Source organism: Notamacropus eugenii, chromosome 5, assembly GCF_028372415.1.
Source record: "Notamacropus eugenii isolate mMacEug1 chromosome 5, mMacEug1.pri_v2, whole genome shotgun sequence".
NCBI classification, from domain to species: domain Eukaryota; kingdom Metazoa; phylum Chordata; class Mammalia; order Diprotodontia; family Macropodidae; genus Notamacropus; species Notamacropus eugenii.
The window spans coordinates 221,154,517-221,226,605 of record NC_092876.1 but is presented as its reverse complement, the minus strand read 5'-3'; positions in this window follow the sequence as shown (position 1 = coordinate 221,226,605).

Below are 72,089 nucleotides of genomic sequence, written 5' to 3'. Positions count from 1 at the left end.
ATCCACAAAGGCAGCCAACGTGGTTGATGCTAGGGGAAAAAAAGGTCAACTAGACACTAAAATATTTATAGCAGCACTTTCTGTAGTAACAAAGAAATGAAAACAAAGGAGATGCTTATTGAGTGAGGAAAGCTGTGGTCAATGAATAAAATAAAATATTGTTGCATTTTAAGAATTATAATGAATATAGAAAAGCATGGTAAGATTTATAATAAGTTGTGCAAAGCGGGATAAGCAGAAGAGGAAAACTCTCCATGTGATGACGACTACAACGTAAACCAAAAGAACGACAATGAAGCAAATAAAGCTGAATGCTGTGAAATGATAATGACTGATTGGCCCCATAGAAGAGCTACGAGAATGCACTTCCTTTTTGTCCTTGTAGGTGGTGGGAAATAACAGACGGAGAGCTGCATTTCATGTTAGACTTGGTTGATGTGCTGGTTAGCTTTGCTGAACTTGTTTTCTTCTTTCCATTCTTTGTTGTAAAGGGAAGGCTCTCTCAGAGAGAAAAGGGAAGGGAAGAGGGGATGTTCGAAATGCAGATAATGTAAATACCTGCCACTAGGTGGTGCAGTGGATAGAGTATCCAGGCTGGAGTGGAGAACACTCATCTTTCTGAGTACAAATCCAGCCTCAGACACTTACTCGCTGTGTGGCCCTGGACAAATCACTTAACCCTGTTTGCCCTTGTTTCCTCCTCTATAAAATGAGCTGCAGAAGGAAATGGCAAACCACTCCATTATCTTCCCCAAGAAATCCCCAAATGGTGTCACAAAGAGTCACACACAAGTGAAAAATGATTAAAAACAATTGAAAATGTAAATACAAAAGACATAAAAAAATTATTTAAAAAAATAAACATTAATATATAGTACAGTTCAATCTCTCTCACAAGAATAACAGTACCTTACTTGTAACCAGCTTTATCCCTACAGTCTGAAGTAGCTTTGATTCCAGTAGATTATCAGTGAGAAATTTAGGTTAACTGAATAAATGGTTAGAAAAATTTAACCTAAACAACCCACAACAACTCATACCTCCTTCTGTGCAAGTCTGCAAGCTACTTTTTTAGACAACAAAAGTTTGATAAGGATTTTAAAAAGAAAGTTACATTTGGGTCATATGGATTTAGGTGGGTTATCCACAAAAGTCTGTTAAATGAAGTTCTATTAGATTTTATTTCAAACATATTAGATAACTTTTGACTCTAAATTAATAGAATCTCTAAATACACAGTAAATGTATGGGAACCAAAGACTGGAAGTCAATTAGAAAAGTACTCCTTGAGTACCCACAACATTAATGACTAAACTAAGGAAAGGTAGGAATAAAAATATCATTAGCTAGCAGAGCAAAAAAAAAAAAATGAAAAATCTGGTTTCTTGCTAAATTCTTCAATTTCCTATTATTTGGATAAAGTTAACACATGCATACCCTCCTATGTATGACACAATTTATATGTGGCTTTTGCAATTTCAGGAGATGTATCCATTGAGAAGCAATAGTGGTTAACCCTGGGGTTTTGTTTTTGCTTCATTTTTGGCTCTTTCTGTGGCCAAGATTTTAAATACCAGTTTACCAAATTAGCTTCAATTGAGTGATAGATCAGTATTCCATACTAATGAGAATGAAGCTCCATTAAAACCCTCTGATGTTCATCTTTATGCAAATCAGAACTTAGACTTATTAGAGATAAAGTAGAATTTTTATATTTCACTTCTAGTTGTATTGATATTTTCTTCCCTTTTTTCTTTTAAAGAATAGTCTTGCCTAGTTTAAAAGTTAACAAGCATTTATTAAGCATTTTGATGTGTCAGATACTGTGCTGAGTGATATTTCTTTAAATGAACTTTCAAGTTCTTGTGGTATTTATGATTACATATTAACATGTATTAATATTCACCAAAAGGCTGACGGAGAATGGGAGATTTTAACAAGAACAATTTTTTCCCCCAAAATACAGAGAGTGTCTTACTCTCTGGTCCTTATTTAAGACTTCAAAGATTATATCAAAAAAGGAAACTGCTTCACACTGATACATTTCATTTTATGTCCTTCCTCAAAGGAAACCAAAGTTTTTTTTCTTGTGCTAAACTAATATTCCAATCCTATGACATTCCAGAAAATAATAAGAAGATAAGTAAGATAGAAGGATAAGTGAATTTAAAAGGACATAACCCAGAATTAAGGATTATTCTCATCATGTCAGCAATCTTCAGGGATTCTAAGAATCAGTGTTTCACAAATAAGTACCATAACAACTGTTTCAGAGTATTAAATGCCTCCTTATCAATCAGATATTTCTGGGGCACTTGTGACAGAGATGTTCTTGTAATAAGACAATTTGTCATTACAGCTTTCTCATTCAGATTTTTCATATCATCAAATATTAAATTCTGCACATAATTCCCTTCATCTCTATAACTAATAAGTATATATGTTTGCATATATGTATACGTGTGAGTGTATGTGTATAAAATCAACTTAATTTTCCTTGCTTGTTCACAGTTTCATTTCCCCTGTTATACCTAATCCCTGATAAATTTCACTGTTAGGAACACCAGAGCTTGGAGTTATTTTGTTCTCCAGCAAGCAAAGTCAAAATGTCCATGTGGTTAATTTAAAATTCAGTCTAAAATTAAGGGTCTTGTAATGACTACCACAGAACCTAAAATTACACTGGCATTTGCATTTCCCTAAGGAACTAAAAATATTCCTTTTTACTCGACGGTGACGTGTCTTTCTACACTCTTCCATTATACAGGTTGTATATGCCACAGTGCCGTCACTACAAGTGAACCACATGTGTTCATTAGAGTTTTCATTAGAGTTCTAACAGTACAAAGGTGCTTTTAACTTCATTTTCCTTACAGTTTAATATTCTGTCGAATTTCTTCTTTTGAGAACTGACCATACTATGTCCATTAATATCTCACATGACGGCTACTTTAAAATGTTAACTTTCTCTTATTTGTTTTACTTGATTTTCCATTTGCTTTCTCTCTGTAAATTTCCATTTGCTATTTTGGTCAATTGTATTCTTTCTACTCTCCTTTGTTATTCATTAATAGTCTTTAAATCAGCCTACTTATTCGTGGCTTCCAATTTACTAGCATTTCTAAATTTCTACTCTGCTTTCAGTTATCTCTTTGTTGCTTTGGTAGTTTTCTTTTCTCTAAACAAAATATTGTTTGATTCTGAAATGTCCAAAAAAGAGTAGAGAAAGGGAGAGAGAAAGGAGAACACAGAAGAGAACCTTTAGAAGAACACTGAAAAGTTAGGAAGAGGAAATACCAAAAGGTTTTTTGAAGGAGCAACAGGAGAGAAGCAAGAGATAATAAGTAGTACCTCACAGGTCATATTAGGTATACTTAGTGCCTGACCACTGGGACCAGTATTAAGGAATGGGAAATGAAAAATAAGCTCATCTCTTCCAGTCTCTTAGTGCTGCTGCAGATCTGATCATAGCTGTAATGATCAGTTACTTTCTCAACTCTGATAGATTCTTTGTGAGTTTTTTGGCAGTTGTAGACAGGACTCTATACTCACATGGTCACTGAAGAACATTCTCATTCTGGGCTAGGTCTAATCTATGATAGTTTGTGTTCAATATTTTAACTAAGTGATACACATTTAGGTTATTCAACAGAAGGGAATTTACTCAGCCAGAGAAGCCAAAAGGCTACTCTGCAAGAATATACATTTAGGGAACTTTGAGTTGATTTAGCTGAATAAAGTACTCCTGCTTTGTAATTGTTCACTATGGTCTGTCAGCTAACCATTGGAGAACTCCTGGAGTTCCATATGACTTTTTTGTACTTAGGTGAACATGAAGAGATGTTAATACCCTGAACTTTCAGTCTCCTAATACAGTGAAATATTAAGGATAGTTTCAATATCTGTGAAGGAAAAAAGAGAGAACCATTAAATGATATGTATTTGCTCATGTAGTGTTAAAGAAGTCAAACTAGTTAACTGGTAATAGTCATATAAACATCTAAATCCATTAAATATAATTGAAATTATAGTAAATAGAGCTATCCAGAAATGGAAGAAGCTGTTTCTTCAGGAAACTCTATCTGAGTTTATTCAGGTAGAAAATGTATAAACACTTGTTGAAAATATTGTAGAGGAGATGTGTTTATGAGTAAAAGGTTAGACTAGGTGATGTTAATGACTTTATAATTTTGTGATAGAAAGATTCTATTACTTGATGAACGCTGACATCTCTTCTTCCTAGCTCTAAAATTCTGTGGTCATATGACTTGTTTGGAATCTCATAGTGAATTAGTGATAACTTACTTATTAATACTACATGAGCAAATATATATTTTAATTAGGTTCACTCTTTAAAAATTATTAATTTTATTCTGAACCTAAGAAATAAAAACAAGATGATTATACATGAAATGCTTAGTTGATGGTATGCAGGAAGTATGATGGAATACTTACATCATAGACAAATCCAGAAGCTAGGGGTAAAACCTTCATAGTACATCTTAGTGTTCTTCCCAAATGAACTGAAGTACAGCCTATCATGACCTACTTATAACACTTTTCTAAGCTATATTAATATATTTTCTTTAATACTACATAATTGGAAATTTAATCCTTATTCTCTGAAATAATTTTTCTTTTGATCTTGATTCAAAACACTTTTAATATACAGTTTCACAAAAAGGGAATTTAAGAAAAAAATCATCTTTTTAAAAAATTTTCAAGGAGTCATTAAGAATTATAGACTTAGAACTAGAAGAGACTGTAGGTGTGATCTCGTATTTGCCCTGACCATAAAATGGCCCTTCTTTTCTAACTTAACTAATTACCATTTCTTTCCGGATATCCCTTCACACAGAAGCAAAAAATTAGATTTGAAACAAAATTTGAAACAAAAATGCATTTCCCCTTCCCTGACTACTCCATGTTTTTTTCTGGGTTACTTGACTTATCAAATTAACATTTTATAATTTGTTGTCATTGTCGGAAATTCCTTCAGATGCAACATTCTTGTTTCCCTAAAAAGAATTTAAGCATATTGTTCAGGGATCATGTTGTACACTTTTTATTTCCTTCGTGGTACCTTGAAAATGAATCATCAAAAACGTGTTAAATGTCTACAGTACCATAAGAAAAGAATAATCTTTTGAGAGTTCTACATAGTAACCATCATTTTACGGGTTCTCAAAAGCTAAAGCATGAATATATTTGGAATTCTTTTGCAGTCAATTTGATTAAGCAGAATTTTCATTTTTAGAGACTTTCATGCCCAGCAAACACTGGGCAGCCACAGATGTCTAAGCAAAAATTTGATAAGTACCTATTTTCCTTGAATTAAAAAAATGAAAGCAATCATTTCTATTTATGTGAATAATTTAGAGATGTAGTGCTAGTATTCATATTTTGATTTCTCCATCTCATACCTAAATAATCCATCCCTTTCATAAAAGTAGCTAAGAGAGTAATCATCAAGATTGAAAATTTCTGCCCCAGCATCTTTAAAGTCTGTTTACATGGTAAGGTATCTTTTGGGTTTTTTTTTATTACAAACTCAAAAGCCATCTCTGTTGCTTAAGGAAGTACACATAGAACACAGCAGAATAATGTGAGTCCCATAAATCTGTGAATTTTTACAGAACTGATTATTTTAAATGGTAACGTGGGGGAGAGGGAGAGATTCTTACCAAAAGAAGGAGACTCCCGTCCATCCTCCAAACCTGAGTCTCTTTCTCTATCTCTCTTTCTGTGTTTATGTCCACGATGTCTGTGACGTCGGTGACTCTTTCTCCCTCCCAGGGGAACATGGACTCCAATGAACAGTGTACGATGACCTACGTGAAGAAAATAAGTGCACAGGTGAAATTCTGAGATTGTTCAGAATACAGAAAATTGCACCAGTGAACATCTTATCAGTAATACCTCATGAACTCATGTAGAAGGCCTCTAATTAGATATTATCCATTTACTAAGTGAAACATTAAAAAAGATTTCATTATCATATGTGAAAAATATTACAAAATCCTAAAAGAGGCAGAGAAAAACAAAGTTAAAATCCTCACAATAATATTCTTATGTAACTATGCATAAAACTCTGTGAGTTCTTAATCTCATTCAAGGCATGCCACTATAAATATACCATTTAGGTTTCTTCCATGGGCCTGCCATTTAACTGAAAAGTGAAGACTGGATTTGTTAAGTGTTTCCAAATCAGTTATGTGCACAAAGAACTTCAGAATCCACCAAAAGGAGAAAAAAATATTTTGGGGGAAGGAAATTGGAAGGAAATCATTCATTCTTCTTTTCACAGTCGGTTTAATAACAGGTCTTCTGGATGCTGCCTCAGATGCATATTGGAGGGGGACAGAAAATATTTGAGGGTAGGGTTAGGTAGGGTGATGGGAGGCTGCATCATTATCACAACAGGGGAATTGCTTTTACTTAGGTCAGGAAGGGCATATGTAAAATATCCCATGTAAATGTAGCTCCAGCTACCAGATTAGCAATTAAAGTTCCAGCTAAAAACCTCACATTCTACAGGAAGCCTTCCCCAATGCCTCTTAATTCCAGTGCATTAATTATTTCTTAATTATTCTGTATGTAACTTGTTCATTTGCTTGCTAGTGTAAGCTCCTTGAGCACAGGGACCATCTTTTGCCTGTTTTTGCATCCCCAGGGCTTAGCACAGTTCCTGGCATAGAACAGGTGCTTAATAAATGTTTATTGATTGATCCGTACTGCTGTGGCACCAGAAATCTCTTCAGCTGCTAGAGTTGGTGTCCATAGTCAGGTTTACCATTCACCACTGTCTTTCCTTGAGGCTAATATCAATTCATAGTATCTTTAGCTTTAAAGATGGAAGGGACCTCAAAAGTCATCTAGTCTAACTCTCCTCCTTCACATTACAAATAAAGAAACTGAGGAACAAAGAAGTTGCCCAAGGTCACAAAAGTAGGAGGTGGCAGCATCAGTATTCAAACTAAGGTCCCATGATTTCAGGGGGAATGTCAGTTCCATGACAACATATTACCTCTTCTAGACAAGATGATCCTTTATAGGCAGGAATGGAAGTTCTAGAGAGCAGAAAGAGGCCAGGAAACATGAGAAAACATAGAGAAGTTGTAAGAGAGATGAGAGAAAAATAAACACAGTGGGCAAAAGACTAGGCAGTGAGGAAAAAGGAAAAGAAGAAAGGATAGGAGAGCGAAGTGACAGAAATGAATCCTCCAACAAACATATCTTAAGCGCATTCTATGTGCTGGACACCATGCTAGCCTGTGAAGATAGAATAAAACTGGAAAGATAGACTAGGGTCAGGGTTTTAAATGTTGAACAAAGCAAGGTGATTAGAGGGGCAGGCCTGAAGTCAGGAAGAATGATCTTTCTGAGTTCAAATCTGGCCTCAGACACTAGATGTGTGACCACTTAACATCGTCTGCCTCCATTTCCTCATCTGTAAAATGAGTTGGAGAACAAAATGGCAAACCACTTCAGTATCTTTGCTAAGAACAAATGGAATCACCAGGAATCAGACACAACTGAACAACAAACAAGAAAAGTTTACATTTAATCTTAGACATCCTAACTGTTGGGAAAGGTGGGAAGCAGGAAGATTAATTAGTATATTATTATAACAGTCCAGGCAAGAGGTGAAGAGGGCTGGGATTGGGGTGTATGACTGGAGAATGGGAAATGGATCATACACATTTTTGAGCTGCCAATGTTTGGCAACTGATTGGATATGTGGAGATAGTAAAGAAATAAATAGAAAAGGAGAAAGTATGTGTGAACAACTGAAAAAAAAGGTTCCATACAGGATGTCCCCAAAATCTTAGTGCGTCTTTAAGCTTTAGTGCTTAAAAGTACATGTTCCTCTATTGTGACTTCTAGCAAGTATGATAATATTCCTTAATATTTATTAGAGAAGTATGGAGAAGTGGATACTTAGAATATTGGAATAGAGTACATATGATAGATAGGTTTATTCATAAATAAATGTTGTTGTTCAGTTATTTTTCAGTCATGTCTGACTCTTCCTGACCCCATTTGGGATTATTTTTTGGCAAAAACATCCAGAGTGGTCTGCTATTCTATTCTCCAGTTCATTTTACAGATGAGGAAACTGAGGCAAACAAAGGTTAAGTGACCTGCCCAGGGTCACACAGCTCCTAAGTGTCTCAGGCCAGATTTGAACTTGGGAAGATGAGTCTTCCTGAATTCAGGGCTGGTCCTCTATCCACTACACCACCTAGCTGCCCTGCAAATAGTCACCAGAAGCCTAAATAAAAGAAAAATATCTGGAATTGTTCCAACCTGAAAATATATCAAGCCATGAGTGAGATGGAAAATATGAATATTAAACCTTTGTAAAAAATGTGTCCAAAAGTGATTTTTAGACTGATTCAGCCCTAGAATAAATATCTTCTGAAAATAATTACAGTCTTCTATTTCTACAATTCAAGAAAAAGATGCAAACAAAACCCCCCAAAAAAGAATCTTTCTTATTAATTTTCCTTCTATTTATTTTTGTTGAAGCACCACTTTCTTTGCAGATTTACCACTTTGGTGTTATCCATGTTTCCTCATACTCCTTCACACCCACATTTGCAATCAGTTACCAAATTTTGTTCTTTCTCTTTCTAGAACATAGCTTAGGTCCATCCCCTTCTCTGTACTTTCACAGACATCTCTCAAGTTCAGTCAGACTTGGTCTCCCAGCCTTAATCGTCTCCTCACTCTCTAAGAATGCATCCTCCCTCACTGCTGCCAAGGTGATTTTCCCCATGTATAGGTCTGACTATGTTACTTCCGTACTAAATGAACTACAGTAGCTCTCTAAAATCAAATGCAAACTTCTCAGGTTGGCATTGAAAGTCCTCCACAACCTGGCTCCAACCTACTTTCCCAACCTAACAATCCAAAGCTTTGCTTCCCAGCCTTCTTCCTGTTCTGCACACGTGGCACCTTCCATCTCCTGTCCATGAAGCTTTGCACTGATTAGCCCCATGGGTTGAACAATAACAACCTCTATAATACAGTATAGTGCACAAGTTTTGCAAAATGCTTTTCCAAATGTTATCTTATTTTAGCCTCATAACCACTTGAGGGTGGGGGTAGGTATTATGGTTATCTCCATTTTATGGATGAGAAACCTGAGGCAGAGATTAAGTGATTTGCCCAGGGTGGCACAGTATCTGAGGCTAGATTTGAACTCAGGTCTTTTTGGGTCCAGGTGCAATGCTCTATCCATTGTGCCACCTAGCTGCAGACTCTTCATTCCAGTCTCTTAGAACAGCTCATTTCTTTCAAAACTACTCAAGTTATACCAAAACAAAAGTTTTTTTTTCCTCCCCAGTAGCTAGTGCTCCTTCCATAAATAATTTACCTTTTCTCTATTTTGTCTATATTTATTAATGAAGTAATATGTACACAATTATATTTTATTTATTTAATATTATTTTCTTTTAAATTAATTTGATATAATTTTAATTTGGTATACTATTTTAATATAATTTATTAAGAGGCATTGGGCATAATATATAGACAGCTGGCATCGGAGCCAGGAAAATCTGGATTCAAATCCAATCTCTGACATACCAGCTGTGTGACCCTGGATAAGCCCTGTGCCTTGTGACCATGGGCCAATCATTTAACTTCTCTGTGCACTAGGTAGGCTACCAAGATGAAAAACTGATGAGAAAGGGTTTTTCTGTTTTAGTAGAGAAGCGGCCTCATCTGAGATCTTGTCCCATTTCTACCCCTTTTTACCTACACCTTGTCTTGACCCAAAAAATGAGAGTTTTTTGAGTATTTGACATTTCAAGTGCTTGACACATTAAACAGGAGCTTAAGAAATACTTGTTGATTGACTGGCAGATCCTCAGAAACTCCACGTAAAAGACTGGACTTCCCAGAGCCTCAACTCCAGTGCCTGCTAACAGAAACTCTTACTAAGTCTCTTATTTTGGAGCCAGGAAAGTCACAACCAAGTCTTAAGCCTGGGTAGAATTCACACCCAAATCTGTGAGAATTCAGATTTCATCATCAAAACAATATTTGAATATTTTCAAATGTAGAAAAAAAATCTCTAGAAAAGCTAGCTGGGTACTCTTCGTACTTGATAAAGAAACATGCTCTTTTAGGACTATTTACATTTTTTCTGTAATGAAAAACCAAGGTGTCATTAAAAGGCAATATTGCCTTTGTGGCCATAAACTTTGCTGCAAAAGCCTGGGTTTCATTATTCAAACAACGTGGGTGGAAGTGTGTTGCTGAGCAAAACCAGCAGCTTCAAAACATTTTAATTATGTAAGAGGGTAGCCATAGAGTAAACAATTCCGAAGGTGGGCATGGTGAGGGTACATTGGATATTTACATGATGCCTAAAGAATGCACTGAACCTGAGGTGGGAAGGGGACACATCATTGTGACTAACAGAAAGCCTCTATTCTCCGTTATTTAGCGGACGCAGGGAGGGGTACATGTTTTCTGCTATCCAACAGAACTGTGTCATTGTGGTAGGATTTTTTTCCCCCTCATGAAATGAACATAACCCAGCTAGTGCATAATTACTGTGTGGCTGTAGCCATTTAGACCTGCCAATCATGTGAAAAGGTCAAGTACATGAAGCCGAATAAGCCACGTGATCTTTAATCGCTGGGAGACTCTAGCAGAGGCAGAAAACCCAGCAAGCAACCATTTGTCACAATAGATCAAAGAACCTCAAGGCTGACAGGAACTCTCTGCAGCGGGAGAAAAAGAGAGAGGAATATAGGAAGAGAAAGAGAAATGGAGAAAGAGAAGAGAATCTAATAATAACATTTATGGCATACACTCCCCTAACAACCTTGTAAGGAGACTAATGAAAACATTATTTTATACTTTTATGATTTTGTATTTTAAATAATTATTTGTATTTTTATAAATATCATTTCCTTGACTCTTCGGAGTCAGAAAGACCAGAATTTGAGTTCCACTCATGACGTAAGCTGCATGATGCTGAACAAATCCCTTACCCTTTTTTTACCTCAGTTTCCTCATCTGTAAAATGGGGATAATAACAGCAGCCCTTACCTCATAGGGTTGCTGTGAAGATCAATCAGTCAGCAGACATCTATTGAATACCTAAGTACCTATTAAGAATCAGGAAGGTAGCTAGGGAGTGAAGTGGATAGAGTGCTGGGTCTGGAGTCAGAAGACTCATCTTCTTGAATGAAAATCTGGCTTCAGGCACTTACTAGCTGTGTGACCCAGGGCAAGTCACTGCTTGCCTCAGTTTCCTCATCTGTAAAATAAGCTACAGAAGGAAATGGCAAACCATTCCAGTATCTTTGCCAAGAAAACCCCAAATGGGGTCATGACGGGTTGAATACAACTGAACAATAACAATGAACATAAAAGTGTCAGGCACTGTGCTAGGCACTGGGGATATAAATACAAAAGTGAGACAGCCTGTGTAGAAGTATACCATTAGTGTTCAAAATTTAATTCATCCAATCCTATCATAGGCAAGTATCTAGATACAATAATGAGAACCATGGGTTGGCTAAAGAAAGGCAAATAAATTTTTGTTTAAAAGTTTTCAATTTTATCTCAAACATGATTTTTAACTTGCAAACTTAAAAGTTCTATGTGGATGCCAGTTATTATTATTAATCTCCATTTTCAGATGAGAAAACTGAGAATAAAAACAGCCTAATGACATGCCTGTGATCACAAAGCTAGAAAGTCCCAGAGCTAAACTTAGATCTGAGTTTCCTGCCTCCAAACCCAGCATTATTTCCAATGTATCACACCACCTCTGGAGTCCCTTTACCATCTTGAATTCCAGCCCAGGGCTTTTTCTCCTTCACTGTGCTGACTTGCCCTAGTAAAATATTCTAATTTAAAAAATCAAAGTGAAGAGCTGCAGGTCTCACATGAAAGATATCCTGTTGAATTAAAAAAAAATACCATATTTGGCACATATGTTGATACTAAAATGAATCTCCTTGTTTGGGTTTTTTTCTTTTAAAGACCATTGTTCTATAAAATTTCTAGAGCAGACTATTGTCTAAAACTCAGCACGCCAAAAAGAAAATTCATAACATGTCAGGCAGTATACAAATATTTGTGCCTAATCTATGCTCAAAATGATGGCAGATCTGGAGAGCTACAAAATTCATTTCCTGCCCTCAAGGATCTTATAAGCCAAGCTCAGGAACGTCAGAATCGGAAATGACCTTAGATATCATCGAGTTTAATTTTATTTTCACCTAAAGAAACTGAATTCCAGAGAGATTAGCCAGGAGCAAAGCCATTATGAGATTGCGGGCCTCTGGAGCCTGGAAAGTTTTTTTTCCCTGCTGTATCATTTGGAAAAGGGGACTAAAATAGGAAATAGTGGCAAACGTGGCAAGAAAATATACAAATGCCAAATTGTGTGGTAGAGATACAAAATTCTGCAGGAGCTGCAAAGGAAAGTCTGGGGAGATTCTAGAGGGTAGAGGAGGCAACTGACCCTTGAAAGATCAATAGGATTTGGCTAGGTGAAAGAGAGAGGAGAGAGCATCTCTGTTAGGGGTATACACATGAGGAGAGGGACAGAGAGAGGGAATGAGAATGGCAAGTTTCTGGGACAGTGAGGAAAGATTTAGCAAGAGCAGGGAGGAATTAAGATGTGATATTCTAGGAAGTCCTTCTCTTCCTTAAAAACCTAACTTAGGAGCCACATTCTTCATGAAGTCTGTCCTACACATACTCCATGTGAAAGTGGTCTCTCCTTCCTAAGATTTTTCACAGTACTTTTCCTGACTCTCCTTTATATTTCTCATTATTTGACCATTCTACTATTTGTGTGTGTTTCAAATTCACCACCCATTAAACTCTAAGGTCCTGGAGAGCAGGAATGATCGTCTTTTACCTTTTATTCCCAGTGTCTTGCAAATAGTAAGCCCTCATATGTTTGTTAAGTGGAATGGACAGGATATACACTTAAAAAAATCTAAACTGCATCATTACTTTAACATCTTTTTCATTGGGGAGAAAAATGCTTTCCTGGATATGTTTTTTTATGAATCATAAAATGTTTTTTTTTAGTTTAATTCAATGATGTTTACTGAATAGCCCTGCAACTCTGACAAACAGTAAGCATTATTTTATTCTAGGGAAATAGGTTAGAGAATGAGCCACAAAATCAAACTCAGAATTACTGTGATGATCCAGTTTCTGCAGAATTTGCCTTACATTCTTGTACTTGTGTTAGAATGTGTTTAAGAAGCCAAGAATATGATATTTAAAAAATGAGTGAAAGTTAAGGGCAGAGAAGTCTACATGAGAAACCCGAGAAGTTGAGAATGATGGGAAGATCTCTGGAGAAAAGAAAGTTGGGAAATCCAGGAAGAAATTTCATAGAAAGAAAAATAAACCTGATTTTTCAGGGGGATCTAGAGGAATAAAGAGTTAAAACATCTGTAAGGAAAGATGAGAAAGCTTGGAGTTACTGAAAACATAATTACAGATGAGCAATAGATAATTTGGAGGGAAAGGGAAGGGAAAATTAGGGGGATTCTAACCGATGAGTTGTACAGGATGTGAAACACAGAGTTAAGAGAGAAAAATGAAAGACACATAGGAAAGCTAGGTCAATTAGAAAGGAGTTGGGGAAAAATGCTAGTCCATGATTGAAGACCCAAAGAGGAGCAGAAAAAGCTGAGATTCAGTCACTAAGTATTTAGAGAGCACTCGTGCTACACTAGGGTACTGAGGTGACACAGTGACTTGAGTGCCAAGACTGGAATCAGGAACACTCTTCTTTCTGAGTTCAAATTTGGTATCAGACATTTACTAGTTGTGTGACCCTGGGCAAGTCATTTAATCCTGTTTGCCTCAGTTTCCTCATCTGTAAAAGCTATTGGAGAAGGAAATGGCAAACCACTCTAGTATCTTTGTCAAGAAAACCTCAAATGGGGCCATGAAGAGTCAGACATGACTGAAACAAGTGAATAACATGCTACACTAAGCTAAATACTGTGCTTTTGGAGACATGGACACTGACCTCAAGGAGATTACAATCCAGTTGAGGAGGCAAGGCTCAAACACCCAAACAATGGTGAAAAGTTCAAATTAATATAAAATACCATGTTCAGTTGTACAAGATACATTATCTTACACAGAAGAGAGAGATCTGTGAAGACACAAATTTCTTGGCCTTGAAAGACATTTCTGATTTGTATAATTATAGTTAACATTTATATGGAACTTGAATTTTTTCCAATTGTGGTTTAGTCGTTTCAGCCATGTCTGACTCTTTGTGGCCCCATTTGGGATTTTCTTGGGAAAGACACTGGAGTGGTTTGCTATTTTCTTCTCCAGTTCATTTCACAGATGAGGAAACTGCGGCAAACAGGGTTAAGTGACTTGCTCAGGGTCACACAGCTAGTAAGTGTCTGAGGCCAGATTTTAACTCAGAGAGAGGAGTCTTTCTGACTCCAGGCCTGGCACTCTATCCACTGCACCACCTAGCTAATTTAATTTAATTTTTCCAGAGCATTATCTAATAATTTCATTGTCTCATTTCTATACCTTATCTCATCTTAGCCTCACAACAATTCTATGAGGATTTTTTTGAGTTTCAGAGTGGCTAAATGACATACTTCTAAGGTCATACAACTAGTAAGTACCAGAGGCAAAATTGAAATCTATGTCTTCCTGATGCCAAATGCAGGACTCATGGAGTCCTCTGCTGTATGCCAGACCTTTTACTCTTCCTTGACTGACACTGTTACTCTCCCCAGAGCATGTGTTTCAAACTTTTTCTTCAAGCAAGCTACACTATCCTTTCTATTTCTTCTCTGATCAGAGTACCTTTCCTCAGACTTTACTGAAAGAAAATTAAAGCCATTCATCAGAAGAGCTCTCTCTTCTCATAATTTCTACATTTCAAATCTTCTGAACATCATCTTCAGATCCTTCCTTCTTTGCTCCAGTCTCAGAGATAAACCCCACTACTTGTGCTCTCGATCGGGGCTTCTTAAACTTCTTCCACTCGGGACTCCTTCAGCACTTCTTAAACTGTGAGTCACCAACCCATATGGGTTTAACAAGTGCCTCTAGATCCCATCTGTTTTCATCTCCACTAGGAACTCACTCCTTTGGTGGTTGTTCAGTCACTTAGTCATGCCCGACTCTCTGTAACCCCATGGACTATGGCACACCATGCCCTTCTATCTCTCACTATCTCCCAAAATCTGTCCAAGTTTGTATTTATTGCTTACTTGACAATACCTGTTCATTTTATCCTCTGCCATCACTTTTTGCCTTTTGCCTTCAATTTTTCCCAACATCAGGGTTTTTTTAAGAGTCCTGTCTTCCCATTATATGGCCAAAATATTTAAACTTCAGAATCTAACCTTCTAGGGAATACTCTGAGTTAATTTATTTAAGTATTGACTTATTCAATCTCCCTGTTGTCCAAGAGACTCTCAAAAGTCTTCTCCGGCATCATAGTTCAAAAGTATCAATTTTGTGATGCTTAGTTTTCCTTACAATCCAACACTCACAGCCAGATGTTGCTACTTGACAAATTATATCTTTGACTATATGGACCTTTTTCAGCAAGGTGATGTCTCCACTTTTCAGTATGCCATCCACATTTGCCATAGCTTTCTTACTACTTTGGTCCCTTTGTAATTTCTAAGCTTTCTCACTTATTGCCTACACACATGTCCTGATCTTTTCCATTCTCAAAAAACCTTTTACTTGATCCCACAATTCCCTCAAGTTACAACATGCAATATTTTTCCTCCCTTTCATTTTCAAATTCCTTCAAAAACTTATCTATATTCATTTATTCCATGTCCTTAGCTCCCACTCACTTCTCAGTCTCTTATAATTTGGCTTCCATACTGACAACTCCACCCTCTCTCTCTAATGATCTCTTTACTGCTAAATCCAATGGCATTTCTCATTCCTTCTCTTTCTTGACCTCTCTGCAATACCTGACACTGTTGACTATGTCATCCTTCTGGTTACTCCTTCCTCATTGAGTTTTCAGATCACTGCTCTGTTGTGGTTCTCTATCTGATGAATCTGCCTCTCTTATAGGATCTTCTTTCCCCTATATATGAATGCTCCCCAAGAGCCTACCCTAGTCTTTCTTTTTTTCTTTCTTTATCATCTCTCTTGATGATCTAACTGGGTCACATGGGTTCAATTATTAACTCTAAGATGACTCCCAAATCTACATAATCTCTCTCCAAAGTTCGAGTCCCACATCTCCAAATGCCTTTTGGAATCTCTACCTGGATGCCCCACATCTCAAACAGAGCTCTCATCTTTTCCTCTAAACCCACTCTTGTTCCTAATTTCCCCCTTTCCTATCAAGACTATGAACATACTTCTGGCTACCTGTTCCTAACCTAGAAATCATCCTAGATCCTTCATTTTCTTTCATCTCCCCATTTTATCCACTCTACCTCCAAATTATCTTTCACTTCTTTCCCCTCCTCTCCATTCAGCATTTATACTACTTTAGTTTCTTATCACTTCTTGCCTAGACAACTGCAATAACCTTCCAATTGGTCTCCCCATATCCTCTCTCTATCTTCTCTAATGCATTATACAATCAACTACCGCAGTGATATTTTTATAACAAAAATGAGACCTTCCCCCCAGTGATTTATGAATCTCCAATAACTCCCCTATTGCATCTCTGGTAAAACATAAACTTCTTAGTTTGGCATTCACAGTTTGACTCCAGCTACATATTATGCCCCTCACATGCTCTGCCTTCTGCCAAACTGACCTTGTGCTTCTTCAAACACAACTTTCCATATCTTTGTGTGTTATCGCCCAAGCTTGGAAAGCTATTCCTTCTCACCTCAACCTGCAGAAACCCTAATTCCAAGATTTAGTTCAAGTTTCACTTCCTAAAAGGCCCTTTCAGATTCCCTCAGATTCTTAGACTCCTTCCCACCCTGGATTTACTTCACATATACTTGCTATATATTTTGCATTTAATTGTATGCATATATGTCTCCCCTCAACATCACGTAAGTTCGATGAGGGAGTTTTTGTCTTTGACCCTCCAGTCCCTAGCACAAAGCTTAGAAATATAATAGGAAGATGAGAGAGCATATCAAGGGAGAACTACATTTGGGAAAATCCAGAGGATGGAATAAATGCCACCAACTGCTTATCAGGAAAGAAATAGAAATTGATTTTTCTCAAATATCTCTTCTCAATCACTTTTTTCAAAGCCAAAAATTTAAAGCTTCTGTTTTCTTTTATTTTTAATAACTCTAAAAATAGAATATTCTTGACAGAAGAGATAGAAAATGGAATTTGTATCTTATATCATGCAACTAACTATTCATGCTCCATTTCCTCTCTCCCTCTACTGGTAAATGTGTCAAAGAAATCACAGATTGCAATTTTTGGGACTTTCTAGCAGCAGTGTAAGGTAATTGAAATAGGGGTAGAACACCTTTATTACCTTTCACATTATTCTGGAGTAAGTAGTCTTTTCCAGAACTTAATATGAGTCCAAACAAATGTTAAAAAGTTTCAAATATTTAGCTATTAGACAAAGGAGCTAGCATAGTAATGATGTCCCTCCAATAAGCTACATTGCAAAAGGAGACTTATTAGAACCATAGAATTTTAGAGGTGAAAGGGAGAATCTCCTCATTTTATGGATAAAGCTTGGAGAAATTAACTGACTTATTAACTGGTCACACAATCAGATGTAACAGAGCCAGTCACGGAACCCTATGTCTACTGATGTTCAATCCAATGCTTTTTCTACCAGATCTTTCTGATAAGGTGCACCTAATTATTCTAGCATTTATTTTGGCATCATAAACACCATCTGTTAATTTTGATGATCCCTACTAGACTAAAATGAATAGACATTAAAGATGCACTTTCATGAAGCTTGATTTCTTATCCATTTATTCCATGAATCTAGAATCTAGGGGATCTTGATGCCTCTGGTTGCCTCAGTTTCCTCATCTGGGATAATAATTGTACCTACCTCACAGGGCTGTTGTGGGGATCAAATGATATAATATTTATAAAGTGTCCTATGTAAATGTGTGCATTGTTATTAATATTCTTTATTGTTACAAATCATTTATACCTATGGAAATCTAGGTGATACATAATATATACCCTAATCATGGAATAGGTTTTCATTAAAATAACTCATTTTCAGATGAACTCTAATAAATCATTCCTTCTTTATTGAGGTCCTTGGGATTTGGAGTTAATTATGTGCTGTGTAAGAACACAGAACTAAGGAAAAGGAAAAGAAAAGAAAACAAGGAATAAGAGTGGATAAAACCCAATCAGATGGCATAAAGGGGAAGATCTTACTACCTTCCAAATTGTATCATGCAAAAGACTAGAAGTCTGGAGGTCTGATGGGAAGATGAAGAAGTTGGTCATTTTTCTTAGTACTCCCTTGTGCCATCCTTTAGATAGCAGCCAGTTACCAAGCCTAATTACCAACCCTAATTCCTCCATGTCTTCCTTACTATGTTTCCTCATTTTCTGATGTTCTGAATATTTTAAAAATCCCTCAGTTAAACTGACTAGCATTGCAGCTATTTCCTAGGCTGCCTCTTGTAATGAAAGGAAGGAAATTAGCATTTGTTAATTACTCACTATATGCTAGGCACTGTGCTAAGAAGTATTTTATAATGCCTAATTTAATCCTTATAACAACCCTGAAAAAAGATGTTAACATTATCTCTATTTTACAGTTCAGAAAATGCAGACAGGTAGCATCTGAGTGATTTGGTCAGGATCACACAATTACTAAGTATCTGAGGCCATATTTGAACCAGATTTTCAGTGCTCTATCCAGGGTACCATCTAACTGCCTCACAAAGGGTCTTGTGTGGCTCTCTAATAAAGAAAATAGAGTCATAAACAACTGATGAACCAAATAATAAGAATTTATTTGCACTAGACTACTATTCTGAACATTGGGGATACAAAAAAAAAAAAGTAAAAATAGTTTCTGTCCTCAAGGAGCTTACATTCTAATAGGTGAAAAAACATGTATGTATAGCAGCTGGAATAGGGTATGAACCCCTACTTAAGCTCTCTGACCTGGCTCACTCACCCATGTTGCCATCATACCAGCAGTAATGGAAGTCCCAAAAATAAATCACTAGTGAATATGACTCAAAAGTTCTCAGGATCCTAGTGGGTAAGCCCATTTGGGGTGGGATATACTCCTATTTCTTTTTTTCCTAATTCCATTGTAGTGGGTAGACAAAAGTAATTAACAAGATACCATTAACTTTAAAATGCAAAACACTTAAACATTAAACTAAAAGATAAAAGTGGGAATAATTATAGCTTTACTTTTGTTCAAGATAGCAAATGTACTTATAATCAAAACATCACGTCCACATAGAAACCTGGGTCACACTCCTCCACTAACACTGGCAGTATCTGTGGAGGAGTGTGGGCACACACAGAAACCTAGCAAAGAGTCACATGAGCGAGGAATGTCCATATGTTCAGGGGAGCTCACGTCTCTGTACTGCAAGCCTGGTTGCCTTTGCTCCCTTTCGGAACAGTCTGCACCACACAAAACCACTTCTGACATCCTCTGACAGCTGTTTCCTTTTTGGTCCTCCCCTCTCTTCTGCTGGGCACATCTGTTCCTGATCTGCTCCTGAGCGCATGAAGCAGTGACAGTGACCCTTAAGAAGGCACTGAGAAAGATTCATACTTTGCTGTGATATAAAAGACCCTCAAGCCAAAGAACTGCAACACCCCAAAGCTGGAGCAGTGCAAAGCTCAGCCAGCTTTTCACTCAATAGCATTGTGTGCCCTACCATCAGCTCTCAAAATCTTGTTACGGCAAAACAGAGACCACATCAAAATAACATCAAAACTCCCTAGGCTGGCTCTGTGAGCAAGGTGAACAAGTTCCAGCAATTCTTCACGCAGTGGGACTCTACTTTGTCCAAATAGCTATGCTTTTATATCAAAGCACCTGCAAAGGCTGTCTTTTCTTTCTTTCCCCTCTTAAATCAGAGGGAAAGGTAGAGAACAAGCAGGGACCTAGAAGAGAGTTTGCCTCTTTCCAACTGTAAATGATGCTGAAGTTCAAAAACGTAAACTGCAGCTCAGTTCAGCTTCCTTCCAATCAGCAAGCTCCCAGTCTTTCCTTCTTCCAATGTGCAATGTCTCTCTTTCAGACTGAAGGCTCCAAGTACACCAGCTGAAGCCTTTCTGAGATCTGACTGCTGGTGCTCTCCTCACACCCAGCTCTGGCTGGTTTCTTAATTGCTCGTTTCCTGGACTCCTCTCCTGTTGGACTCCTTCCTATTCTAATGGCTGAAGTCAGAACCATAGTGTAGTCAGAGACTCGTCTTTTCTTTTTGAGGTGAACCTCATGAAATCCAACTTTCTGTCGTTTATGAAACAAATATCCCTTATTCGGGCAGCTAGGTGGCGTAGTGGAATAGGCTTGGAGTCAGGATGATTTATCTTCCTGAGTTCAAATCTAGCCTCAGAGTTTACTAATTGTGTGACCCTGGGCAAGTTACTTAACTCTATTTGCCTCGTTTCCTAAACTGTAAAATGAGCTGAAGAAGGAAAATGGCAAGCCATTCCAGGATCTTTGCCAAGAAAACCCCAAATGGGGTCACAGTCGGACAAAACTGAAATGACTGAACGATAACAAAGCAGAACGTCTTCAAGGCTGGGCTACTGACTTGCTCTTTCTGGGCCCCATCCTCATGTGCCTGGCTCCCTAACCCAACTCCTACTCTCAGTCTTGGCTTTCTTTCTGTCATCTCTCTCAGCTCCATCCTTGGGCTTGGCTTGGTTTTCCATTCAAGCTAGAATTAATGGGAAGAAAGGCTATCTATAGATGTATGAAAAAAATCTTTCAAATCACTACTATTTAGATAAATGCAAATTAAAACAATTCTGAGATTCTACCTCATATCTAACAGAGTGATAAAGATGATTTTTAAAAAAGGTAGATGATAAATGTTGGAAGGGCTATGGGAAAAGAGGAACACTGATGTACTATTGTGGACCTGTAAATGGGTACAATCATTCTGGAAAGCAATTTGGAATTATACACAAAAATTTTACTAGACAACGCAATCTTTTTGACCTAACATATTACTGTTTAGTCTATACCCAAGAGAGATTAAAGGCAGAAGAAAAGGCTAATTATGAACAAAAATATTTATTGCAGCTTTTGTGTGTGTGTGGTAGCAAAAAACAAAACAAAATAAAACAAAAAAACAAATCTGGAAACTAAAATGATCAAACCTGGAAACTAAAATGATTGGAGAATGGCTGAATAAGTTGTGGTACATGAATGTGATGGAATACTATTGTGCTGTACATAAGGAGGAAATAGATAATTTCAAAAAGTTGTGGAAAGATTTATGAACTGATGCACAGTAAAGTGAGAAAAACAAGGAGAACAATTTATAACAACAATATAAAAATGAACAATTTTGAGGACTTTTAAAAAGATGAATGAAATAAAAAAGGGAATAATTTATACAATGACAACACAACAAATAGTTTTGAAAGCTATGAGAACTCTGATCAATAGAAAGACCATCTAAAATTCCAGAGCACTGATGATGAAACATAGCATTAGAGAGATGATACACATGTGCATATATGCACATGTGTGTATATGTGTGCATATATACGTGTGTATATATATATATATATATATATACACAATACAAACATATATTTGTACATATTGTAAATCCGTTGGGGAAATTTCTTTTGCTTGACTGCATATTTTAACAAGAAATTAATGTCTATTAAATCTTAATAAGAGAGGTGGGGAGGAAGCCACAGATATAAAATGTTGCATGAACTTCCAGATGAAGCCACTACGTAATTAGGTTTATTTAACTATTTTATTTTGTTACAAGAGAGTTCTCATGAAGTAGGAGTAATATCTAAATGTGTATAATGTAAAAAAAAACCACATCAATAGAACTTAAAGAGGAAAAACATTGGAAGACAAATAGTTGAATCAGAGGTCTCCTGTATTAGTCCCAGTTTCTTCCTCTGTAATCAAAGTTCTTGAACTCACTGTCTACTAGTGATCCAGATCCCTCTTTTTTTCCTTTGGTGTTGGAAGTTATAAAATATTAATCAATAATTCTCTTTGTTCAGTTTAAGCCTCCTGCCAGAAATTCCCTAATGAATTTTTGTCACAGTTGCAAAAATCTCTCTCAGGCATTTCACCCCTACTGCTTTTCCTCTGCTGCATTCAAGTAATGAAATGCATAGATCATCAATGCATTTATCTCAGGAAAAGAGAATTTAAAATAAAAGTGAAACAAAAAGCAAACATACACTTAAGCAAGAAAGATTCAGAGAATATACATGCCTTTCTTGGGCAAAGAGAGGCATAGGGAGAGGGAGAAATCATTAGCATTTTGTCTTCTTTGGTTCAGTTCAGCAAAACAGAGTCCAATGGGATTTGTCTAATGGCCTGGGAGTTTAGGACTGTTAATGTCATCTCTATTGCTTCCCTTCTATTCCCATGGTAATGTTTCCATGTGTTCCACTCTCAGGATTGCCTTCCAGGATAACTCCTAGTCTGTGGCTTGTCTCATGCTAACATCTCAGGGATAGGTGGATATGTTGATTTCCATTTTGGAAAAATTTAGTTTGGGATGTCAAAAGAACACCCAGGAGCTAAGATCCAGGGGATAGTTTATAAGAGAGAGATTGTTCAAGAGATTAGAGCTGGAGATCTGGATATAATAGTCATCCTTGTAAGAATAATAATTGAACCCATGGAAGTCAATGAAATCACCAAGGAAAAGAAAGTGGGGAGGACTGACCATCATATATAAACCCATCAAAAATTTGAAGGCAACTAGCATGGTATATCAATTAGCATGTTGTTTCAGCTAGAGCAAACTATGGTTATCACAATACATTACAAATGTTTGGGCTGATCCTCCATATAATTTGCAAAAGGATATGTATGCTTTTAGGATTTTTGTAAATACAAGTACCATCTTTCCTTTGTGAACATAAATGGACTGATGATGCTTGCTAGAGAATACATACCTGTATACATATATTCATATTTGGTTGAATCCATAGCAGAGGCCCCCTTTCCCTAATATTAGGATACTTGTACAGTGGAATTTTTTCTTCCTTACAGAACCTCTCGCCACCCACCTCTCTCCAGAATCTAGGCTAGCATTCATATGGAGAATCCCAAGGGAAAGCTGTAAGAACCTTGGTCAATAGACCTTTGTGCTTTTCTTAAAAACAAAACAAAACCAAACAAAACAACATTCTGAGGCTGATCTAGGAAAGAGAGAACTTCCCTGAGGTAATCCTGTTTATCCCTGCCAATTGGTATTCTGCATAGCTCTGGCTCTATAACTTTCATTGTTTCCAACTATTTGTGTAAGTTGATATGAGAGAGAGAGAGAGAGAGAGAGAGAGAGGGAATGAAGACTCTGTAGGTATACATTTATAACTTTAAGCACCTTGACATATCTTGATTGGGGACACATTTTCATACTTCATGATAAGACAATGAGGAGCAGGACTGAAAATGCCAAAATATTTTCCACTCAGCAGTATCATATCACAAGGAAGTGACTAGGTAAGTGGGCAGGAAATAGGATGGCTGAAAAAGCATGCAAAAAAGGGCAAGAGAGAAAAGTGACTTCAGGATACTGAGGACATTTGGACCAATCCACAAAGCTGAAGACCTAAGAGTTATAAAAATTCATAAATACAAGATGTAACTCTTATAAGAATAACTCACATTAATAAAGAGCTTTAAAGCTTACAAGGATCTTCCATCATAACAATCTTGTAAGGTAAGTGCAACAGTGAAATTACTATCACCCCAACTATCCTCATTTTAACAGATTAGAAAACTGAAGCTCAGAGAGGTTTAGTGAATGGCCTTTGGCCACACAGCTAATAGCAGAGCCAGAAATCAAGCCCAAGTCTCCTGACTCCAAGGCAAACAATCTTTCAATAGACAATGATGCCATCCCACTTGGTCTTTTTGGTTAAAAAATCATTTTTATTAACATTATTTTTTTCACTTAAAATAACTCATTAATCTTTGTATTTCATGTACGAAGGGGATATAATTGTTTTTTAAATGAGCTTAGGACTCAAGCAACCTACTTTCAGCATCAGCCACTAAGACTTCTGGGGAAATTTAGAGCATTGGTACATTGACTGGTACAGATTTTTATACCCTGTAGCCTCTTAATTCATATTTGTGGATGATGATGATTTTGTGAGGAATCTCCCATCTGACCAGTGACCTCGAAATTGCCTAGTTCTACTTAGTTTCTAGGGAAAGCAATGCTCTTTTACAGGGTGGAACACTGTAGAGACAGCCATATACCACTGCATGAAGTAAGAAATATCAAAATGCTGTGTTTGAAAGTAGGATAACTCTGGGGCATAAGCTTAGTAAGGGAAAGACATTTATAACAATTTAATCAAGAAGCAGACTAAGCTGATCTCTTTCACAATGCCACCTTCACAAGGCTACAGAACACACTATTAGGCTGTATAATTAAAAAATGAACACACTTAATCAGGTTGGGGATGTCTGGGAAACAAAAAACAAAAGTGAATGTTAATCTCAACCTATGCACTGAAAACCTAAGAGGCTTTGGCCACTTGTGGTTTGTCGTCAAAGTATTAAACATTTTTCAAGCAAAGTACTTCAGGATTAAAGAAATCACTTTCCTTGTTTTAAAATTCTCCTTTTTAATATTTACAGGATTACATCTAATGTAATGAAAGGGAATTCCTTTTCTTCTACTGTAGCATAATTTTTCTTTAATGACTGAAAATGGGGCATAGATGCACACATACATATGCACATAGCTACCTACACATGCAGAAGACATTCTCTTCATTCATGAGGGATCTAATAATATCTCCCATTTATACAACAATTTAAGTTTTACAAAGTTCTTTCCTCACAATCCTATTGAGAGAAGTTAAAGGCAAGGCAGCATGGTGCGGTGGAAGTTGGATTTGAGTTCAGTGATCTGGTTTCAAATCTTGGCTCTACTACTTACTATACTTATGAGACTGTGTCAACAAGCTTTCTCTATATAGTCCACTAATTACTAGACTTTGTGGTGTATGCAAAACTTTGGTGGCCTTTGTAAAGTAGAAGAGATAAAAACTGTTATGAAAATCAAAAGTGTAAGGGGTACAAAAATTATCTATAAAGAAATGAAATTTGTTAAATTGTACATGGTTGTTTGTATACTGTCTCCCCTTTTAGACTGGGAGATCCTTGAAAACAGGGACTGTCTTTTGTCTTTCCACACATACCCAGGGTTTAACACAGTGCCTGGAACAGAGTAGGTGTTTAATAAATGTTTACTGGCTGACTGACTGAAAGTATTGGATATGACTTGAGTTTGTCTGTCTAACCTCCATTTTTGGGCACATATAACTCAAGTACCAAAAATGTTTGGCAGAAAAAAATGTGTGATTTCAAGTGGATCCTGTGTAATTAATTTTTAGCATCCATTTTTAAAAATTTTGAATTTCAAATTTTCTCCCTTCCTTTACCTCTTCCCTTCCTAAGATGGTAAGCAATATGATATTGATTATATATGCAATCATGTAAGACTTTATTAAGTTTTAAACAATATTTTATTTTTCCCAATTATATATAAAGACAATTTTTAAGGTTCATTTAAAAAAAAGTTTTGCCTGTGTAATTAATTAGCAAATAGGACATATCACTTGGAGGGGCCCAATAAATGAACACTGTCATCAAGACTAAATTTAGCAGAAAACAATTGACTAAGAAGGGCAGAGCAACAAGAACTGTTTTTCAGATCTGAAGAAGGAAAAAAAACTAGAATGAAAGACAAAGAAAAGTCAATTATTCACTACTAAAGAAAAGAAAAATAAAAAAAGAGAGATTGAGAAGCAATTTGAAATATGGGTATTTGTTCTCCAGTGAAATAATTACATTGTAGAAACACAAAATGGCTACATTCTCATAATATTAAATAGCCAAAGTTGTTCTAATACGAACCTACCTTTTATGATACTCACTAAAAAGAATTCAACGAAATACAGTCAAAATGTGCTTTGAGTCAGATGCTATTTAGATCAGATCAACTATGTTATTATAATCAATTTTAGGCCAACAGCCTAATGTAGCTCATCCTTTCTTGGGTTGTTGCTTGGTCACACCATTCCCATTCTATGCCACATACCCACCCAACTCCATACCACATAATACTTCTTAGAAGAGTTTAAAGGTTCTATCTTTTTTTCTCTATGGTGAATACCATCATGAGGTGTATACTAAAGTCATAGCTTACAGTTTAACTAGTCAAAACCAAAGCAGTCACCAGAAAAATCTGAACTACCAGAGCCTGAAAAAAATAGTAAAACTTCCAAGATCATGGGATCTACTCCATCTAGGTCAGTCTGGTGGAGCCCACACAAGACTTCTAAGCACAATCACTTACAAGTGCTAGTACTTAGGGCAATGCCCACTAAGTCTCCCAAATGCAGTTTCTCTGCTGGTTCTCTGACATGAGCTTGTCATCATTATAAAAAAGTGTTATAGTTTCTTGCTGGGAAGCTATGGAATGCATCCAAAGTGATGGGATGAAATTTTGGCAACATGTGTATGAGAAAACAAACTTAGAATTCATCATTGGCTCTTTAAAGGTCACTATAATAGTATAACTTCTGATCAACACTCAATATTTATTTTTTCCAACTGAGATTATTATAGTTGGCAATACAGAGCACATAAGATTGTTTTAATTATCTTTGGGAAATCAAAGGACCACTTCATAGCATTTCAAATCTATAACACTTTAGGTGGCAGAAGGATAAATCACTATCAAATGAAGCCTCCGTTGGCACAGACAAAAGAAGGGAGCACTAAGACACTTTCCTTTTCATTTAAATCTTCAACTAAAAGTATTTTAGTATCTCCTAAGGCAGAGTTTGACTTTGAGTTGGAGAAAATACATTTTATTTCAACCTACAGGCCAGGATTCAACAATTAGCCACATTTTTTTTTCCAATTAAAGCTTTAAATTTCTGCAAAATAGGTTAAAGTGCAGCTCGGATTATATTTATACAGAGATATGAAAACAATTACAGAATCCTATATCTGTATTATTTTAAATGTGCTTAAAATGTAATTTATTATGTGGTAAGCACTAATTATACAATATATACCTAATTAAAAATTATATAAAGTTTAGTTACACATAATTAGTGCCCTGTTACTGAATTTTATGTGATTTATTTTAACATCATTCATCAGAATTCACATTGGAAATAAATAAATAATCTATTAATTTTACACGAGGCTGCATCTCTCTGCATATAATAAGTTTTCATCAAAATATGTAGCCCTGTAAAACCTATAGATGTCTGCAACCACTTGGCATTTTTGAAAGCTGTGCTCAGAATTTTAAGTTGTTTTGATTTCTCTATAAGATATGCATGTACATATAACCTCTAAGTAAAAGCGTTTCAATTTTAAAATCTGTTTTAAAAAGTATATACACAGCATATACTAGAGAAGTTAACTTATTTTGAAATAAAAGAGATAACCAGAGATTTAAATGGAAAAAAATAAGAGGTCATAAAGAAATTACCTTTTACCATTTCCTAGGTTTAAAGATCCTAGGAAACTAGATCCTAGGAAAATTTTTCTAGGAACTCAAGGAATTTATAAATATTCATTCATCCTATCCCAATATATCCATTAGAGTTATAGGGATCTGAAATATAAATGCAGAAGTTTGACATTTTTAGTAAATAGAACACCACACTGAAATTTCTAAAGCATATAAAGGGGACTGATACTAAAATGTGTGCCAAGGACACACACACTAGTTGAAGAAAAATTATAAAGAACAGAAATAGAACAGCTATGTCTACTAACTCCTACTAATAGGAGCTGGATTGGAACTATGGTTCAAAGGCAAACTGGGACCCACAAGACAAATGTCAAAGTGCAAAGGGCTGGGGTTCCCTGTTTCTCACACTGTGTCCCTACTTTCTGTGACATGGCTTACTGGCCACCTAAAGGCATTAAAGTCTCTCTGAAAGTGGGGATCATTCAACTTGGTGGATTTCTGAAGTCTGCCTAAATCATCACACCCTCCCCTACTGACCATTGTATTTCCATATAGAAATAAGAGGGGGAGTGTCCAGGAGAACTAAGTTCCATTGTATCCATGTTCCATATCTTTGCTGTGTTTGAACAAAATAAGCCCTCTTGAGTTAACTGTTCAAAGATCTGCAAATGTTTCCTTGGCTCCCAAATCAAACCAGAATTAGAACAGTGCTGGTATTAAGACAGCTTCTACAAAGTAGGCAAAATAGAATCAAGAAGAGGGTTATACGATGGGTGTCCAAGGTTGGTCTCCTATGGGTATACCACACAAACTGTGCCTTATTACTAAAACTCTGGGTTCACATGGATCAGGCTCCATCTGGAAGACTTCTCAATAACTCTGTGACTCATTTTGAAACATCTCCCCTTAAGTTTACCTGATTTTATTAAAAATCATGCAAAGAACCACAGAGGGGACTGAAAGAGTTACAATGCACCTTTCTTTGAGTACTATTCCTTTCCCTTCTCTTAATGAGTAAGATTAAGTCATGTAAATATCCTGGGGCATTGAGAAGCCTCAAGAAAACACTAGAAACACTGGAGGAAGGGGATAAAGTGGGACTTATCCAGAAAATGGCCTGTAACTGCCCCCCATTCTGTCTAGGACACTAATTCCTTTGCTCTTTTTACATGCCTTAATAAAGCCTATTATGTGTTCCATATATTATTAGCCTGATACACTTCCAGGAGGCTGGAATGTCCCCCCAAAAAACTAGGTAAGATTCTAATTTAGACGTTCCCAAGGAAATTTCTGAGTGGGGGCAAAAAGAGTTATCAACTTTGAACCCAATCCATGTGAGCCCAAAGCTTCAGCAATGGGCCAAGTATTACATTTTGGAGACTTTTCTGGGGTGATGGATCTAAGCTAGCAGGTAGCAATGCCATACTAGTAGACAACACGTAGTACAACATATTAGTCAATACCGATCCTGAAAGCAGGCAGGGAAGGGCCTAAGAAACATAATCCAAATGTGTGTTAGAAGTGGCCAGCTATCATGGCTGTCCAGTAATTGGAGGTGCAAAACAGATCTTTATCAAGGTCTGTTGATGTGGGCATGTCTAAGAATTGAAACAATGGAAAGAGTTCCGGCTTGGCAATTTAGAGAACTTGGATTGAAATCCTACTACTGAAATTTACTACTTGTGTGACTTTGAAAAATAATTTTATCCCCTTGGGCCTCAGTTTCCATACATGGAAAGTGACTAGGTATATTAGCTGGCTATTTTATGTATATATTGTGTTTTATGACCACTCATCTTCCTGAGTTCAAATCTGACCTCGAACACTTACTAGCTGTGTGACCCTGGCAGGTTATTTAACCCTGTTTGCCTCAGTTTTTTTACCTGTAAAATGAGCTGGAGAAGGAAATGATGAACTACTCCAATGTCTTTGCCAAGAAAATCCCAAATGGAGTCACAAAGAATTGTGCAGGGCTGAAAAGCTACTGAATAAAAGATGGCAGATCCTTTCCAGCTACAGATCTGTGATCCTATGTGTAGAGTGAGACAGCAAGGCATAGAGAGAGAGCTGGTCTTATAGTCAGGAAGATCTCAGTTCAAGTCTAGTTCTGAAATACACTGTCTGAGTGACCCTGGGCAGGTTATCTGATCTCTCAGTACCCTCAAGTGACTCTCTTGGGCTATAATTTACATGGCACATACTGGTCCTTACTGGTAGAGGGCATTTCCTTACTAAGAGAAAATACCATTGACAATCAGATCATGTTTTCCAAACCATATCCTTCCCTCCCTCCTCTCCCCTAGCCCAGCCCCAAATGAATGATGATACGGGCATCGTTGAGAGGACTTATACACTGCTGACTTGGGAAATGCTAGAAATGGGAAGGGAAATGGAAAGGTTGAAAGTCCAAAGACTCATTGGAAGACATTGACAATGAGTAGTATAACCTCCCTTACCCTCTAGCAAGGAAGAGGCACAATGAATTTAGTGTCCCCAGTTCAATAAGAGGTGAAGGCCATTGGTTAAAATGGGCAAACCAGGAGGTCTTCATAGATACCTGGGAAGCTCTTTTGTGTTTTGACAGATAAAGCTATAGATCTTTAAAAGGAAGCATTTAAAATGAGTTAACTAATCAAGAGTATATTGGTCCTGGCTATTTCTTAGCTGTTATCAAAGAGCTCTGTCTCTCTAAGGAAGAAAAGTAGAGAGAAGTGGACATAGTGGAAGCATCAGCAGCCAGTGACAGGGCAGAGACAGTGAACAGGCAACAGTAGCTGGGAGCAGACAACAGAGCAAAGGGAGTCCAAATGCCAGAAGGAAGAAGGGCAGCTAGTCCTGGACTTGTCCTGAAATTTTCAATAGCAATTCATGAGGCCGGAGACTTGGTGCCCACTGTGACATTACTCTGATAACAATTATTGGCATAAAGCTATTATGAACCTCTTTCTATAAACCTATTCATTGTTTTGTTAGCTTGATATTTATAAAGGAACTGAAGAGTCATAGGAAAGAACTAAAAACAAACCAAATTCAGATGCTTCCAAGGCTTGAGCTTTAGGTTGGGGTAAGTAGAAGTCAAAAATTATTATTATAAAGAAGCCTCCAGGATTGAATCCAGTTCATGTGGGCTCTGAATGTGGATTGCAAACTACATGACATGACTTCAGGGGTTTCACCACTTGTCAGAGTTCACAAAGATCATCATCTGAATATTGACTTATCTCTGAAACTTCAGTTTTAGAATTATATCTTTTTTCCATTTAAGGTAAATACAGCGATTACTAATCATTAACATTTTGGTGTAAATGAAGGCTCAGAGAGCAAGTTTTGATGCAGTGTGATGAGGAATGAGGAAGATTCTCATTCTTGAAAGGGAAGAGGTGATACAGCTTACTGGAAAATTAAGAGAGGAGATGGGACAAAGTGGGAGGTAGGAGGCATAAACAATAAACTTGATCTACTCCATAATGTCAGCTTGCTCTTGGAAAGCACACTGAGCTGCATTGTAATTCCCTTCTGGAATATTTCCATCGTTTTCTCCTCAACATCTCCTCAGCCTCTAATCCTGGACAGAAAATAGGAAATCTAATACTTTGAGTACAAACATTAGCTGCTGAGTATCAATGCTGTTTAATCACTCTGATCAAGCTTCATGATCATTTTGCTCTGACACTAACATTTACTCCTTTCTAGGCTTGGCTCCTGACTCTCCAGACTTCTTTCTGATCAATGAGATAATAAAATGAGATTTGTAAAGCACTTAGCACAATACCTAGCACATAGTAGGTGCTTAAAAAATGGTTAGCCTCCTTCCTCCTTTTCTTTTTTCCACCAGGCCCCAGGAACTTTCTTATTCTAGAAGATTCCTCCACTTTTGAGCACCGTTCCTTCAGTCAGTCTGGAACCTCCATTTCTCAGTTATATTCCCTCCTGATTCTCTGGACTTCTTTATCCATCATGCTCCAACTACTCATTCCACTTTTTGTTGTTTTTCAACTTCCTTCCCATTAGAATGTAAACATTTTGAAGACAGGGAGTATCTTTCTTTTTTGTTGTATTTGTATTTTCAGAGTTTAGCATAGTGCCTGGCACATAGCAAATGCTTAACAAATGTCCATTGCCTTGATCCATGCCACTAAAGTCTGGAGTCAAGAAGATCTGAGTTCTCATTCAGCCTGAGACACTTTTTGGCTGTGTGACTCTAGGTAAGCCACAGCCTTTGCGCTCAATTTCCTCAACTATAAAATGGGGATAGTAATTGCACTTACTTCTCAGTGATTAGCACAGTGGCTACCACATAGTAGCACTTAATGTTTATTACCTTCCATCAAATCTAAAACAGTTAATTGTTCACTAGAATGCATTGTGAAGAATAATTAATTGCTTGGTATATATTAAACACCTTGGAGGTTACTCCTCAGTTCACCAAGGAACCATGTTATGTATGATAGTTGTTTATGAAATGGTACCCTAATGGTAAGTGTTTACTTATAAAAGTGACTAATTCCCTGAAATGGTTAACACATCCAGCAATCCCTAGCCCAAGACTTTTAGGAGATTATGTTCCCATTCCAAAATATTAATGAATATAATTCCCTAGATTTTCCTTTTTAATTTAGTAGAATTAAATCATGTGGACCAAAAGCAAGGGAATGAGAGACCTCAAATCTATTTGCTACAGTTTATATGCACCACAGTGAAATCCACCATGGTACCCAGCAAATACTAACAGATTTATTTACATAGCATGAGCTGGGGAAAGAAAGCATAAAAGTTTAGAAAAATAGTAATTAACTGTCTTGTATTTCTTTTCAAAATATTAAAATGTATATTAAATTATCAATACTTATCATTCAATACTTTAATATATTCAGACCTCACTAATATTGGTACTCCCTCCATTGGTTCAAACCCCAAGTGAATCCTTCATAATCAATGTGCATCCTAAGGGTAAAGATATATGAAGATATTAGAAATACCCTTAGGATGTACATCGATTATTTTCATTAAGATTTTGTAGCAAATAGAAAAAAGCATATGGGCTAACAGCTGCTGATGTCTTCTGTACTATCCTTTTTTAAAACTAAAAATACTATTTATGACCTTTTGAATTCTTTAATAATATACTTTTGGATGAGATACATTGAAAATAGATCTTTGGATGCATTTAAATTGTGTTCTCTCCAATATATATTTCTTACGTATTTGCTCAGGTACCTCTGCTCTTCCCAACTCTATCTACTTCTGTGTCATAGCCAATCCCTTATATAACAGATACAGAGGAGGTTGAGTCTAAAGTCTACTGCTTTCATTATAGTCAATAATTATAAGACTGGACCATAGAAATGCCAGGAAATCAGTTACATTTGCATCTGTTTGTTTTATTCCTTTGAATTTCATTACAAATATTTTTTATGTGAAATAGCATGGCTACCATGATCTCATAGTAAGTTCTCTCTCCCAAAATTGTTCACTCTTTCCCTCTTCTACAGATATCTATCTATCTAGCTAGCTAGCTAGCTAGCTAGCTATCTGCTCCATTTTCTCCTCAATTCATTTTTACTCTTTTGTAAGGTCCTACTAATTATAATATTCTGCCATCCTCAGAAATATTTTGTAAACAAGATTGTACATTAAATCAGTATTGTCTTTGGCTTCCATGTCTTTCTACTGGGCAGGAAGATCAAATGTTTGTTGGCTGATGCAGTTTTCAGTTCCCTCTCCTTGGAGATCTTTTGACTTGCCACTTATCTATGCTAATACAATGGGATTCCTTTTATATATTGTTTGGCCTAATTGACTACTGAGATCCTTTCCAACTCTCAAATTCTTTGATTCTGTAATTCTGGCAGTGGTTTTAGTTAATCAGTCAGTTGATAAGCATTTATTAAGTGCTAACTATGAACTGACCACTGAAGATCGTCTTAGAGGGAAAGCATCCTAGGCCATCGCCAGGTGTCTTGACTTTTGTCTTGCCATTGGACTTCATTGACTCTGGAGGAGAGTGAAGTTGATGACTTTGTGAATCTCTGCCTCACTTAAATCTAATTCATGCACAAGTCAAGATATTACCCTTGAGATGTCATGGGACCTCTTTGAGAATGAAAGACCAATAACAACAGCAATGTGTTGGATGACAGTCAGGATCCAGAAAGATCTGATCGACTAGAAAATGGGGCTGAATCTAATGAGATTCATCTAATAATATTAATCTAATATGATCTTAGTAGAGACTAAGTATTACTTTCTAATAGGGTTAAAAATCATCTTGACAGATATAGAATAAGGGAAGATATTCTAGAATGTCTTGGATGAAAAATATATGGATGTTTTAGTGGACTGCAATATCAATGTAAGTTAGAAGTGAAATGTTTCCCCCTGTCCCACCAAAATACGTTTTCCCTACATTGAATTGAGTCCTGAATGAGGAATTTTATAGACTTGACCTTGATAGGCTACATAATATTTTGTTCAGTTCTGTATACATTGAAGAGCTAGAATGCGTTCAAAGGTAAGCTACCAGATGATAACAAGACTGGAGACTGCTATATGAAGAATTGGTAATGCTTAGTCTCATGAAGAAAAGATTAAGGGGAAGCATAATAACCGTCTTCTGCTATTTGGAAGTCTTTCATGTAAGAGAGAGATGAGACTTGTCCACTTGGTCTTGGATGGAAGTTACAAAGAAGAAAATTTCTATTCAATGTATAAAAACAACAACAACAAGAAAAACTTCACAATTATTAGACTGACTCAAAATTAAACTAGGAAGGTAGGAGATTCTCCTTCAGTGGAGACTGGATAACCACTTCAAAGCAATGTTGAGTTCTTGTTAGAGGTCTAGTAAATTTGGATTGGGTAGCTTCTGAAAGTCCTTCAATCCCCAAGACTCTGAGAACCTACGATTTTACCCTTTGGTATAAAAGGGCACTTTTTATTGTCCTCTAGGGTCAGGAGAAATAAAATGTAATTGCTCTTTCACAAAGCAACTTTAAAATCTCCTAAAAATGCAACCATGTTTCCCGTCAAGACTTTGTTGCAGAATTTCTCCACTGTTTCAGCTGCTGCTGTTGCTGTTGAGTCATTCAGTTACATCCAACTCTTCAGCACCCTGTGAACCACACTATCCATGGTGTTTTCTTGGCAAAGATACTAGATACGGGAGTGCTTTGCCATTCCCTTTTCTGGTGGATTAAGGCAAACAGTTTAAATATCTTGTTCAAGGTCATGGAGCTAGTAAGTGTTTGAGGCCAGATTTGAACTCCAGTATTCCTGACTCTAGACCCAGCACTCCATCCACTGACACGTTTAGCTGCTTCAACCAGTTTTAAAAATAATACTGATTCTAGTTCCCTCCCATTTTGTTCACCTTCCTTTAAACTTGATCCAACTTGCCAAGACCCCTTTCAAAACATGGCATTTTGAACTGTACTTCATATTTCAAATGATGGGGAAAAGTAGACACTTAAATATTTGTTAGATTGAATTAAACTGAGTGAATTTAAATTACCATTTACTTTTTCTTATATTAATATAGCCTAAGACTGAAGTTGGTTGGTTGGTTGATGTTCTTCATTTTTGAAGAGGACCAAAATGACATCACAAGACTGAAGTAGATGTACCTGGGATAGTGCATAGAGGGCTCATCTTGGAGTCAGGAAGATCAAGCTTAAATCCTGCCTCTGTCCCATACCACATGACCCTAAGAACTTAATGCACATAACCCCTAAGTGCCTGAGATAATTCTCTAAGGTAGATTACAGTAAAGCTGCATCGATGAAAGGACTTCCCTACAACAACAACAACAATAGGTCAATATGTGCTATTTTGGTTATCGTATCAAACTGCTATCTCAGAATGATTTTGCAATCCAATAAAATGCCCACATCTTTGCTCCATAAAATGCTATGTAATAAAACACGGAGTAAGCTCAAATTATCTGCCTTTCTCCCTGTGGCAAATGCATTGGCACATGTGTGTATGTCATCTCAATCTAATATAATCCTTTTTGGAATGACAAAGACCCTGTTTTCTTTACTCCTTTAAAGTAATATGACCTTTTGGTGTCTTCATGACTTCTTTTCCTTTAGAACTGCAACAAAAAAAATCACCTATATCTTTACTACTGGCTCCTCTTATCATTGAGAATTAGAATTCATCAAACCTTTGATTGTTACCCATGAAGAGAGAATATGAATTCAGTTTAGACTAAGAGATGGGTTAGTTTTATCCTATGGATGATTGGTTGTGGTCATAGTACTGCTACTTAATCTAAGGAAAACTACAGGTTCAGATACTGGGTTTATGTGCTTAACTGAAAAACTGATTAGGGCACTGTCTCACCTACCCCAATTCCACTGACCAGCTTCCACTGATACTGAACTCATCTTGCTACTTCTAAGTGAAGGAGCAGAGGCAGTGTGATAGAATGGCAAAGCAGCTGGGGCTGGTATCAGGCAATCTGGGTTCAAATCCTACCTGTGTCACTGACTACCTCTGTGACCTTGAGTAAATCGCATAAGGGCTTTGTGCCTCATTTTCCCCATATGTAAAATGAGGGAATTGTTCTAGATGAACTCTAAGGCTATTTCAAACTTCATACCTATGAACCTCTTTGCCTTCCCAACTGCTTTCCTGCTCTAGTTGCTACAACATTCCTTAAAGAAACCATTTCCCCCCAAACGCAATTCTTTTTAATGATTACTATAACATTTCTGCCTGAAATATGTTTTGAAATCATGTCAAATAAGTTGTATGAAAGAAAACTCTTACCTTCTAAATCTTCCTTTTCAAAGTGTGTTTTGAGGATCGAGCGAGTTCCACCCCTATCCACAACAGCTTCTTCATCATTTCTCTGCAGAACGGAGAAAAAAAGAACATAGTTCAAAATTATCCAGAGGTTATATACATTATTTTGCCTTCAAGAATCTATTTTAATGCAAGTACTCTATCTGATGATTAGTTACTGGTATACAAAGAAGGAACTAAGTTGCCTGAGAATATATTCACAGGAGAAGTCTCATTTTCAATGACGCTAAAGATGGACAGGTATTCTAGATTGAGTCTATTTTAACGAAACAGGAATTAATAAGCAAATCAGTAGACATAATATTAATTATCAAATTAAATTTATTAAATATTATTAAATATCAAGTATGTTAATATTAGTATTACTAATAACATTAATAACTATTAGACATAAAAATAAATAAGACTTGGAGTCTGCTTTTATGACATTTATGGTCTAGAAACAAAAAGAATACAGAAGGGAACAGTTAGAGTAATTATTTATTTTTTTAAATTTCCTGCATTTTATCTTTGAGATACAATTCCTACATCAAGACGACATTTTGAACTAAGCAAGCAAAATGTAAAAGTCATTAGTAATGTTAACTGCTAATATTATGGTGAGGTTAGAGAATGCTAGTGCTACCAAAAATAGAAAAAATAAAAATAATCCCTTGAAAGCAATTAGTAGTAATAGCCAAGTGAACTACAACTCATTACTTTGCATCAAGAGGAAGTATGCTATTCTAATGGTAAACTATAAACCATGATTATTTACACTCAGTTTAACAAGCATTTATTAAATATCTGTTCTAGGCACTAGAGATGTAATGATGAGCAATGAAATTATTCCTGACCTCAAGGTGTTTTTGCTCTAATGAGTTAGTGGAATATGGGGCAAAGTGGTGGGAAGGGTATAGAATGTATACAAATATGGATGTTATTAAGTACAGAATATGAGGACAGTCAACAAATAGACAAAATAGTCTGAGAAATTTAAGTAGTCAGGCAAAGTGGCTCATGTCTGAAACTGGGGAGACTGAGATTACTGTATTTATTGCTTGAGTTCCGGTGCGCTATTATCTATCCACACTAAATCTAGTATCAATATGGTGAGTTTTTGTGCTGATCAGAGTAGCCAACATACTTTTAACCTGAGCAAGATAGCTGGATCCAGTCTCAAAAAAAGAAAAGGAAGGAAAGAGAGAGAGAAAAAGAAAAAGAAAGAGAAAGAACAGAAAGGGAGATGAGGGGGGGAGGGAAGAAGGAATTTAAGGAGACAGATGACTCTCAAGGGAATCAGAGAAGATTTCCTAGAGTAGGTAGTGAAAGAACGGGTCCTTCAAGGAAAATTAGGAATATAGAAAATATAAAAATGTGGAAAGAAAGTGTTCTAGGAATGGTCTTCATTAATGCACTCACTTGGAACACAAGTATCTAGATATATCTCTGGGTATATATTTCACTTCACTTAAGGGAAATGACTTCCCTGGAGAGAAGTCTTGACTATTTTGTACCGTTCTGAGGACCTTAAGGTCACTTGATTCATAAGTGTATAAAGGAAGATAAGGATGGGGATTCTTCGGTGGATGTAGTGAAGGGTTCAGGTTCACTATAATAAGTATTGCCTTAATAATGTTTCTGATTATGTAGAACAAGAAAATATTGAAGATTTTAAGTTCTTTTCTAAATTTGTTCTAATAAGCTCCAAATGCAGTAGAAAACATTTATTTCTTTCTCTTACCAAAGAAGAAGATGTGGGATTAAGAATGATGGTAAAATGGCCTTGTGTGTCCAGTTAGGGCAAAAGGGGAGATACAATATCTTATTATGCCAATGAATTCCTTTTGGTAATTATGATAATTTTGGTGATCAGCCCTCAGGGGAGAGGGGACTGAGCAGGTTCAATGAGTCATGACTCTGGACTGGGTAATTGATTTAGGTGTTTAGCCAGTAAAGTTATCAGGTTGAATGAAGACTGTCAGTTTAGCATGTCAACAATTGATAGCTAAAGATTAGGGCCATTAAGTCACTTAACCTGATGAAAGCAACTGAACAATCAAGAGACATATATTCATTCTCCCTCCTCTCTGTCTGTCTCCTCCTTGACAACTGCCTTGCCAACCTGGAGAAACTTCTGCCTTGGGCCCAACTCTCATGATTGCTCATTAACTCTTATCCATGACCATTTAAGGAAAACCTCAGCTACAATTAATTTTGCTCATTACATTCCCCTGACTTCTCCTCAATGTGTAACTTTTCTTCCTCTTCCTTCTCCATCCCTCTCCCTTACCAAGTTCTAGATCCATGAATCATGATAAAATCAACTCTGCCTTTATTCCCTGATGGCCTATGTCAATATACTCCCCTATGGCTCTACTATGGCTATCCCTCCCTTTGTAACTTGTCTGTCTTGTTAGAATGTAAGTTCCTTGAAGTTAGAGACTGTAATTGCTTTGTCTTTATATTCCCAACTTAGTACAGTACTACACTTAGTAGGAACTCACTTAAAGCATTCTGATTCATTCTGAGAAATCTGGCCAAGCAAGACTATGCTGTGGCTACAGCCTACATGAGTTAGATAGAAAGGGAAATTAGTTCACCAAGGGGCAAACCAACTAAAAGATAGTTTATAAAATTTATTTCAAGGAGTCAATCAGAACACAGAAGTAATAAGATGAGAAAGTGGTCCATTCCAATTAGGCCAGAGAGGCTGGGAAAGGTCAAGTGACAAGACCTGAAATTCCAAAGCAGTAGCTTTGTGATCCATAAAGGAAAGTCATTTCTCACTGGGAGTTTAGGGAAGGTGTTATGAACAAGATAGGTTATTTTACATCATAGCCGGTGGTCCTGAGGGTCAGATAGTGAGACAACCAAGCTATGTTGACATCAGAGAGAAGTCCCTACCTAGGTCCAAATCCCCTTAACCAATTGAAGACTGAAGAGCCAGATTCTAGAGGACCGCAAAGAACAACTCTGACCAGCAATTCTATGACCACAGAAACAGAGCTGGATTCATATCAAAGTTCAAATAGATGAGAAAAATTTTAGGCCAGAGAGAGTTAAGGAGAGTGGATAATGCTAGGAAAGCTTTAAACTATATTTTCCTTGGTTACTGTCCCTTTTACTTGTTACTTTAACACAGTTTGTTGTTTTATTTGTTCACTTTCCCTTCTCTGATTTCTCCCATGTACATTCCCTTATGACGTTTCAAGATCAATTCTCTTTAAATATGTAAGAGTTAATTGTGTTTAGGAGGAAAAAAATGGAGTTCAGATAGAAAGCATTTTAAAGATGTGCCAGGCACTGTGCTAAGCACTGGGACTACAAAGAAAGACAAAAAACAGCTTCTGGACTTGTGGAGTATATATTTTATTGGGGAAACAGCATATAAATCATTAGTTGCATACAACATATATTAAGAATCAATGGAAAGTAATCTGAGAGGAGAAGGCACTAGCAGCTGGAGAAAACAAAAAGATCTCCTGCAGAAAGTGAGTTGTGAGCTGGGTCTTGGAAGAAGACATGGAAGCTAAGAGGTGTATCAGGGGAGGAAAATCATTCCCAGCATGAGCACCAGCTCATACAAAGGAACAGAGTTAAAAGATGGAGTGCCATGTTCAAGAAAGAGTGAGTAGGCTAGTGTAGAATGTAGAATGCATGTAGAAAAATAAGGGGTAAGAAGACTGGAAAAACAGTAAAGTACATGTTACAAAGTGCTCTAAATGCCAAACAGAGAAATTTGTATTTGATCCTGGAGGTAACAGGAAGCTATATGAACTTACTGAGCAGGTAATGTGACTCGATCAAACTTAAGCTTTAGAAAAAAAAAACTGAGCAGAGGATGGATTAGGGTTTGGAGAGAACTTAGGTAGAGACCAAGTAGAAAGCTCTTGAAAGTTCAGGCAAGAGCTGCTAAGGGTAAGATGGTGTCTGTTTGAGTGGAGAGAAGGGAACAAATGGAAGATATGTTCCAAAGGTAGCACTACAAAATATGGTGAGAAACTGAATGCAGGGGTTAGTGGGAGTAAAGAGTCAAGAATGATACCAATGTTGTGGGTCTGGATTATTGGAAGGATGACAGTACTGTACCCTAAGTTGTAATAAGGAAATTTGGAACAAGGAAGGATTTAGGGGATAGATAACATTCTATTTTGTACATGTTGAGTTTGAGATGCCTATGGGATAACTAGTTTGAGATGTCTAAAAGTTATTTTGTGGCATGAGAGTGTAGTTTGGCAGAAAGACTAAGGCTAGATATATAATTCTGGGAATCATTAGCATAATGATGATAATTGAACCTATGGTAAGTGATAAGATCACCAAAAAATATAGACTAAGAGATAAAAGGACCCAGGACAAAGTCTTGAGAAACACCCACAGTATTGGGTATGACATGGATGAAGATTTGGCAAAGGAGACAGAGGAGGAGCAATAAGAGAGATATGAGAAGGCTCAGGAAAGAGCAGTGATATTCACACCTAGAGAGGAGACAGTCTCTGAGAGCAAAAGATGATCCAAAGTGTTAAATTCTGTAGAGACGTAAAGAAGAATAAGGACTGACAAAAAGTCTTTAGGTTAAGTAATTAAGTGATTATGGCTAACTCTGGAAAGAGCAAGTTCTACTGAAAGATGAGGTCAGAAACCAGACTGCAGAGGGTTTAGAATGGAGTGAGAAGAATGGAAGTAAAAATAAGATTATATGGATCACATTCTCAAAGAGTTTAGTCATAAAGGAGAAGAGATAGCAGGCTGGGATGGTGGAATCAAATGTGTGATTCAAAAATTGAGGAGAAAAGGGTCTGTGCATAGACCCGATGGAAAGAATCAGTAGATGAGGAATGAGGTGAGATGAAATGATAAGTGAAGGTAACTGAGAGTGAGGATGATAGTAGGGACAATATGTGGAGTAGACAGATTGTATCAAGGGAGCACGTAGAAGGATTTATCTTGAGTAGGAGTAGAGCCACATCTAAACTACAGTGAAGGAGGATGTAATGGTGGAAGACGTATGAGAGGTGTGAGTTAAGGAGGAGTGAATAAAGGAGGACTCTTAAGGAACAGCCTTAATTTTCTTAGTTGCTTATAAGGCAAGGTCTTCAGCTGAAAGTATATGAGGAGGAGGTGTGAGTAAAAATATTTGGAAAAATCATTATGGAAAATAGGAAAGTGAATTAATTAGTGTATAATAAATGGTTGTCTTGATACAGTGAGAATTCAGTGAGATTATATAACATAAATTTTGGTGGATTCAATTGGCATAGTTTTATGATTTTGGCTAGCTCTATTTGGGACACAGTAGCAGAACAAAAGACATCTTCAGTCTTCTCTTCATAGGAATCTGGGATCCTGGTAGTGACAGAGCAATGTTATCTTAAAATTTGAAATGATCTCACTGAGTTAAGACCAAGACTTGCTGGTAGGGAAAAATATATATAGTTTGTTATTGCATACAGAAGTGGCATGTACCCTGTGGTACCACAGGAAATTACTGACATTCTTCTATCTTGATCCTAGGATGAGAGGGCTCCTGTTTGTTCCATCCCTTTCTCTATCCAGGTAGGTGGTTTTAACTGTGAGCAAATGAGTGATACACATAGCAGTAACCATGAGAGAAGAAAGAGAGCAAAGAATGTTGGTGTGGCTATGTGAAAGACTTATTAGAAGAAGTTGGGTTTGAATTGGTTCTTGAAAAATAGGATCACTGAAACAGGCATGTGAGAAAAGGGCACAGTCCAAGAAAGGGAAAAAAGTTTGGGTTAATAGAGAGCTGAAAATAAGCATGGATGGGAAGAGGACCACCTTGATTAAGTGGAAAGGCTCCTTTTCATAGGTAGTGGGAAATAAGGCTAGCAAAGTAGGTGGGGAAATTTAAAGGGCATTAGATATCAGTCTGAGGGTTTGCAGTTTATCCCACAGATGATGGTGAAGAGTGAAAGATTTCTGAGAGGCAGAGAAATGTGATTTCTTTTTAAAGGGGGGAGGTGTTTTAAGAAGATTACTTTGGTGACATCATGTGAAAATAGATTGGTGTCTGGTGCAGGATGTAGACAGAGAGACTGTACAAAAACTAGTTATGAGATGATAACAATAGTCTATATGCAAAGTAGCTATAGCTTAAGTGAGGGTACAGTGAGGGTAGAATGAATGGAGAGGATAGATATAGGAAAGATTTCAAAGGAAGTGGGGTGGGCAAAGCCAGGATTGTGGAGTAGAAAGACACATATACTCTAGCTCTTCCCCCACAGCCCATAAAATACCTGTAAAAAAAGGACTCTCAACAAATTCTAGAGCAGCAGAAACCACAAAACAACAGGGTAGAGATTTCCAGCCCAGGGTGACCTGGAAGACCGATGGGAAAGGTCTGTCACACTGGACACAGAGTGGACCACAGCCCCGCCTTGGGGTCATGGGAGGAGCAGGGCTGGAGCAAGCCTTGGGGGTGAAATTCCTGGGCAGCAGTGGAGATTCTCAGACCCCACCAACCCACAAACACTAGAGGCAGCTTCAAAGGTCAGTGAGAGGACTTTTTCACCTCTGTGACAAGAGAGCAGGGTCCTCCTCTAGCCCTGGCCCCAAGGGGCAGTGGCAGCAGCACCAGCAGGTAGCCTGGTTGTGGCAGGCAACACCCAGTGTCTATTATTCCATTGTTGGAGCACACAGCTTAAAGCCTCTGGGGAAACTGAGCAGCTGATCTGAACCTCGGAGGTGAGTCAGGCCAGGGAGTAAACTCCTCTCCCTGGATTGTGTTACCTTGGAGGAACTGAGAACTTACAGGTCCCCAGAGTACACTCTACTCTTGACAAAGGAACTAAAAGTCAAGTAACTGGTTGGGAAAATACCCCAAAAAGGGGAAAAAAATAAGACTACAGAAAGTTACTTTCTTGGTGAACAGGTATTCTCTCCCATCCTTTCAGATGAGGAAGAACCATGTTTACCATCAGGGGAAGACATAAAAGTCAAGATTTCTGCATCCAAAACCTCCAAAATAAATAGGCAATGGTCCCAGGTAATGGAAGACCTCAAAAAGTACTTTGAAAATCAAGTAAGAGAGGTGGAGGAAAAATTGAGAAGAGAAATGGGAGAGATGCAAGAAAATCATGAAAAGAAAGTCAACAGCTTGCTAAAGGAGACCCCCAAAAATGCTGAAGAAAATAAGACCTTTAAAAATAGGCTAACAATTGGCAAAAGAGGTCCAAAAATCCAATGAGGAGAAGAATGCTTTAAAAAGCAGAATTAGCCAAATGGAAAAGGAGGTTCAAAAGCTCACTGAAGAAAATAATTCTTTAAAAATTAGAATGGAACAGATGGAAGCTAATGACTTTATGAGAAACCAAGAAATTACAAAACAAAACCAAAAGAATGAAAAATGGAAGATAATGTGAAATATCTCATTGAAAAAACAACTGACCTGGAAAACAGATCCAGAAGAGGCAATTTAAAAATTATTGGACTACCTGAAAGCCATGATCAAAAAAGAGCCTAGACATCATCTTTCATGAAATTATCAACAAAACCTGCCCTGATATTCTAGAACCAGAGGGCAAAGTAAATATTGAAAGACTCTATTGATTACCTCCTGAAAGAGATCCAAAAAGAGAAACTACTAGGAATATTGTAGCCAAATTCCAGAGTTCCCTAGTCAAGGAGAAAATATTGCAAACAGCTAGAAAGAAACAATTCAAGTACTGTGGAAATACAATCAGGATAACACAAGATCTAGCAGCTTCTACATTAAGGGATTGAAGGGCTTGGAATATGATATTCCAGAAGTCAAAGGAACTAGGATTAAAACCAAGAATCACCTACCCAGAAAAACTGAGTTGAATACTTTGGGGGGGAAAATGGTCATTCAATGAAGTAGAGGACTTTCAAGCATACTTGATGAAAAGACCAGACCTGAAAAGAAAATTTGACTTTCAAACACAAGAATCAAGAGAAGCATGAAAAGGTAAAAGGGAAAGAGAAATCACAAGGGACTTAATAAAGTTGAACTGTTTACATCCCTACATGGAAAGACAATATTTGTAATTCTTGAAATTTTTCTCAGTATCTGGGTAGTTGGAGGGATTATACACACACACACACACACACACACACACACATTTATATATATATATATATAGAGAGAGAGACAGAGAGTACAGAGTGAGTTAAATAGGGAGGGATCATATCTAAAAAAATAAAATTAAGGGGTGAGAGAGGAATATATTGGGAGGAGAAAGGGAGAAATGGAATGGGGCAAACTATCTCTCATAGAAGAGGCAAGAAAAAGCTTTTCCAATGGAGGGGAAAAGGAGAGAGGAGAGAGAGGAAAAGTGAAGCTTACTCTCATCACATTTGGCTCAAGGTAGGAATAACATGCACACTCAATTTGGTATGAAAATCAATCTTACACTACAGGAAAGTAGGGGAGAAGGGGATAAGCAGGGTAGGGGGATGATGGAAGGGAGAACAAATGGGAGGATGGAGCAATTAGAAGTACACACTCTTGGGGAGGGAGAAGGTTAAAAGAGAGAATAGAAGAAATGGGGGACAGAATAGGATGGACGGAAATATAGTTAGTCTTACACAACAGGACTATTATGGAAGTCATTTGCAGAGCTACACATACATACCCTATATTGAACTGCTTGCCTTCTCAGTGGGGATGGGTGAGGAGGGAGGAAGGAAGAGAAGTTGGAACTCAAAGTTTTAGGAACAAATGTTGAGAATTGTTTTGCATACAATTGGGAAATAAGAAATACAGGTAATGGGATATAGAAATTTATCTTGCCCTACAGGACAAGAGAGAAGATGGGGATAAAGGAAGAGAGGGATGTTAGTAGGGAGGGCACATTGGTGGAAGGGGCAATCAGAATGCAAGGCATATTGGGGAGGGAAGAGGGAAGAGATGGGGAGAAAATTTGGAAATCAAAATTTTGTGGAAATTAATGTCGAAAACAAAATAAATAAATTAAAAAAAGATTTCAAAGGAAGAATAAAAAATACTTGTGACTAGATGTAGGGGATAAAGAAAAGGGATAAATAAAAATAATGAAAATTTTTTGAGCCTGAGATAATTGGGTGTGTGACAGTGGTATTGACGGAAGCAGAAGTCAAGAAAGGGAGACGGGTTAAAAAAATCTTAGACTAGTTTTAAACATGCAAAGTTGGAAATAAGAACAAGATATAAGAATGTAAATTTAAAACAAGCAGGTGCAGATATGGGACATGAGCCAGGCTGAGATATGAGGACTGGAGGTACAGCTTTCAGAATTATCTTTACAGAAGCAGTAATAGCCAAAGACAAGAAAATAAGTAAGCTCACCAAGAAATAAGAGTAGAATAAAGGACTGGGTATTGGTAAATATTCACAGTTAAGTGTCATGAGGAAGGTGAGTCAACAATGAACTAAAGAAGGATCAATCAGAAAGCTAGGAAGCAAGTTGGTATGATACAGTGTCACATAAATATCAGAAAAAAGGAATTTCAGGGTGGAAGGATTGAAAAAAGAATGGGAAATAGCATCAAAATGCAACAGAAAATAAAGAGAATTAGGCCTGAAAATAAGACCTTACATTTGTCAAGGCAGTGATCATTGGGAACCTTTAGGAAAATGATTTCACTACAGTGGTGATGACAAAAGCTAGACTTTAAGTGAACAAGAGAGAAATATGAATGGTGAAAAAAAATAGAAGAAACAAATACAGACTAGCATTCCAAGAAGTATATTAATTAAAAAAAGAGAAATTCCATGTTCTTCTCTCTATGAGATTGAATATTTCCTGTCTTCCAACATTCCTAAAATCATAAATTATTAGAGCTAGAAGGGGGCTTAAGGAGGATCTAGTCCAATCCTTTCATTTTAAAGATTTAGAATCTCAAGACTAATGAAGTGAATGAATTTTTCCAAAGAGACACAGCTAATTAGTTAATGGCAGAACTGAGACTGGAATGCCAAAGTTTCTCCTAAGTGTTATGATATGTGAGACAGAGCAATTGACTGGGGGGAGAGTGGCGGGGCACAGATTTTTTGCTGCAGGAGGGTGGGTACCTCTCAGGTATACTCCTATGATGATGTGATCTATCTCTAAAAAAAGTATTGTTTACTGGGCTGAGCTGCAAACTGACTATAATCTTAGGAATAGAAAACACTGATGTGTCTGGGTGGTGATCAACAGCATTTTCCTTTACAATATCTTCTGAATCTTTTATTCTCCTGGGATACCTATGATTGTTCACAGGACCCTACCAATCAGAGATTATGAAATCCTGCAGAAGCACACATTCAAGTGGTCAGAACATGTCCACCAAGATGTCCTATTAAAATTTGAAACTCAATATGTCACAAAATGAACACATTATGTTTCTCTCAAATTCTGTTCTTCTCCCCCGAATTCTTATTTGTATTAATTGCACCAACATTCTACCAGTCACCCACATTTGATGTCTTTGATTCCTCCTTCCGCCCCTATTTTCAACAAGTTGCCAAAGCCTGTATTTTGACTTTTAAAACATTTTGGCCATCTGTTTCTCTCTTTCTATTCCCACTGCTGCCCTCGGTCAAGGCCTTAATACCTCTCACCACCCATTGGTAGTTACGAACTCTTACCTGCTTCCAGTATCTCCCTGCTACACTCTCCTTGTTACCTGATTTTTAATCTCTGCCTTTTGAAACCCTAACATATTTCAATGCCTAGATCAAATGTGGTCTCTTCCACATAGCACTACATAATTATTATAGCTGGAAGCAATCTTTCCTTCCTCTAGACTTCCAAAGCCCTTTGTTTTATATATAGCCTATGGTATTTGCCTCATTTTTCACTGTATTATACTAACTTGTGTGTATACCTTATGCCCCCACTATAAGATTCATGTGGGCTAGGATCATGCCCTATTGCTCTTTGTATTTCTTTAATACCTAGCACAATGCCTTGCACTGGCACATGCCCAACAAACATGAGGAGAATTATGAGAAACTGTACAAACCATTGGGTCAAATGACTATTTCCCCATTTTTTCCCCTTGTGTGTCTGACTTGTGTCTAAAAGAATCTAAAAGAAGGGACTGAAGAAACTGTACAAGGTAAAGATACTCAAGGGAGTCAGGTTTCTAAGGATAAAAGAATAGGATCTTGGATATACAAAATAAGAACTGAGATATCATCCTTAGAGGAAGAAAGCTCTTCAGTTGGAAGGATGAGAAAATAGATGCAAAGACAAAGGTACATTCATGTAGTGAGAATAGTATACTTAGTGAATGAATCATATGGTCTCGACTTTCCTCAGAAAAGTCAGAGTTGTTGTCATCTCCCAAGATTTATGGAGTGGTAGGCTAGATAGTAGGTTTGAAGTCTTTGAAGAGTTTGAATGTATTGTTATATATCCAGGGCTGATCTTATAATCAGAGAAGGTAGGCAACCTTCTACATGATGTGACCTGAGGGACACCAAGAAATAACTTGCTTGCTTAAAATTATCTCCCTCCTTTGCTCTGCAGGGTATCTAAAATTCTGACACTTTTCACTCCTCTTAAAATGCTTAGTTGTAAACACCCACTCAAGATAGTTAAAATGTGAATAGAGAGAAGGAAAATGAAAAATTAAGTATTATCAACCATTAGCACCTCAGCCAAAACCAGTTTATCAGATTAGCTGAACCAGTCACCTAGTGGCACTGATGCAATGGCAGAAAGAATAAGTAGGATGGAATTGTAACATTTTTGTTGTTGTTGTTGTTAAGGGCTGGGAGGAGAGAAGAAATGTAAGACCTGGAGCATGGGACATTGGGTAAGGTGCTGAAGTGAGATGGGGAGAAGTTCAAACAGATATAGTAGGCCTAAAGTCTTGCTTGTCTGGAAGAGCATAAAACAGAAATGTGGTGGGAGTGGGGAGTGTGACTATAAAAGGGAAGGAAGGTGCATTGGAAACAACCTATTTCACAATTTTGCTTAGGGCCATCCCTGGTAATATCTTATTAGAATGGAGTAAGATGCTTTAAACATCCAATTGACTTTATGGAGGATGCCCAATTAGCTTCCACTGACAGAATAGTGTAAATCTGTAGGATGCCATGTTTTTGAGCTGTTCCAAATGTATGTATTGACCATTGGCCAAGAAGAGATAAAGGGAGTGTTCAACAAGGCTAAATTAAACAAGGTATCACATTCTAACCTTTAACTCCCAAAATGCTTGTTCCCTGCTTACCAAAAGCCATATCCCAAGGACCCAACAAACCTGGCTAAGGGGTTAGCAGGTACTGCCTAGTTAGTTCTATAACGGATGGTATAGCAGTATTTAAACAAAAGGAAAGAGGAGGATGATTCAGATTTAAATAGCCCTGCATAAAATATTTTATTTGCTTTATCTCACTTGAACATCACAACAACCAAGCGAGGCAGGTACATGTATTTACAGATGAGGAAATAGAATCCTTGAGAATTTATGACTTGCTTAAGATATAAAGTCAGAACTCAAATCCAGTGCTTTATACTGTACCTTTTCACCTTCTTAAACTCCCTTCTGTCTGAGGATAGATAAAGATGGTTCTAAAGCTCTAGTTCTTTTCAAGGCAAAAAAGGCTTAATCGACAATATTATTGAAGAAGAATAAATACTGTGACCTGTTTGACAAATACAAAATGCTTTTTAATTGATTAAAATAATCATGATAATGGTTTTGAGCTCCATGTTCTTTATAGATCAGTGCTTTCAACTGATGATTTGGGAAAGATTATAGACAGATTTCACTCCAGGGTGAGCCCATAGAGTGTTTCACAGGCATCAAAAATAAAACTCAGTAAAGAACAATATGCTATGTTGCTAGCGGTCCTTTCATCCTTTTTTTTTTGCAATATGGTCTATCTGAGCAGTGGCAATGCCAGTGGTTTGGAATCAGAGAGAACAGGAATCAGGCATTACGTGTGAGAGATTATGAAAATGAACCAAGGATTTCCTGATATTCTTTTGTTCTTCTCATCAGCAATATTTCTTCATGTTTCATCAGTCAAACTGAAGATTTCAGTGACAGCAAGAACTCAACAAAGACTGTGAGGCCCTTAGATAGTTTGGAATCTTTTCCTCCCACACTAATGTTATAAGAAACAAGAGTATACTCAGGCTCCTGGATTAATACGTTTCCTCGAGGTTTGATCTTGATAACTTTACAAAGAAAATTAATTCCCTTTTTTTTTGCACAGGAAGACAATCAAATATGTGTCACACTAGAATGTAATCATACCCTCTGGGGTGCTATCAGCCAGAATGCTGAAGGCTAAGTCATGCTACCATGTCAGATGTCAGAAGGAGGGCTGTTCCAATATGACTCACCCACAGCAGCTTCTTAATGTAGTATTTATAAATGAGAGAGAAAAAATGATTTATTATTGCAGATGAAACAGTGTAGATAATATGCTTTGTAAACATTAAAACAATACATTATACATGCATGTGTATAAATATTTGTATACATACATGTATATGAATGATCATTATTATTGTTTCCTTATAGGGAACATTTCAGTTCTCTTTGTGCAAGGCTCTTTAAACAACTCAATTTGTGCAATAACATTTATTTAATTTGAAAATAAATGTTGTGTCCATACATAAATATGCTACTGGACCACTCTCAGTAGAAGAAGGGTTTTGTTTTTCCAGTAATGGTGATATTCATGCATGCTTTCCAGTCTAGTTTTCCTTGTGAACAATGGTATGCTTTTGTGTCATGGCTTACTTGGATTGAAATACAGTCTGTGGACTTGAAAGAGTTATTTGTGTAAAGCCGGTTGGCCTGCTTGAGGATGCAGTCCTCATCCATGACCTCATTAACACTATGTGAGATCCAAGGTAGTTTGCTGCATTTGTTAAACCTTGCTAGCAAATAGCTTCTGCCCATGCTGGAAGTCGAGTGTCAGGGGGGATTCTTCTAACTCAAAGCAAGAAAAGGGTTCCTATAAAAACAGAGGATTTTTGTATCAAATACATGATTTTTTGGAAACCAACATAATTCAGTTGTGTTATTATGTTTTCTTCAGTGTCAGTAACCTTTATTGAACCCAAATCATAATAGCAAGGCTTAGCTGTCTAGTACCCTCTGGAAGACATCATATTAATTTATAATCACTAAAATATTATAGATTATATTTCTTTTGACTTCAAAGACACTGTTATCAGAATTTATATTTGATTTTATGGTAATGAGGATTAGCTTATATTCTTTCCTACCTGACTGCTTGTCTTAGTCTCCTTGTCTAGACTGTCATCCTTATTATGCTTCTTACCAATAATGTACCCCAAGATTCTGTCCAGGGTCTTATCTTTTTCTCTCCACACTCTTTCTGTCTCTCTATCTCTGTCTGTGTCTGCCTGCCTGTCTATCCATCTGTTTGTCCATATTTTGCTCGGAGACCTCATTAACACTATGTTCTCGTGGATTTTATTATCATCTCTATGCTGATGACTATCTTTCTATATATCCAATCCAAGTTTCACTCCTGGGCTACCACCCTGTATCATCGACAAACTATCAAATATTTTGAACTTTATGTTCCCTGGTCATCTCAAATTCAACAGAATTCATTATCTTTCCCTACGACTCCAAAACCCACCCTGCTTCAACACATCCTTATTTCTGTTGACTTCCTTAGTCACCCAGATTAGTAGCCTCAATGACATCCTCACCTCTACTCTCACTCACCTCATGTTTCCAATCACTGGTAAAAATGTCATTTCTAATTCCCCACCTTTGACATTTGTCCTTTTCTCTCCATTCACCCTACCACTACCTTGGTTCATGCCCTTATCATTCTTGTCTGAACTATTAAAACAACCTTCCTAATTGGTTTCTTGCCTCAAGTCTTTCCCCATGCAATTGACAAACTGATTTTCTTAATACATAATCATATCACTCCATCACTCAATAACTAATAACTTCCCATTGAAGATAAAATATGAATTCTTTTGTTTAGTACTTAGAAAAGCTTCACAATCTGGCCCCAACTTACTTTTTCTAGCCTGGTGTATATTATTCCTCTTCACAACACTATAACCAAATACCTAGTCAAACAGCCTTCTTACTGTTCTCTCACATGTGAGTTTCAACTCCCCTCTCTATTTTTTCGCACTAGATGTTTCCCATGTCTGGAATTCCTGGCCTCCCTCCTCATCTTCCCCTCTTAGAATCTCTAGATTCCTTCAGGTCAAGTACAGTCTTCCTTCAAAAATTATCTTATATCCATTTTGTATCAATTTAATATACCTCTCAATACATACATGTTGTTGGATTACGAACTTTCTTTTTTGGAGGGGAAAAATTACATCTTTAATTTCAAGAACTTTTAGTTTTGTTTGCAATCCATTTTTAATGTTCTTAATTTTTATGTTTATTTTAAGTTTTATTGATGCTTTGTTTTTATATTACAAACGTTTATGATTATCCCCACTTCATAAGAGATCTCTTGTAACAAAGTGAAATAGTAAAATAAAATAGCAGTGATCTTACCTGAAAGTACATGCAACATTTCACATTTGTAGAAATTCTCACTTTTCTGGGGTTTTTTAGTTAAAAAATGTATTTTCTTTCCCTCCCATCTCTTTCTCAAGTGAGGAAAAACAAATTTCTTGTAACAAATATGCAGAGCAAAACAAATTCCTTTAATGACTATATACAAAAATATATGTATCTCACTCTACACCTAAACTGGTCAAATCTTTGTAATGGAGAGCATGATTCACAAGCTCTTTCACGGAATGAACTATTTCAGTTTTATCTTTTTATCCCCAGAGCCTAGCACAGTGTATGGGTACCTTGTGACTACTTAATAGATGCTTGTTGATTGATATACTATTATTTTTTTCTCATATAATGGCCACCACTGGCTCATCATGTATAATTTATTTCAAAGGATACACAGAATGTTCAGTTGCTGGCCCAACATTTAAAATTTCTAACATTTGAGATAACTGTGCTTTATAGTCTCCTTACCATCAGACCTTTCTCATGTGATTTAGTCTCTACTCTCTTCACCAACTGAATCATTTTCCTTTGAATGTGTTCCAACTTGTCATAGCATTACTGATGAAGTCTGAAGGATCCTTAGCAATATCTAGCCACTCTTTTCATTTTACAGAACTGGAAACTGAGGCCTAGAGTGAAGTTACTTGCATAAATTCAATAGCACAGCTAAGATTTGAATCCAAGACATATGACTCCACATTCAATGCTCTTTTCAATATGGCATGCTTTTTTCTTGAAATGCAGTGTTCAAAACTAAATAAAAGAATACGGATATTGTCTGACTAGGCACAGTACAGTAGAATTGTTGCCTCCTGTGTCCTGGCTACAATGCTTCACTTATGATTTGTTAGTTTATATTGCTGATGCATATTCAACTTGAAATCCACTAAAACCTCCAGATGTTTTTCACTTAAATTATTGTCGAGCCATGCCTCCCCATCATACACTTGAGAAGTTAATTTTTTCTTCTAAGTATATGGTTTCATATTTATCTCTATCAAATTTCACCTTAGATTCAACACACTCTTCCAGTCACTCAAGACTGTTTTGGATCATAAGTCATTTGTCATATTGACTATCCTTCTTAGATTTGTGTCATTTGAAAATCTGATAAGGGTGGCATATGCTTTCATCAAAATAATTAATGTTAAACATGGCAGGGTCCTGAGGCACTCCACTAGCAACCTACCTCAAAGCTGACATTGAATGATTAACAATTACTCTTTGGATACAGTCTTTCAACAAGTTCCAGAAATATGTAATTATACTACCATCTAACTCCATATCTCTAGATATGGATATCCATAAGAATAGCATGGCAGATTTTATCAAATTTTTTTGATAAAGTGTAGCTAACTATGTCTACAGCCTTCTACTAATTACCCTGATTTAGAAGTCTAGTATTTCTGTCAGGAAATGAGGTAAATCTTGAATAATTGTTTTTGATGAAGACATCCTGGCCCTTAGTGATCATATCTAGCTCTAGACTCCAGTCTTTTCTAGACTTTTATCCCATCATTCTTGTATACCTCATATTTCAATCAAAGTGACGTACTCAATGTTTCCAAAACTTCCCATTTTATCTCCTGCCTCCATGCCTTCACACACACCAAACGTTGCCATACCTTGAATATACACCCTCCTCACTTCCACCTCCTTATGTTACCTACCATCCTTCAACTCTCAACTCAGTTAAATCTCTTAGAGTATACCTTTTCTAGTATCCCTATAGTGCTCTCTCCCCTTTCAAATAATCTTGTATTTAGTTATCTGCATGTCTCTTGTATTCTGATTGGAAAATAAGATTCTTTAGTGCAGAAACTTTTTTCATCTTTGTATCCAACATCCAAAGAACATAGTACTTTTTGCACAGTAGATACTTAATACATGTTCAATGAATTGGATTGAATCACCACTTCCCTTTCTAAGTATTCACCAATAACAACATTTGGATGTCCTATTTTGATGCATTGTTTTGTTCTTTCTAGGACAGCAGTTTTAGACATGCAAAATATCATGAAAATAGTTCTTTCACTGATAGTATTTTAGAAAGAAAAAAGTAACCAAGTAGCAAGTGAATATGTATCCAGAATTTGGAGTTATACTACTATTATGAAAGTGGATTCCCAGATCAGAGTGTGAAATATACTGAGTGTAAGGCTCTTTAGAAGGTGAGTAAGCTTTCATGACCACTTGTGGCATATTTAAAGGATTTATTAAGGATATCTGGCTGAGTTTTACTGCTTAGTCCTCTACAGTTATTCCATAGTTATTACTGAAGTTAACAATCTTCCTAACATTGTTTTGATCCTATTACTTCCCTGTTGGATTCAAATTCATTTCCTAGAATCAAAGAATTTCAGAATTGGAAAGGACTTCAGATGCAATCTATTTCAGTCCGTACCTCAACAAGGATCTCATCTACAACATGTCATGCAAGTGATCATCCAGCCTTCACTTAAATGATTTCAATAAAGGGAAACCCTCACTTTTAGGGAAATTATAATAAAAGACAAGAGGTACACATGGAAAGCTGCATATGCAAAATGACTTTTGACAGGAAAATCTACTCTCCAAGGCATTTACTTAGATTCAGAACCATGGACAGGGCTTTAAAAAAGCTGCTAGGTGAAATACTGTGAATGAAGTTTTGCCATTTTATGTCTGACTGACTAGAAAATTACCCTTTAGAAAAGAAAAAAAAACATGCTACTATTTTTTTCCTCTCCTGCATTTCAGTTCATGGGGGTAAGGGAAAGGGGCTCTTTTTGTTTTTAAGACTTGAGTTTTTGTTGTGTGAGTGAGGCGTCTGAGGTGGGACTGATGGAGTGGTGTGGTCTTCTTTTATGTTTTGTTAATAGTGATCTAAATAGTGAAAATTACTATTTAGATTTACTATGAAAAAATGGCATTCTAGGAATTCCAACTCAACATGCATCCTCAGAGAAACTTTTGCACAAGGATTTTTTTCTCCTGTAGAATTAAATAAGGTCAATAAGTAAATGTGAAAGAACTTTTTTGAGAAAAGAGGATACCAATTCTGCTAAAATGTTAACATGGAGGAAATGGTTCAAGTATCCAAGTATCCAAGATACTGCTTCTGTCTTGTTAAAAAAAAAAAGACAACATGGTCTTGTTCCCAGTTCTGGAAAGTTAATCCACATAATCAGGCACCTGCTGTATTTTAGCTGCCAAATTACTCATAGGGACACTTTGTTACCCCAAAAACACAGAAAGGAATTGAAAAAATGCAATTCAATCAGTAAACCAACAAGTATTTATTAAGCACCTATGTGCCACACATAGGACAGAGAACTGAGGATAGACCTAAAGTAAGGTGCTTATGAGATTTACATACCATTTATTCAAAGACATCTCTATTTTTCACTCATGGGCCACAATGTTTTTCTTATATGGTAAAGTATAAGGGAAGAAGAGGAAACTGTCTGGATAATGAGGATCTTGTACTTAGTAAGGTGCTTACACATTTACTAACGGTAAATGTTTCTTGACTTGAATAATACAGGAAGTGACTTTGCCAGCATATGGATTACCAGTAATAGCTGCAAAGACCTAGGCACAAGTCAGAAGCAAGACGGAAATTATTTTTCCAAGATTTTAACAATCCAAAAAAAAAATCATTGGAAAATAGAGTTTTTCAAATAGCAGAAATATTATAATCTTTTACCTTGGGTTAGCAACCACACGTTAGCTTTAGATCATTAGATTTATATTTGTATAAAATATTTTAGCTTGCCAATCTATCAATGGAATGGGAAGCAGATCTCTTGCTCTAGTACACATGCCTCTCTCACTCTTATCTTTATATCTCTTGAAGATAACTCTTTGCAACTGGACTAATTTGTATATGAAAATATCAGAAATGGTGGCAAATTTTCTTAAAATCATCCAAATTAAAGAAGGAAAGAAAATGAGTACATGCATACATACATATATGTGTAGTGTATATATATACACAAGTACTTAAGTATATATGTATATGAATGTGTATTGTATGTGTGTGTATACACACACATATATATGTATATATATACACATATACACACATATGCATATATATACGTACATACACACATACACACACATATATAACAGAATTCTGATGACAATCTGGAAGAAGATTAGATTGCATGGACACAAAGTACCATCTTCTATACCATCCTTAAATGAATGGAGGATCATATGATTGTAGCATATAGATCTGGAAAGAACCTTAAAGATCATCTTATCCAATGCCTTCATTTATGGAATGAACAAGCAGAAACAGAGGAGGATAGTGCTTTGCCCATGTCCTCTGCTTCCAAAATTCAGTGTTTGGAGTAAATCTTTTTCTCTAGGATGATTATTAAAAACTGTAAAATATGCACAACTTCGATAAAATTTAGGTATGTATCTCTTGGACACCTTGGGCAAAATTTAATCCTTTTGCAACATGAACTCTTGGTTCACATACAACGTTTGTTCTGGCCTCTATGTCTTTCCTCATGGTGTTCCTTTTTCTCTCTGATCCTTGCCAAATTTCAACTATTACTCAATAATTAGATCTTTTCACTACAACACATTATGCTTCTAGGTTATGGTTTATTTTTTCTCTTTTATGTATTCCTAGGATATCCTGTAATATTTGAGGTGAAACGGACCTCAGAGATCATCTAGTCTAACTTTCACATTTTACTGATGAGGGAAACTAGAGATCAGAAGTATTAAGCGACTTATCCAAAACCTTACCATTCTTGACAAAGCTGAGACTGAAACCAAGCACATGACTGACAATGTTACTCTTTATCTTTACAAACTTTGATGATTCCCTATTGCCTCTAAGATAAAATACAAACTCCTTAGCCAGGTACTTAGAGGACTTCACAATCTGGCTTTGGTCTACCTTTTCAGGACTACTTAATATTATTCCCTTTCACACAGTCTATATGCCAGCCAAGTTTAACTATTTGCTGTTCCCAGGATTCAATATTCCCTCATTCTGGTCTCCATGCTCCATGTCCTCCTTCATGCCTGTATTATGTTTCTTCCCCACTTTTACCTCTTAGAAGCCTTACTTTCCTTTAAGACTAAATTCATGTGTCAACCAACTCCTTTGCTCAGAGGCATTTCCTGATAAATGAATTGTTAGCACTCTCTCACTCCTTAAATTACTACATATGTAGAAATATTCTTGAGTGCAAGGACTATCTTCTGTCTGATTTTTGATGTTCTAGAACCTAGCATCATCCCTTTTACAAAGTAGGACTGAAGAATCAAAGACTGGAAGGGCCTTAGTGACCATCCATTCTAATCCTTTCGTGTTACAGATAAAGACACTGAGGCACAGAGAATTTAAGTGACCCAAGGAGACAAGTTGTATTCAAAAAATTCCTTTGTAATTCAGTTGTTTAGAAGTCAAAACGTTTCCCCCTGCCCCCATGGAAATAGTATTTTAGGCAAGGGTCAAGTTAGCCAAAAAAAGCCCATTTAATTCACAATAAAACTGAAATATAGTCAGCTCTGGTGACAGTGCCATGTGCATGGAGGAAGGAAAAGGAGAGAGAAAAAGCTTTCTTTCCCCTTTTATGGAGGCAAAAACTACTGCCAGTCACATTTTTAGATAATAGGAATTTGTTTCTGTAATCATCCTATTAGCTGGGTGGCACACTGGCCTGTAGTCAGGAAGAACTGAGTTCAAATCTGGCCTCAGACACTTACTAGCTGTGCAGCCCTGGGAAAGTTGCTCAATCCTGTTTGCCTAAGTTCCCCCAACTATAAAATGGGGATCATAACATCACTGACCTCCCAGAGTTGTTGTGAAGATCAAATGAGATAATATTTGTAAAGCATCTGGCAGATGGTAGGTGATTTATAAATGCATACTTCTTTCTGCACATTTGTCCAACCTCCTCATGCCTCTTTCCCCTTCAAGTATGCAGTGATCAAATGTTTTACTAAGCCTCCCTCTTTGGTACCTTATCTAGGCCTTCTCTAACCCCCTAAGACCTCTCTATACTCTTCTTTCAACCATCATTCCTTCATACACAACAAAACATCCATTCTCTGGATGAAATCATCAAGACCAGGTATTAGGAGTAAAGTTGCTTGATTAAACCAAATTAATGTGTGAATACTTTATAGCTCCTGACAGAGAACTTTTATTTTTTTCAAAAAGATCCTTATTAACTCAAAAGAATCTCTAATGATTAGAATTATAGATACTTTAGTTAAATAAGTGGGGGAAAAAGATAAGCAATGTGGGGAGATATTTCGGAACACAGAGATGGACAGATCAACCCTGGATAAGAGTATATTCACAGATTCTGGTCCTTTAAGATAGATACAAAGTGAGATTTCCTCATTATTGATCAAACAATCAACAAACATTTATTAAATGCTTTCTTTGTCCCTAGCACAGTGCTGAGCGTTAAGGACACAAATCAAAATCAGAACTGGTACCAGCCCTTAAGGAGCTGACATTCCAAAGAAGAGACAACATGTATATGAATAGGCACATGTAAGATAACTACAGCAGAGAAAGAAAGCAACCTTAGAGGAGGAGGCACATAGATGATGAAGTCCTCCAATACTCGTGTTCATAAAAGATATTGTGCTATTCTTTAAGAATTCCACAGTTTCTTCCCTTTCTCCATTTCTGAATCCACAGATTCTTTAAATGTTAAAAGCTTTCCCCGCCTCTTCCCCCCCAAATTGCTCTCATAAGCAGTGACAAGGGTGAAAGGGTGGAGAAGGAGAACATGGTGGTGTGGTTGGTTAGTGTCATTCATTTGTGTATATAGGTCATTTGTAAATTTATGTTTATTTGGAAACTGGATTGCTGTCATCCCACCCATACATTTTAAAGGCAGAAACCTAATTTTAACAGAAATAAATTTTTGAAAATAACAGATTATAACAAAAATGATTGTATGCCTTATGAATTAATCAGTCAGTCAATAAGCATTTATTAAGAACTATTTATGGGCAAGGTAACTATGCCAAGTGCTGAGACTCTAAAGGCAAAAGAACAGAACTTCTCTCAAGAATATTGCTCTTTAATGGGGAAGACAATATACAAACAACCACATACAAAGAAGACATATATACAGGATAAATTGGAGATAATAAAGGGAAGATACTAGAATTAAGATGAACAGGAAAAGGCTTCCTATAAAATGTGAGATTTTAGCTGGGACTTGAAGGAAGCCAGGAAAGTTAGGAGGTATAGATAAGAAGGAAGATAACTCCAGGTGTGGGGGCAGCTAGTGAAAATGCTCAAAGTCAAGAGATGGGGTGTCCTGTTTAAGAAGCAGGATGGAAGTCAGTGTAACTGGATCACAGGAAACATGTTGAGGCTGGGGCAGGGGAAGTGAAGAGAGGGTGTAAGATGCAAGAAGACGAGAAATGTGGAGGCTAGATTATGAAGGGCTTTGGATGCCAAACAGAAGATGTTGTATTTGATCTTGGAGATGATAGAGAGGCACTGGAGTTTATGAGTAGGGGAGTGACATGATTAGACCCATGTCTCAGGAAGATCACTTTGATAGCTGAGCGCAGCATAGTCTAGAGTGGGAAAAGACTTGTGGCAGACAGACCAGCAGGCTATTGCAACAGTTCAGGTATGAAGTGATAGGGGCCTGTACTAGGGTGGTGGCAATGTCAGAAGAGAAAAGGAGGTCAGGGTTTGAGAGATATTATGGAGGTAAAATCTACAGGTCTTGGCAACAGATTAGATAGAAGAGAGGGGTAGTGTGAGAGAGAGGAGCCAAGGATGACACCGGGTGGCAAGTCTGGATGACTGGTAGGATGCTAAAAACCTTAACATTGATAGGGAAGTTAGGAAGAGGGGAGGCTTTGGGGGGAGAATTTAAAAATTACATCAATGCAAGAACTTTTAAAGTAGCATAAATATAGTTGGTAATATGCACAGCTTAATTATGCTCACCATTCAACTCTCTTTAGGATCACTTGAGGTTTTGATTCTTTGTAAACTGATATATCATAATTCATAATCATAAAGCATGACCAGAAAAATATTGGGGTATAAAAAACCAAGTTTTTGTTTTAGTGAGCAACTTGGGATCAATGAAAGTGTTAGGGAGTTTCTCACGTACGACCCATCCTCTCTTACCCTATTCAACTCTGGGCCCAGATAACCATACATCTGCTGTACCCGATGCCAAGACATCTTAACATTCATCCAGCTTCACTTTGTAATTTTTAAAAGGGTCGTTTTTTATTTATTGGGTTTTTTCTATATGGAAGTTTAGGCTACACTCTATTAAAGTGTTTGTGGATATCATTATTGAGGCCTGGTAATGTTCTAGGGTTTGATGCAATTAGCACACTATGTATTGGAGGACTTCATCATCTATGTGCTTCCTCCTCTAAGGTTATTTTCTATCTGTACTGTAGGTATCTTAAATGTACCTATTTATATATGTTGTTGCCTCTTTGGAATGTAAGTTCCTTAAGGGCTGGTACCAGTTTTGATTTTGCTTTGTGTCCCTAAAACTCAACACTGGCCTAGGGACAAAGAAAGCATTTAATAAATGTTTGCTGATTGTTTGATCTGTAATGAGGAAATCTTTCTTTAATTTGGATTTTATGCTGAACATTCTCCACGACAGTTACAAACACTTTGGTAAGTATGCATTCTCTTTGTTTTAAATCCGACTTTATATCAATAACCAGAGAATTACTGAATAAAATAATCTCCGTTGTACATCTATCAAGAAGTCTTGTATGAATTTAATAAATACACAATAGGTAATTCATTGGAGGAGATCTTTTAAGACTCTACTTTGTTTTACTAAATTAAATATTTTTATTTTTGTAACCAAAATGAATGAAATCTTGAATTCTCTTCACCTTTCAGTCAGCCTTCAGAAAATTAGTTATCCTAATTGTTCAGTATCTTCCCTTTTTTCACAGATCTTGAGAATTTATTCCTGAATACCCTTAAAACTGTTGCACTGCTTTTATTCATGCCTATTGATAATCGTAATCTTTGTCACTTCCACTGTTTTCTGGACCCTCCTGGCTTCAGGGTGATTATCAATAGTAACTGTTGCTCTTTCTCTTCCAGCTTCATTTACCTTTTTTTTTTTGCTCATTAAAGGGGCCATTTCCTGTTTACTTCTAACAGAGACCTATTCACTGAATGGGCACTCCCTCACTCTGAGTACCTGACTAGGCCAAAGTCTCCCATTACATCCTGGGCCTTCTTCAGTCATCCTGATGAATATCTATCTGCTCACTGGATTCAGATGGCTCTGGAGGAGAAGTAAGGCTGGTGACCTGCACAGCCCTCCCTCACTCAAATCAAAGTCATGTGCAAGTCATGTCATCATTTCTCTGATGTCATGGTCTTCTTCAGAAAAGAAGGATAAACACAGCACATTAAGTACTAAGATTTGGGAATCTAAATGTGGCAGTTTACTCTAGGAACTGTATGATTAGAAGAGAAGTTGTGACAGTTACATTCTAGGGAGACCACATGAGTGCTGTCCTTGTTAATACAACAAAAAGAGGACTGAATCTGGAGTCAACTGAACTGGGTTCAGATCCTGTTCCTCCTTTGTGACTTGTTACTTTGAGCAACTTAATCTTTCTGAGGCAGTTGTCTTTTATGTAAAGTAATGATTTTCAACTAAATAACCTACAAGGTCCTTTCCTTCCAATTCTATATTGTACCTACTAGGTACCAAATACTGTGCTACGCACATATTATTTAATTTGGTCTTCACAAAAATCCTGGCCCTGTGGGGAGGGAAGCGTGTAGGTGCTATTAGTATTCTCATTTTAAACTGAGGAAAGTGAGGCAAACAGAAATTAAGTAACTTGCTCAGAATCATACAGCGAGTAAATGTTTGTGGCTGGATTTGAACTCAAATCTTCCTAAATCCAGACCCAAGATTATTCACCTTGCTGCCCCAATCATGCAATTTACAGACTAGTTGGGGAATCGAATGGGTAACTATAGTACATAATAATATATAAGGATACATATAAGAGATGTACAAAGCAAAGTGGTATATGAGATCTATTATAGGATTTGTTGCTCTTCTATCTCCAGAACCACAGTAAACATTTAATCAAAGCTTTTTCATTCACTCAATCATTCATCTCCTAGACATGACTGAACAAATTAACTGTCCTGCTGAAAGATATTTTGCATTTTTTCACTTTGCTTTCTTAAACTGCCTGAAAGTCAATCTATAAGGGATTGATTTGGGTTAACAAGCACACCTCTAAAAAAATGCCAAAGCATTTCTGGAAGTTGTTACTCCTAATCCCTAGATTAGAAACAGTACTGAGCTTCCCTCTTCTCATTTCAGTTGAAAGTATAATTCACCTTTTGTCTGACCCAAACTCCAAAATAGTACCAAAACTGTGACCTTCTCTTATTTAAACACTATACGCTATTTTCATGCCCAACATTTTAAGTACTTGCCATGTACAGTTCACACAATCCAAATACTTTTTATGCTCTAGGTATCATTTATCCATGCCTTGCTTACTTTCTAAATATATTTTGGTAACTGTGTTTTAGATTCATCTTTGTACATATGTAAATTGGGTCCAAGAAATAGAAATGCATGATAAGTGAGCTAAATCTTTGTGCCCTCCCCCCCATGCTCAGGAGAGGATTATGTTAAAAGATTCAACAAGCTGTCTTTTTATAGTCAGATATACTTCAGTGCTGTAGCAGAGAAATCAGTTAGAGCTTCCTTGCTCAGTTCTGTCCTTTGAAATGTCCTTGAACAAACACAGTCTGATATATGGTCGCTAATGTGGGCCTGCACTTTGGATAATAGAAAATCTTCACAAGAAAAGAAATGTAATTCTTAATTGTACCTTCTAGAATTGCTTATGGATATCATTATGTCCACCATGGATATGTGAAAATAACTAGGAATCTTATGATACTGACTAAAAGAATTCATTTTATTATTTCTATAAACTATATAATATTCTTTCTCTTAAGCTACCTACTAATAGTGATAACATGGATCTTTTGTGGCATAAAATTCAAACTGTTAATAGATCTTTCATAATCATTTTAGCCTTTTTCCTACCACTTCAGAGCAGACAGGTAGTAAGAGAAGCAATTCATTTTAATTCTGGAATTCTTTCTTTCTTGGAACTACTTGTCAGATGAATGAAGATAGTATGGCCATCTTTTTTTTTTTTCCTCCTTCACAGGAATTGAGATAGTGTGAAGATAGTTTTTAAAAATGATTTCTCTGATGTTAAAATCTCCAGTCATTTATTTGGAAGAAGAAAATAGAGAATGTGTATGTACTTCTGGCATATAATTCAACTAATATACAAGACTATAATAATATAAACTTACAGTGTGATAAATCTAAAAGAACTCAGAGATAAGGCATCAGATTCTCAATACTTTTATTAATGATTTTAATGAGGCATATCAAATTTGTGGACAACACAAATCTCGACAGGATAGCCAACACAATTCAGATAAGTAGTACCAGACAAAATCTTAACCTATAGATATCATCGCTGTTTGCTCCTACTCTTGTGTATGTTATATTGAAATACTAAATTAGGATCCCTAACTGAAATACTCACGAACATCTCCTGTACACCAAGATGATGATGTTCTCCATTCATTCATTGATTCATTCAGCAAGCACTAATGAAGTGCCTACAACATTCATGATGTCACTGCTGCTACTTACTTCTCCAGGTCTTCTCTGTTCCAAACTTTCAAACATTCTTTTCATTTCAAGAAATGTATGATTCATTGTACCTTTTGGCTTTTCCACTATGCTGTCCACACCAATGTTGATTTTCATACACACGACCTGTACCTTCTCTTTTTGTAACTTTCCAACTCAGGGCTTAGACCTAAACTGAAAAGTCAACCACTGAATAATTCCTTTCACTAATATAAGCTATCTGTTTATCTGTATGTATGTGTGTATATGTATATAGGTATGTATGTATATACACATATATACATATATATATGTGTATACATATGTGTGTGTATGTATGTATATGTATAGATGTATATATCTTAGACCATTACTGCTATGGTAAGGATGGAGCCATTTGGCTCTTTGTTTCAGAATTTATATAGGACTCAACGCTTCATGATTCCTTCCCCAGGGTTCTCTTAAGAGAATTGAAGTCTCATTTTTATGGCCCTAGTTCAAGACAAGCATTTGGATCAGAGATCCAATCTATGTTGATTTGGTAGTTTGGCATGATTACTTGATTCATGACCTCTGTTTAATTTGGATTCTCCATTCCTTGGGGGTCCATTCGTCCTTTCTCTTTCACTGATTGAGCTAAGATAACAGCCTACCTTCTCAAAATGATAGGCCTGAACATTTATACCTACTTTTACTCATTTCCAAGCTATACAAGGGTGAGGGTCTCATTGCCTTTGGTACAGACGTGCTTAAGAGAATGGGGAAGGTCTGAGAGCATGTAATCAAAGATTCATGTAATCAAAGATTTTCTAGCCTTGTGGTCTAGATCAGTGATGCCAAACTCAAAGAGAAATGGAGGTCATTAACCCATATTTGAGGATCCCTGCAGCCACATATTGACTTAGAAAATCACATACTAATATCATCTATATTCTACTGAATTTTTATTTTGCTAAATATTTCCCAGTTACATTTTAATCTGGTTGATGTGTTTCTCATCCCTGTTCTAGATTAATCACAACCTTTGGTACTCTGTGCTCTCAAGACTTTATAGACAGCTTGAAACATAAGCTATAACCTAATATTTCCCAAGAAGGAGATACAACATAAATTAATATAAGCAGAAACAGAGGGAAGGGCCCTTAGGATATCACATGATTGTAGATCAAGAGTTGAAAGGAACTTTGGCAGTTCTGTTGCTCAGTCTGTTCATCTCACAGTGGAGGAAACTGAGGTTTGATGACATTCAGTGACATGCCCAAGGTCACACAGTAGGGAGGATCAGAGGCAGTATTTGAACCCAGAACCTCTGTCTCCAGAGCTAGTGATCTTTCCAATGTATCACACTGCTTGTCCAGGCATTGTATTCCAGTAGTCACACTGCGAAGTTCTTATAGAGTCAAAAGCCAGAAGGGACATTAGGAATCATCTGATCTAATCTTCTCATTTGACAAATGAGAAAACTAGAGTCCAGAGAGAAGTAACTTGCTGAGGGGTTTACACAGCTCTCTCTGTCTCACCTTCAAGTCTAGTCTATCTAATGTCATCAAAGAAAATATCTGACTCCCCAGTTTTTGTAGGCAGTGCCAGTACAAGAGGGAGGTTGGTATAGTGTTCAAGGATTTTGCCCATAACTTCTAATTGTCTGCCTCCTCACTTACACATCCTTTCTTTCTGGGCTGACATTCTGACTGCTAATTTAGTATTTTTTTTTCTTTAGATATGGCTGTCTAGGGTAAAGATTCACAGTGAATGTAGAGGAAAGAAACAGAATCACTTGATAACTATGCATTCCTATGGCTGTATTTGTAAAAAAAAAAATGGTCATAATTTCCAGAAGTGTGCCTATAATTCTACACAATCACTTGGTCCTGTCCATTCTTGTCATTTTATTTCAAAAATTATTTACTATTTCTATCTATATCTCTCTGTTAATCCATCTATCTATCATGCCTTTTCTATTTTAAACAAAATGTTGTCCACTATTGACTGTTGTGTTATGGGAAAATAGAAATACAAAGATACATTGATTAAGGTCACTTCAAAGTTGAAAAACTTTTTTTTAAAGGCTCCTGATTAATTGTTATTAAGGTTAATTGCAATAATTATAACTCTAAAAAGACTACAGTCAACTGAAAACCATTTGATTGAATGCTCTTGCTATTTCTCTAACCAAAGATTCTCAGAAATCCACAATGTTTTTCAACTTTGTACTAGTATTTGTGCATATATGCTCATGCTAATTCATTCATTAACTGATGATAACATGCTGGATATTAACCTTATGGCTTGGTGTTCACCACATCCTCACCTTTCATTTGAAAATGATGTAATCTAGGAAAAGAAACATAAAAACTTTGACTTAATGGCAGCATTAAAAAAATGTCTATGAGCTAGAATACAAGAAGCATTGGACTTGGAGGAAAAGTTGGAATCCTGCCTCTACACTTAGTTGTTGTGTAACTATAAGCAAGTCTTATAACTTGTTCAACTCAAGCAATTATAATTGTTGATTTTTTTAAGGGAAGTTTACAGTTTATAAAACATTATACTCATAGTCATCCTGGGAGATAGGTGATACAAACATTATTGCCTCCATTTCATAGATGAGAAAGTTGAAGACTGGATAGGTTGTTTTCAGTACCAAATAAATTAAACCACTACAAATGAGAAGGTTTTACAAGTTAACTTTTAACTGTATTCTCTGTTATAAATGCAGTATATGAAAAAATAAGTTAAGAACCCTTCTAATTTCCTTGAATACATTTTGTTCTAAATCCCATCTTTTACATTACTTAATCTAACTCAACAGTCTCATTATAATGTCTACACTGTGGTTATGGATGAAACTATATAAAATAAATTCTACCATTTTACACCTAGAAGGTGTCCATAAATATTCACTGAAAGAACGAGTTGCTCTCCTCCCTTATGCAATTTTATTAACGTAGTGGTAGTCTTTTCTAAGTTATCTATTTAGGGAGGGAGTGTTACTGACAAAACTGGGTTCATTTAATTATGCAAAGCAAATGTGTTATTTCATCTTTACGCATGCATGAAAAAATAGAATTGAGAACGACAAGAATCAAAGAGCAAAATTCAGTGTAGTAGGAATAGCATTAAGAACAACTTGAATAAAATTGCCATCTGTGACAAGGAAAGTCTTAAGGCTTTCACATCTCATTCATATGGGGATAAGTTCCGTTTCATACCAACCCCCCTCTCTACCACACACACCCTGCCACTGAAGACCCTTTGGAGGACAGAAAGAGGAAGTAAAGTAAAAATCAGCTAGCAGAGGGGAGAACAAAGCTAGGGGAAGAAACTATACGCAGCATTACAGTCTCCAGTGAGTGGTACAAGGGAAGGGGAGGAAGGGATGGAAGTCCCAGATAGAAGTGGCAAGACAGAAGCCAGGAAAAGGGAGCAACTGTGGCCAGCTAGTCACACCCCATGGGAGAACCATTCCTGTGAACTGCTCACATGCATGGCCCTTTGGTAACTCAAGGTCTGCTTACACTCTGAAACTCAAAGCCCAAGTGAACTGCAATAAGAGAGATGTATCTGAATTGAGACCCTCTTGAACCACTCTCTTTTCTCCCTGTGTTTTTCTCTATATTTCTTTATCACATGTTAATTCAACAAACATTCATTTTTTAAAATTTATTTTTAGTTTTTAATTTTCACTTCTATAAGATTATGAGTTTTAAATTTCCCCCCTCTCTTTTTTTCCTCCTCCCCAAGATGGCATGCAAGCTAATACAGGTCATACATGTACAATCATATTAAATATATTTCCCCATTAGTCACAACAAATACTTCTTAAGAACTTATCATATGCAAGGCACTGGGTTAGATCCCGAGAATGCAAAGGTAAAAAGACTGCCTCTACTCTCAACAGTCTTACATTCTACTTGCACACAAATAAAGGAGGGGGTGTTTGGGGCAAAAGAGAGTTCCAGACAAAGTGCTCTAGGAATATATGAGGAAGTAGATAACACATCTAGCTGGGTTTGGGGCAAGGGGATCGAGTAAAGCTACACTGAAGTAGCACCTGAGCTGCACCATGAAGAAAGGTAAGGATACCACAGAGCAGAGATGAGGAGGAAGTATGTTACAGACATGTGGAAGAACCTGCATGAATGAACAGAAGTGGGAGAAAATACAACAAGATTGGGGAAAGTCTGTCAACCTGGTTTGACTGGACCTTACAGTATGTGAAGGGAATAATGTAAAATAAGCCTAAGATGTTTGGATTTTTCTTAGAGCAAAATGGAGCCACTGACAGTTTTGGAATGGGGAGCTCTTCATGGCTGAACTCATATCTTAGAAAGGATAATTTTGGCAGTTAGACAGTTGAAATGAGTAACACCACCAGAAGACAAGTACAGTCAAGAAGAGGTGATAGGTGATAAGGGTTAGGCTTTGAAAAGGGAAAGGGTGCAGTTCTGGTCAAAGGGGGTTCAAGGCTGCCCAGAGTCATTATTTCCAAGGCAAAAAGAATCACTCAATACATTTTTCAGATCTTGGTAATGAGTGGAATAGGTGTATTTAGGAGAGTGGCCTCCCCTACACCTAGAGCCAGGAAGAACCTTAGAGGCCATCTAGGAGAGTCCCCAGTGCCATTTCAAGAAGAGTAAACTGCATCCCAGAGAAATAGAGAGATTTCAAATTCAGGTCCTGGGACTCCAAGTTCAGCACCCTTTCCACTGGACCACATTGTCTCCTATTTGGAGCATGAAGCTGTCATAGAACTGGAGAAGAATATTCTTAGTTAGAATAAATAGTCACATGAAATAAGGAAAGGAAACATTTTTACTGAACACTTACTATATGTCAGGCACAGTGTCAAATGCCTTTCAGGCTTAACACTATATCTAGGTGCTTAATGAGCATTTTTGATTAATTGATTTACGGATGCTATCTCATTTGCTAGGAGAATAACTACTTGATAGAGGAGTAAAAGTGAGGGTATGGAAGTTGAGAATGCATGAATCAACAGAGATCATTTGAGGGCTTATTGAGGTATGAATCCTAGCTGTTTGGGACTGAATCTGAAGTTTGCTTCTTTCTATTTAGAGATCTTATGTATTAGGCAGCTCATGAAGGTCATTGCCCCTAACCTATGAAATAAGCTTTCCAGACTGACAGCTTTGTTGTTGCTTTCATGGGGCTATTACAATATTTTGGGATAGTGATGGAAAAGTACTGTTAGACATTGTATATGTAAATAGTACAGTTTTGACAGCATTTTCTACTTCAGAAAAGATGGCTCCTTGAGGTGCTGAAAGAACAGCTACGGTCAATGTGTAAGTGAGTTGATGATAATGAGAGCCTAAACTATTGTTGTGGTTGTATGACTGTAGAGAAAGGGCCATATACTAGAGATATTGTGGCGTTAGAAGCACATCTTTGCAAACAAGAAGAAGAAAGATTGGTCGATATTATGGTATGAAAACTAACAGACTAATAGCATCATTGAGTGGTTGCATATTAATAGAAAGAAGTGATTTTTTTCTGCAAGTAGTTTTTAAAACTTTTTAATTTTAAGTTTTATTGATGACTTTTGTGGCTATTTTTTTCCATCATAGTTATTTCTCAATATGCTTCTAGCTAATCAACCCTCTCCTGTTAAGAATGAAAAAGGATTAAACAATATACAACATTTGCTATCAGCAATCTCCCTAGCCAGCCCATATCTCCAAATACCACCACAGAAAGGAGAGAGATACATGTGATCAACTAGGCTCTGGAAACAATGTCAGTCATTGTACCTAATCTGAGTTCAGATGTCTTCATGAACATTACTGGATTTATTTTTTATATATTCTTCTGCTTCTCTTTTCTGTACTCTCCTCCAGTTCAGAGAAGCTGTCCCATTTTTCTCTGATTTCTGGGGCAGGAGTTTATTAAAGAATTCTTTCTATATCATGAAAAAGAACAGAATAAGGGGCAGTGGATGAACCTGAGAGAGAGCATAGACTAGCACCAGGGTTCCAATCAAAGATGAAGACAAGAATGATTTATGACTAGATATCATAGCTCCAAGTATGAATAGTATGATAAAACCAAGAAAAAAGTGAAGGGGTCTGGATTCTGAAGTTTTGATAAAGGAAAAAAACATACATTTTATGGTACAGATTATAATTTTCTTGTCAAGATCATGAAAAATTAAAAGATGTCAAACAAGTAACTGAAAAATGCAAAACTAAACCAATATCCTCCAACTCAGTGCATGTGTTGTGAAAGAAATTAAAGTAATGAGGGTGAGGAGACAAGGCTGCCCATGCAGCCCTTTTACTGTGGACTACTTTGTAAGGAAATACATTTCAAACTTCAAAGAAATGGAAAGTTAGATAAAAAACCCCAATGCAATGGAGAGAGAGAGAGAGAGAGAGAGAGAGAGAGAGAGAGAGAGAGAGAGAGAGAGAGAGAGAGAGAGAGAGAGAGATGGGAGACAGAACACGTGAAGAAAAACAAAGGAAAGGTAGTAATTATTTTAAGCATCTACAAAGAATATGCCGGAGTACCTAAAGCAGAAGTCAACAAAAAGTTCAGAGAAGAGATAGGTAGGTATTCTGAAAAAGAATATGATAAAAGTAGGGTAAGAGGCTTTCAAAAATGATAAGAATTTGAATGATCCCAATGAGGAGAAAACTCAGAGACAGCTCGAATCTAATGTGGCTGCCAAAGAGTTCTCCAAAGAACTCACATTTGATTTTAAAAGGACATGTATGGGTGTTGGAAGCAGGGTAAAACACAAACAAACAAGGAAAAATGCAGAGTGGAAAAGACTTGTGTGAATAGCATCATTAAAGCTAAAAATCAGAATAAGATGAGAAATAATGTGAAAAATGTTCAGGACAACAGAAAGACCTTCTTTGACTACACTGGGGACAGACTCAGGATCCAAAATAGCTAAAAAAAAACCAATGGGTCAAATTTAATGAGACAAAAATTAATAGGAGTAAGTGTCAAGTTCTGTACTTGGGATTAAAAAATAACTGGAAGATTTGGCTAGACAGTGGTATTTATGAACATGATCTAGGATTTTTGGTAAATTTCAAGTTCAATGAGTCAACAGTGACATGTAGCTACTTCATTCAGCCCCTGCTCTATTCTGCTGGAGGAGCTGGGGGCCAAGGGGAGGATGAAAACTAAGACAACCTTAAGCAGCATTAGTGGAAGCCCAACATGTAAAACAATTGAACTAATAGTCTCATTATACTATAAAGGTTAGACCATACCTGAAGAATTATGTTCAATTCTGCGTGTCATGTTTTAAGAGGAACTTTGAAAAACTGAGGCATATCTAGGTAACCAGGATGAGAAGGGCACTGAAAACTGTATTAAATAAAAACCTGTTGAAGGAATAGGGCAATTTTAGCCTGGAAAGGAGAAAATATAAAGAGAATATAACAACTCTTTTCAAATATTTGGATGGCTGTCACAAGAAAAAAGGAATTATACATTCTTTGCCACTGGCAGAAGCAGAGCTAGGCACTGTGACTGTGGGATTGTGTTATGTATTATTTTTAATCCCATAGTCTCTGGAATTACTTTGTTTTCTATGATCAACTTAAATAGCACAAGGAATCAGGAACCCACAAATGTTGTTTACATATAGGAGGGCACTTGACTCTGAACACTGTTTACAAGATTTGCTTAAGGAGGGTTTGATGCTCTTGGCAAGACTGCCTTGTATCACGTGGTGGGGCACCAAATACACCAAATGTTTGGCAGTATTTCATCCACCCAGTCACAGTACCATATGCTCTTACGCCCCTTGTCATGTCAGAGATAAGCAATTCAGGAAGCAGGACCTTACTAGATCCATCCATCACTGAATGGGTGTCAAAGTGTTTTCCCTAAAGGGCAGGTTCAACCATATCAGCTCCTGACGCAATGCACTCCAAAGTCTCTCTATCACTTCTAGGATCAAATACAAACCTCCCTGCTGGGCATTTAAAATTCTTCATAATCTGACCCCTTCCTGTCTATTCAGGCTTCTGAGTAATTTTAGCATTCTGTGTATTCTATGGTCCAGCCATATTGATTCACTTGCTGTTTCTCCCACGACACTCCATATATCATTTCCATGCCTTTGCACTAGCTGATTGTCCCCTGTGTTCTTCCTCATCTCTGCTTTTCAGAATCCTTTACTTCCTTCAAGACCTTATTCAAGTGCCACCTTGAAAGGCAGGAAGTCTTTCCCAGTCACCCCACTACAACGTACTACTAGTGCCTTCCACTCAAAGGTTGTTTTGCATCTACTTTGAATGCATGTATAATGTAACTCCTTATGTACATAGATAATTTTTTAGATTTCTTCATCTCGCCAGTGTTTAGCAGAGTACATGACATATAGTATTGTAAATCCTTGTCGACTGATTGAATGAACTTTATATCCACAAATATCATCCCATCTACTTGGGGGCAACCAAGTAAGGTTCCTTTTTCTCCTGTAACTCAAGCCTCTCCTGTTGTGAAA